General features: G+C 50.6%; 1 protein-coding gene across 4 annotated transcripts; it reads right to left on the bottom strand.

The window, feature by feature from the left end:
* Positions 1–12,667: 12,667 nt before the first annotated feature.
* On the bottom strand, positions 12,668–66,217 carry LOC144488677 (C-type lectin domain family 17, member A-like). 4 transcript variants are annotated; one of them, XR_013496638.1, is made up of 9 exons: positions 65,494–65,862; positions 62,836–62,907; positions 60,733–60,819; positions 59,356–59,475; positions 57,922–58,125; positions 52,668–52,810; positions 50,629–50,735; positions 48,314–48,615; positions 12,668–12,871 (listed from the first exon to the last, which is right to left on the bottom strand). XR_013496638.1 is itself a non-coding variant. In XM_078206767.1 (8 exons), exons 1-8 carry the CDS (start codon positions 65,531–65,533, stop codon positions 14,424–14,426), a joined length of 966 nt encoding a protein of 321 aa, XP_078062893.1. In that variant the 5' UTR covers positions 65,534–65,862; the 3' UTR covers positions 14,384–14,423. The 4 variants fall into 4 exon arrangements, 3 of the variants coding, with proteins under 3 accessions (XP_078062893.1, XP_078062892.1, XP_078062894.1); XM_078206767.1 differs by lacking the exons at positions 12,668–12,871; positions 48,314–48,615; positions 50,629–50,735 and adding exons at positions 14,384–14,616; positions 26,771–26,877; XM_078206766.1 differs by lacking the exon at positions 12,668–12,871 and having other exon boundaries at positions 47,250–48,615; positions 65,494–66,217.
* Positions 66,218–68,284: the final 2,067 nt, after the last annotated feature.

Below are 68,284 nucleotides of genomic sequence, written 5' to 3'. Positions count from 1 at the left end.
GGGTAAGGAATGAGGGGAGAGAGGATGGGAACAGGAGGGGGGGGGGGGGGGGCTTCAAGGATCAGTCTGCAGGGCAGGGGATGGAGTTGGACTGGAGTGTCCCGGCATTGGTAACCACAACCGAACTATTCGACTGCAGAAGGCATCGTCAATTCCAACCCGCTCTTTCCATTTGGGGGAGTGGGTGGGGAGGGTTTCTCTGAATAGGGATTTGAATGTGTTGGACCGGTATCGAGGGAGCGCCGCACTGTCAGAGGGTCAGTGCTGAGGGAGTGCCGCACTGTCAGAGGGTCAGTGCTGAGGGAGTGCCGCACTGTCAGAGGGTCAGTGCTGAGGGAGTGCCGCACTGTCAGAGGGTCAGTGCTGAGGGAGTGCCGCACTGTCAGGGGAGTCAGTGCTGAGGGAGTGCCGCACTGTCAGAGGGTCAGTGCTGAGGGAGTGCCGCACTGTCAGAGGGTCAGTGCTGAGGGAGTGCCGCACTGTCAGAGGGTCAGTGCTGAGGGACTGCCGCACTGTCAGAGGGTCAGTGCTGAGGGAGTGCCGCACTGTCAGAGGGTCAGTGCTGAGGGAGCGCCGCACTGTCAGAGGGTCAGTGCTGAGGGAGTGCCGCACTGTCAGAGGGTCAGTACTGAGGGAGCGCCGCACTGTCAGAGGGTCAGTGCTGAGGGAGCGCCGCACTGTCACAGGGTCAGTGCTGAGGGAGTGCCGCACTGTCAGAGGGTCAGTGCTGAGGGAGTGCCGCACTGTCAGAGGGTCAGGACTGAGGGAGTGCCGCACTGTCAGAGGGTCAGTGCTGAGGGAGTGCCGCACTGTCAGAGGGTCAGTGCTGAGGGAGCGCCGCACTGTCAGGGGAGTCAGTGCTGAGGGAGTGCCGCACTGTCAGAGGGTCAGTGCTGAGGGAGTGCCGCACTGTCAGAGGGTCAGTGCTGAGGGAGTGCCGCACTGTCAGAGGGTCAGTACTGAGGGAGCGCCGCACTGTCAGAGGGTCAGTGCTGAGGGAGTGCCGCACTGTCAGAGGGTCAGTGCTGAGGGAGTGCCGCACTGTCGGAGGGTCAGTGCTGAGGGAGTGCTGCACTGTCAGAGGGACAGTGCTGAGGGAGTGCCGCACTGTCGGAGGGTCAGTGCTGAGGGAGTGCCGCACTGTCAGAGGGTCAGTGCTGAGGGAGCTCCGCACTGTCGGAGGGTCAGTGCTGAGGGAGTGCCGCACTGTCGGAGGGTCAGTGCTGAGAGAGTGCCGCACTGTCGGAGGGTCAGTACTGAGGGAGCGCCGCACTGTCAGAGGGTCAGTGCTGAGGGAGTGCCACACTGTCAGAGGGTCAGTGCTGAGGGAGTGCCGCACTGTCAGAGGGTCAGTACTGAGGGAGTGCCGCACTGTCAGAGGGTCAGTACTGAGGGAGTGCCGCACTGTCAGAGGGTCAGTGCTGAGGGAGTGCTGCACTGTCAGAGGGACAGTGCTGAGGGAGTGCCGCACTGTCGGAGGGTCAGTGCTGAGGGAGTGCCGCACTGTCAGAGGGTCAGTGCTGAGGGAGCGCCGCACTGTCGGAGGGTCAGTGCTGAGGGAGTGCCGCACTGTCGGAGGGTCAGTGCTGAGGGACTATGGCGATTGGGTGAAATTAGGCATTTGGAAGTAACCTCTGTCGTTCTTGCTGTTTCCAGGTATCCAAAACCATAACGTTTGGAAGATTGTTGGTTTGAACATGCTGATACTTTTGGTATTGTGTGTTATCGTGATGAACTGCTGTAAACGATCCCCAGTCTATCGCCGGTTTATCTGACCTTTCGACACCTCATCGACCACCTCTGAGCCAGAACAACCTCCTCCTTCCCTGAGAAACGCTGTTGATCATCGCGTGATGGACACTGGGACGGGAACAGACACTGACCCCCCTCACTCAATCCTGCGCAGAGTCAGGTCCAACACACTCCCAGCTCGTTCAACAGACTGTCCAACCCTCGGGCAATGCCGCTTGGATATTATTTTCACTCAGACACTTTAAGTTCCCCCAGAGAACCGTTTTGTGGGACCCCGATTAATTGCGGACCTGCTGGTTGGATGGACAAAGAAAATTACAGCACAGGAACAGGCCTTTCGGCCCCTCTAAGCCTGCACCGACCATGCTGCCCGACTTAACTAAAACCCCCTACCCTTCCGGGGACCATATCCCTCTATTCCCATCCTATTTATGTATTTATCGAGACGCCCCTTAAAACTCACGATCATATCCGCTTCCACTCCCTCCCCCGGCAGCGAGTTCCAGGCACCCACCACCCTCTGTGTAAAAAAACTTGCCTCGTACATCTCCTTTAAACCTTGCCCCTCGCACCTTAAACCTGTGCCCCCGAGTAATTGACTCTTCCACCCTGGGGGAAAAAGCTTCTGACTATCCACTCTGTCCATGCCTCTCATAATCTTGTAGACTTCTATCAGTTCGCCCCTCAACCTCCGTCGTTCCAGTGAGAACAAACCAAGTTTCTCCAACCTCTCCTCAGAGCTAATGCCCTCCATACCAGGCAACATCCTGGTAAATCTTTTCTGTACCCTCTCCAAAGCCTCCACATCCTCCTGGCAGTGTGGCGACCAGAATTGAACACTATATTCCAAGTGCGGCCTAACTAAGGCTCTATAAAGCTGCAACATGACTTGCCAATTTTTAAACTCAATGCCCCGGCCGATGAAGGCAAGCATGCCGTATGCCTTCTTGACTACCTTCTCCACCTGCGTTGCCACTTTCAGTGACCTGTGTATCTGTACACCCAGATCCCTCTGCCTATCAATACTCTGAAGGGTTCTGCCATTTACTGTATATTTCCTATCTGTATTAGACCTTCCAAAATGCATTACCTCACATTTGCCCGGATTAAACTCCATCTGCCACCTCTCCGCCCAAGTCTCCAACTGATCTATATCCTGCTGTATCCTCTGATGGTCCTCATCGCTATCCGCAAATCCACCAACCTTTGTGTCGTCCGCAAACTTACTAATCAAATCAGTTACATTCTCCTCCAAATCATTTATATATATTACAAACAGCAACTCGAGGATGTACGAATGTCACTCATGTCTACATCTCTGTGTAATCCTATATTTTAGGATAAATCTCGAGATGCATCTTAACTTGCAGCTGATTGATTGGAAAGTGGCTGGCCGGGATGTGGGGGGGGGGGGGCGGGGGGGGGGGGGGGGGGGGGGTGGGTACATGACAGGAAGATATCCTAAGCCTTCCCATCCACAGGTCTGTTTCTGTTGAAATTGTTGGTTCTTCTCAATGCTGAAATTGTTGGTGTTTCTCAATGTTGAGGTTGTTGTTGAATTTGTTGGTGTTTCTCAATGGGGTTGTTGTTGAATTTGTTGGTGTATTTCAAAATTGTAGTTGTTGTTGAATTTGTTGGTGTATTCAATGTTGAGGTTGTTGTTGAATTTGGTGTTTTCATTGTTGAGGTTGTTGTTGAATTTGTTGGTGTTTTTGAAATTGGGGTTGTTGTTGGATTTGTTGGTGTTTTGGATTTTGGGGTTGTTGTTGGATTTGTTGGTGTTTTCGATATTGCGGTTGTTGTTGGATTTGTTGGCGTTTTCAATGTTGAGGTTGTTGTTGGATTTGTTGGTTGTTGTTGGATTTTGGGGTTGTTGTTGGGTTTGTTGGTGTTTTTGATCTGGGGGTTGTTGTTGGATTTGTTGGTGTTTTCGATGTTGGTGCTGTTGTTGGATTTGCTGGTGTTTTTGATGTTGGAGTTGTTGTTGGATTTGTTGGTGTTTTCGATACTGATGTTGTTGTTGGGTTTGTTGGTGTTTTTGATGTTGGGGTTATTGTTGGATTTGTTGGTGTTTTCGATATTGGGGTTGTTGTTGGTTTTGTTGGGGTTTTCTATATTGGGGTTGTTGTTGGGTTTGTTGGTGTTTGGGAACATTGTCCTGATCGTCCAGGCACTGGGGTAGGAGTGGGGGTGGTGGGAGAGTGTTGGGGGGGGGGGGGGGGGAGGGGGGCAGGGGGTGGGCTGGGGGGAGCGGGGGGTGAGCAGGGGGGGTTGGTTTCAGTGATGTTGCTGCCATTGAATGTATTGTATTGATTTATTTCCCATCTCCCTGATGGGAATCCCTGGACCCCCCAGTGTGTTCCCTCAATCTGATTGGGTTACATTGAGATCATTCTGACCACACAACATGGTGGCAGCGGGAGAGGGGGAGGGTTCAATCTGCCCGGCCAAAGGGTTAAGCACCGGTACGGCACGGGGGAACAGACTCAGTTGGTGCTATACAACACCAGGCGATTCCCAATGTACGGTCAGAGCGCCTCGTCCCAGAGAGCTGAGAATGTAAACGCGCTGAGTGCGCGGCACAACTTTCAAGACATCAGCGACGGAGCCGTGTGCGTCGCCTTCCGCCCTGGAGCAAAAGCGCAACTGCGACTGGATCACGTGACACATTTCCCCTTCGGGAGATGTCAACTTTTCATGGAAACATCGAAACATAGAAGATCGGAGCAGGAGGAGGCCATTCGGCCCTTCCAGCCTGCTCCACCATTCATCACCATCATGGCTGATCATCCAACTCAACAGCCTCATCCTGCTTTCCCCCCATAACCTTTGATCCCATTCACCCCAAGTGCTAAATCCAGCCGCCTCTTGAGTGATTTGATTTGATTTGATTTGATTTATTGTTGTCACATGTACTGGGATACAGTGAAAAGTATTGTTTCTTGCGCACGATACAGACAAAGCATACCGTTCATAGAGAAGGAAAGGAGAGGGTGCAGAATGCAGTGTTACAGTCACAGCTCGGGTGTACAGAAAGATCAGCTTAATATTTGATTTATTATTGTCACATGTATTGGGATACAGTGAAAAGTATTGTTTCTTGCACGCTATACAGACAAAGCATACCGTTCATAGAGACGGAAAGGAGAGGGTGCAGAATGCAGTGTTACAGTCACAGCTCGGGTGTACAGAAAGATCAGCTTAATATTTGATTTATTATTGTCACATGTATTGGGATACAGTGAAAAGTATTGTTTCTTGCACGCTATACAGACAAAGCATACCGTTCATAGAGAAGGAAAGGAGAGGGTGCAGAATGCAGTGTTACAGTCACAGCTCGGGTGTACAGAAAGATCAGCTTAATATTTGATTTATTATTGTCACATGTATTGGGATACAGTGAAAAGTATTGTTTCTTGCACGCTATACAGACAAAGCATACCGTTCATAGAGAAGGAAAGGAGAGGGTGCGGAATGTAGTGTTACAGTCATAGCTAGGGTGTAGAGAAAGATCAACTTAATGCGAGGTAGGTCCATTCAAAAGTCTGACAGCAGCAGCAGGGAAGAAGCTGTTCTTGAGTCGGTCGGTACGTGACCTCAGACTTTTGTATCTTTTTCCCGAAGGAAGAAGGTGGAAGAGAGAATGTCTGGGGTGCGTGGGGGGTGTCCTTGATTATGCCGGCTGCTTTTCCCCGAGGCAGCGGGAAGTGTAGACAGAGTCAATGGATGGGAGGCTGGTTTGCGTGATGGATTGGGCGACATTCACGACCTTTTGTAGTTCCTTGCGGTCTTGGGCAGAGCAGGAGCCCATACCAAGCTGTGATACAACCAGAAAGGATGCTTTCTATGGTGCATCTGTAAAAATTGGTGAGAATCGTAGCTGACATGCCAAATTTCCTTTGTCTTCAGAGAAAGTAGAGGCATTGGTGGGGCTTTCTTAACTATAGTGTTGGCGTGGGGGGGACCAGGACAGGTTGTTGGTGATCTGGACACCTAAAAACTTGAAGCTCTCGACCCTTTCTTCTATGTCCCCATTGATGTAGACAGGAGCATGTTCTCCTTTACGCTTCCTGAAGTCAATAGCAATCTACTTCGTTTTGTATTCCAAATGGTTTTGTGAGAGGGAGGTCATGCCTCACTAACCTGGTGGAGTTTTTTGAAGAAGTGACGAGAATGGTTGACGAGGGAAGGGCCGTGGATGTCGTCTATATGGACTTTAGGAAAGCGTTTGACAAAGTCCCGCATGGTAGGTTGGTGAAAAAGGTTGGATCTCATGGGATAAAGGGGGAGGTGGCTAGATGGGCGGAGAACTGGCTTGGTCACAGAAGACAGAGGGTGGTAGTGGAAGGGTCTTTTTCTGGCTGGATGTCTGTGACTAGTGCCATCCCTACACCCCCACTTCTTGCCTTCAAACAACCGCACAAACAGACCATTGTCCGCAGCAAACTACCCAGCCTTCAGGAGAACAGTGACCACGACACCACACAACCCTGCCACAGCAACCTCTGCAAGACGTGCCGGATCATCGACACGGATGCCATCATCTCACGTGAGAACACCATCCACCAGGTACACGGTACCTACTCTTGCAATTCGGCCAACGTTGTCTACCTGATACGCTGCAGGAAAGGATGTCCCGAGGCATGGTACATTGGGGAAACCATGCAGACGCTGCGACAACGGATGAATGAACACCGCTCGACAATCACCAGGCAAGACTGTTCTCTTCCTGTTGGGGAGCACTTCACCGGTCACGGGCATTCGGCCTCTGATATTCGGGTAAGCGTTCTCCAAGGCGGCCTTCGCGACACACGACAGCGCAGAGTCGCTGGGCAGAAACTGATAGCCAAGTTCCGCACACACGCGGACGGCCTAAACCGGGATATTGGGTTCATGTCACACTATTTGTAACCCCCACAGTTGCGTGGACCTGCAGAGTTTCACTGGCTGTCTTGTCTGGAGACAATACACATCTTTTTAGCCTGTCTTGATGCTCTCTCCACTCACATTGTTTCGTTTCTTAAAGACTTGATTAGTTGTAAGTATTCGCATTCCAACCATTATTCATGTAAATTGAGTCTGTGTCTTTATAAGCTCTGTTTGTGAACAGAATTCCCACTCACCTGAAGAAGGGGCTTGCAGCTCCGAAAGCTTGTGTGGCTTTTGCTACCAAATAAAGCTGTTGGACTTTAACCTGGTGTTGTTAAACTTCTTACTGTGTTTACCCCAGTCCAACGCCGGCATCTCCACATCATGACTAGTGGTGTTCCGCAGGGCTCTGTATTGGGACCTCTGCTGTTTGTGATTTATATAAACGATCTGGAAGAAGGTGTAACTGGGGTGATCAGTAAGTTTGCGGACGACACGAAAATGGCTGGACTTGCAGATAGTGAGGAGCATTGTCAGAGGCTACAGAAGGATAGAGATAGGCTGGAAATTTGGGCAAAGAAATGGCAGATGGAGTTCAATCCAGATCAATGCGAAGTGATGCATTTTGGTAGAACTAACGTAGGGGGGAGCTATACGATAAATGGCAGAACCATAAAGGGTGTAGATACGCAGAGGGACCTGGGTGTGCAAGTCCACCGATCCTTGAAGGTGACGTCACAGGTGGAGAAGGTAGTGAATAAGGCATATGGCATGCTTGCCTTTATAGGACGGGGCATAGAGTATAAAAGTTGGGGTCTGATGTTGCAGCTGTATAGAACGTTGGTTCGGCCGCATTTGGAGTACTGCGTCCAGTTCTGGTCGCCACACTACCAGAAGGACGTGGAGGCGTTAGAGAGAGTACAGAGGAGGTTTACCAGGATGTTGCCTGGTATGGAAGGGCTTAGTTATGAGGAGAGATTGGGTAAACTGGGGTTGTTCTCCCTGGAAAGACGGAGGATGAGGGGTGACCTAATAGAGGTGTATAAAATTATGAAAGGCATAGATAGGGTGAACGGTGGGAAGCTTTTCCCCAGGTCGGTGGTGACGTTCACGAGGGGTCATAGGTTCAAGGTGAAGGGGGGGAGGTTTAACACGGATATCAGAAGGATGTATTTTACACAGAGGGTGGTGGGGGCCTGGAATGCGCTGCCGGGCAAGGTGGTGGAGGCGGACACACTGGGAACGTTTAAGACTTATCTAGACAGCCACATGAACGGAGTGGGAATGGAGGGATGCAAAAGAATGGTCTAGTTTGGACCAGGGAGCGGCGCGGGCTTGGAGGGCCGAAGGGCCTGTTCCTGTGCTGTATTGTTCTTTGTTCTCTGTTGACACTGAGGGAGAGATCATAGTTGCCCATCGGTTCACCAGGTTCTCTATCTCATTCCTGTACTCTTATAAGTCTCTGTGAGATTCCCCCGCACTCTGAACTCCAGTGAAAACAATCCTAACCTCGTCAATCTCTCCTCAAACATCAGTCCCGCCATCCCCGGAATCAGCCTGGTAAACCTTCGCTGCGCTCCCTCGAGAGCAAGAACATCCTTCCTCAGAAAAGGAGACCTAAACTGCACACAATACTCTCGGTGTGGCCTCACCAAGGCCCTGTATAATTGCAACAACACATCCCCGCTCCTGTAGTCGAAACCTCTCGCAATGAAGGCCAACATACCATTTGCCTTCTTTACCGCCTGCTGCACCTGCATGCTTACCTTCAGCGACTGGTGCACCCAGGTCCCTCTGCTCACTCCCCTCTCCCAATTTACAGCCACTCAGGTACGAATCTGCCGCCTTGTTTTTGCTTCCAAAGTGAAGAACCGCCACATTTTCCAGGTCAAATCCGACAATTGTCGTCAGCGAAATAAGGGACGCGAGTCACTCCACGCCTGGAGCGAGAGACCATCATTCACGGCTAAACTCTCCCGGACCGGCTGTCCTGTCCCCGGGACTGGGGGAGTACAGGAGAATCTGGATACTTGTCCACAACAAGCTTTGAGACATCTGAATCATTGAAAGTGTAGAATGTGTGGCAGTGACGAGAGGCTGGAAATAAGCAACAGGACTCCAAGATAAAGGAGAATCTTTAATATATAAACTTAAACAGAAAACAAAGCACACACACGCAGTAACGACCGAAGAGATACACGGAGTGAATAAGATATGATAAATGCCCAAAATCGTGGTCCAAGTGTTGGCGACACTGATGCTCACACTCTGTGACCCGCCAGACACACGTTGACACTCGCGTGGCATCTACTCTGTTGCTGGGATTCTCGTCCTGTTAAACAGAAGCTCCTGGGTCTGATGCAATCCCCCGGAACGCATCTCCAAACTGAGTAACTGGGTTAACCGCAACGGACCCCGATATCTACCATCTCCTGGTTAGTTTTTCTTAAGAATAAAATGATAAAACAAAAAGACAACAGAACACAGCGATTCCCCCTTTTAAAGCATCGCTCCAAACCTCAGCAATTTGTCTCCATAGCAACCTCGGGGTTTTCTTGCTTCGATGAGCCTCTCAGCTGAGTCAAAGGTTGGAGCGCAGTTTATCAATAACAGCCCGGCACAATAAACAGAAAGGAACTGAAAATACACAAGCCCACAGGATGGTGGCGCAGTGGCATTGCCGCTGGGCTAGTAATCCAGAGGCCCAGCATAATGCTCGGGGAGAAAGGGTTCGAATCCCACCGTGGTGGGTGGTGAAATTTAAATTCAAGGAAATATCTGCGGTCGCAAAGCCAGTCGTTGTCCGGGCGACTGTGCAAACTCATCCGGTTCACAAAACAAACACTTAACCCTCAATATAACCCACAAGAGAGACAGTTCAACAGCTCAGTAATGACCCTCAATGCAGCCATCTTGGAAGGTCAGTCCAACCACAAGTGCAGACAAATTCTAATCAAGTAGGTTTTAAAGCATTATTCTCAGCAATAAAAAACACACAGTTCTGCTGCTGATTTACCGGAAGTTTCCAAAAGGCAGAAAAATCTACAACCTGTGATATCGTTGTGGGACAGAACCTCTGGGCAGTGCACACGCACACACACACGGAGGGCACATACCCAACTACACAGGTTTATTCAGGTTTGCTTATATACATACATTCAAAGACAAATGGGCTCTATTGCAGGGAAGCAGAGTGGGGTAATGGGAGATTGAGGCTGGGGGGGAAGGGGAAAAGGGAGTGGGAGAGAGATGGGAAGGTGGTGGCAGAGATGGGATAGAACACACTGGGGAACAGAGGGATATAGAGAGAGGACACACTGGGGAACAGAGGGATATAGAGAGAGGACACACTGGGGAACAGAGGGATCACGGGAGAGGACACACTGGGTAACAGAGGGATATAGAGAGAGGACACACTGGGGAACAGAGGTATATAGAGAGAAGACACACTGGGGAACAGAGGGATATATAGAGAGGACACACTGGGGAACAAAGGGAGAAAGAGAGAGGGCACACTGGGAACAGAGGGATATAGAGAGAGGACACACTGGGGAACAGAGGTATATAGAGAGAAGACACACTGGGGAACAGAGGGATATAGAGAGAGGACACACTGGGGAACAGAGGGATATAGAGAGAGGACACACTGGGGAACAGAGGGATACAGAGAGAGGACACACTGGGGAAGAGAGGGATATAGAGAGAGGACACACTGGGGAACAGAGGGATATAGAGAGAGGACACACTGGGGAACAGAGGGATATAGAGAGAGGACACACTGGGGAACAGAGAGATATAGAGAGAGGACACACTGGGGAACAGAGGGATATAGAGAGAGGACACACTGGGGAACAGAGGGATATAGAGATAGGACACACTGGGGAACAGAGGGATATAGAGAGAGGACACACTGGGGAACAGAGATATAGAGAGAGGACACACTGGGGAACAGAGGGATACAGAGAGAGGACACACTGGGGAACAGAGGGATATAGAGAGAGGACACACTGGGGAACAGAGGGATATAGAGAGAGGACACACTGGGGAACAGAGGGATATAAAGTGAGGGCACGCTGGGGAACAGAGGGATATAGAGAGAGGACACACTGGGGACCAGAGGGATATAGAGAGACGACACACTGGGGAATAGAGGGAAATAGAGAGAGGACACACTGGGGAACAGAGGGATATAGAGAGAGGACACACTGGGGAACAGAGGGATACAGAGAGAGGACACACTGGGGAAGAGAGGGATATAGAGAGAGGACACACTGGGGAACAGAGGGATATAGAGAGAGGACACACTGGGGAACAGAGGGATATAGAGAGAGGACACACTGGGGAACAGAGGGATATAGAGAGAGGACACACTGGGGAACAGAGGGATATAGAGAGAGGACACACTGGGGAACAGAGGGATATAGAGAGAGGACACACTGGGGAACAGAGGGATACAGAGAGAGGACACACTGGGGAACAGAGGGATATAGAGAGAGGACACACTGGGGAACAGAGGGATATAGAGAGAGGACACACTGGGGAACAGAGGGATATAGAGAGAGGACACACTGGGGAACAGAGGAATATAGAGAGAGGACACACTGGGGAAATGGACTGGGGGAGATAGAGAGAGGACACACTGGGGAACAGAGGGAAAAAGAGAGAGGACACACTGGGGAACAGAGGAATATGGAGAGAGGACACACTGGGGAACAGAGGGATATAGAGAGAGGACACACTGGGGAACAGAGGGATATAGAGAGAGGACACACTGGGAACAGAGGGATATAGAGAGAGGACACACTGGGGAACAGAGGGATATAGAGAGAGGACACACTGGGAACAGAGGGATATAGAGAGAGGACACACTGGGGAACAGAGGGATATAGAGAGAAGACACACTGGGGAACAGAGGGATATAGAGAGAGGACACACTGGGGAACAGAGGGATATAGAGAGAGGACACACTGGGGAACAGACGGATATAAAGAGAGGACACACTGGGGAACAGAGGGATACAGAGAGAGGACACACTGGGGAACAGAGGGATATAAAGAGAGGACACACTGGGGAACAGAGGGATACAGAGAGAGGACACAGTGGGGAACAGAGGGATATAGAGAGAGGACACAATGGGGAACAGAGGGATATAGAGAGAGGACACACTGGGGAACAGAGGGATATAGAGAGAGGACACACTGGGGAACAGAGGGATATAGAGAGAGGACACACTCGGGAACAGAGGGATATAGAGAGAGGACACACTCGGGAACAGAGGGATATAGAGAGAGAACACACTGGGGAACAGAGGGATATAGAGAGAGAACACACTGGGGAACAGAAGGATATAGAGAGAGGACACACTGGGGAACAGGGGGATAGAGAGAGGACACACTGGGGAACAGAGGGATATAGAGAGAGGACACACTGGGGAACAGAGGGATATAGAGAGAGGATACACTGGGGAACAGACGGATATAAAGAGAGGACACACTGGGGAACAGAGGGATACAGAGAGAGGGCACACCGGGGAACAGAGGGATATAGAGAGAGGACACACTGGGGAACAGAGGGATATAGAGAGAGGACACACTGGGGAACAGAGGGATATAGAGAGAGGACACACTGGGAACAGAGGGATATAGAGAGAGGACACACTGGGGAACAGAGGGATATAGAGAGAGGACACACTGGGAACAGAGGGATATAGAGAGAGGACACACTGGGGAACAGAGGGATATAGAGAGAGGACACACTGGGGAACAGAGGGATATAGAGAGAGAGGACACACTGGGGAACAGAGGGATATAGAGAGAGGACACACTGGGGAACAGAGGGATATAGAGAGAGGACACACTGGGAACAGAGGGATATAGAGAGAGGACACACTGGGGAACAGAGGGATATAGAGAGAGGACACACTGGGGAACAGAGGGATATAGAGAGAGGACACACTGGGGAACAGGGGGATATAGAGAGAGGACACACTGGGGAACAGAGGGATATAGAGAGAGGACACACTGGGGAACAGAGGGATATAGAGAGAGGACACACTGGGAACAGAGGGATATAGAGAGAGGACACACTGGGGAACAGAGGGATATAGAGAGAGGACACACTGGGGAACAGAGGGATATAGAGAGTGGACACACTGGGGAACAGAGGGATATAGAGAGAGGACACACTGGGGAACAGGGGGATATAGAGAGAGGACACACTGGGGAACAGAGGGATATAGAGAGAGGACACACTGGGGAACAGAGGGATATAGAGAGAGGACACACTGGGAACAGAGGGATATAGAGAGAGGACACACTGGGGAACAGAGGGATATAGAGAGAGGACACACTGGGGAACAGAGGGATATAGAGAGAGGACACACTGGGGAACAGAGGAATATAGAGAGAGGACACACTGGGGAACAGGCAGAGAGTTAGGACACACTGGGGAACAGAGGGATATAAAGTGAGGGCACGCTGGGGAACAGAGGGATATAGAGAGAGGACACACTGGGGACCGGAGGGATATAGAGAGACGACACACTGGGGAATAGAGGGAAAAAGAGAGAGGACACACTGGGGAACAGAGGGATATAGAGAGAGGACACACTGGGGAACAGAGGGATATAGAGAGAGGACACACTGGGGAACAGAGGGATACAGAGAGAGGACACACTGGGGAAGAGAGGGATATAGAGAGAGGACACACTGGGGAACAGAGGGATATAGAGAGAGGACACACTGGGGAACAGAGGGATATAGAGAGAGGACACACTGGGGAACAGAGAGATATAGAGAGAGGACACACTGGGGAACAGAGGGATATAGAGAGAGGACACACTGGGGAACAGAGGGATATAGAGATAGGACACACTGGGGAACAGAGGGATATAGAGAGAGGACACACTGGGGAACAGAGATATAGAGAGAGGACACACTGGGGAACAGAGGGATACAGAGAGAGGACACACTGGGGAACAGAGGGATATAGAGAGAGGACACACTGGGGAACAGAGGGATATAGAGAGAGGACACACTGGGGAACAGAGGGATATAAAGTGAGGGCACGCTGGGGAACAGAGGGATATAGAGAGAGGACACACTGGGGACCAGAGGGATATAGAGAGACGACACACTGGGGAATAGAGGGAAAAAGAGAGAGGACACACTGGGGAACAGAGGGATATAGAGAGAGGACACACTGGGGAACAGAGGGATACAGAGAGAGGACACACTGGGGAAGAGAGGGATATAGAGAGAGGACACACTGGGGAACAGAGGGATATAGAGAGAGGACACACTGGGGAACAGAGGGATATAGAGAGAGGACACACTGGGGAACAGAGGGATATAGAGAGAGGACACACTGGGGAACAGAGGGATATAGAGAGAGGACACACTGGGGAACAGAGGGATATAGAGAGAGGACACACTGGGGAACAGAGGGATACAGAGAGAGGACACACTGGGGAACAGAGGGATATAGAGAGAGGACACACTGGGGAACAGAGGGATATAGAGAGAGGACACACTGGGGAACAGAGGGATATAGAGAGAGGACACACTGGGGAACAGAGGAATATAGAGAGAGGACACACTGGGGAAATGGACTGGGGGAGATAGAGAGAGGACACACTGGGGAACAGAGGGAAAAAGAGAGAGGACACACTGGGGAACAGAGGAATATGGAGAGAGGTCACACTGGGGGATATATAGACAGTGGGGAGTTGAGGGTAAGTGTGGGGGGGGGGGTGTGGGTATTTACACAATCCTGGGTCTCTCGTTCTGTGTCCCAGTCTCTCTTCAGGGACAATATTTCTCAAAGGCAGCTGCCCCGATGCTGGATGGAGCCAGTTTCTCACAGATAAAAGGGAACTCCATGGAACAAGGGACATCATTCCAGCCAAATACATCTTCACCGTCTACTTTCGAAACTGTTCCACAGTGTTCATCACCATTCCAATTATCCGGTTGGTTCTTCAGCCAATGAGATTTACTGGGAATGTGGAAAAATAGCCATTAAATTCCTTTCAGAGATAGGAAAGTATTCCAACAAACCCGCATCGATCCCAAACTAATCCCACTTTCCCACTCTTTCCCCAGAGCCCCGTATCCATCCCCGAACTAATCCCACTGCCCCGCACTATCCCCATAGCCCTGTATCAATCCCCAAACTAATCCCACTGCACCGCTCTCTCCCCATAGCCCTGTATCAATCCCCAAAATAATCCCACTGCACCGCTCTCTCCCCATAGCCCTGTATCAATCCCCAAACTAATCCCACTGCCCCACTCTCTCCCCATAGCCCTGTATCAATCCCCAAACTAATCCCACTGCCCCACTCTCTCCCCATAGCCCTGTATCAATCCCCAAACTAATCCCACTGCCCCACTCTCTCCCCATAGCCCTGTATCAATCCCCAAACTAATCCCACTGCCCCACTCGCTCCCCATAGCCCTGTATCAATCCCCAAACTAATCCCACTGTCCCACTCTCTCCCCATAGCCCTGTATCAATCCCCAAACTAATCCCACTGTCCCACCCGCTCCCCATAGCCCTGTATCAATCCCCAAACTAATCCCACTGCCCCGCACTATCCCCATAGCCCTGTATCAATCCCAATCTAATCCCACTGTCCCACTCTCTCCCCATAGCCCTGTATCAATCCCCAAACTAATCCCACTGTCCCGCTCTCTCCCCATAGCCCTGTATCAATCCCCAAACTAATCCCACTGTCCCACTCGCTCCCCATAGCCCCGTATGAGGCATATGGCATGCTTGCCTTTATAGGACGGGGCACAGAGTATAAAAGTTGGGGTCTGATGTTGCAGATGTATAGAACGTTGGTTCGGCCGCATTTGGAAAACTGCGCCCAGTTCTGGTCGCCACACTACCAGAAGGACGTGGAGGCTTTGGAGAGAGTACAGAGAAGGTTTACCAGGATGTTGCCTGGTATGAAGGGGCTTAGCTGTGAGGAGAGATTGGGTAAACTGGGGTTGTTCTCCCTGGAAAGATGGAGGATGAGCGGCGACCTAATAGAGGTGTATAAAATTATGAAGGGCATAGATAGGGTGAACAGTGGGAAGCTTTTTCCCAGGTCGGAGGTGACGAACACAAGGGGTCACGGGTTCAAGGTGAGGGGGGGCAAGGTTCAACACAGATGTCAGGGGGACGTATTTTACACAGAGGGTGGTGGAGGCCTGGAATGCGCTGCCAAGCAAGGTGATTGAGGCGGACACGCTGGGATCGTTTAAGACTTATCTAGATAGCCACATGGACAGACTGGGAACAGAGGGATACAAACGAATGGTCGAGTTGGGCACATGATCGGCGCAGGCTTGGAGGGCCAAAGGGCCTGTTCCTGTGCTGTATTGTTCTTTGTTCTTTGTCCTTTGTTCAAACTAATCCCACTGCCCGCACTATCGCCATAGCCCAGTATCAACCCTCAAACAAATCCCACTTCCCCACTCTCTCCCCATAGCCCTGTATCAATACACAAAATAATCCCAGTGCCTCGCTCTCCCCGCATAGCACTGTATCAAATCCCAAACTAATCCCACTGCCCCACTCTCTCCCCATAGCACTGTATCAAATCCCAAACTAATCCCACTGCCCCACTCTCTCCCCATAGCCTTGTGTCAATCCCCAAACTAATCCCACTGTCCCACTCCCTCCCCATAGCCCTGTATCAATCCCCAAACTAATCCCACTGTCCCACTCCCTCCCCATAGCCCTGTATCAATCCCCAAACTAATTCCACTGCCCCGCTCTCTCCCCATAGCCCTGTATCAATCCACAAACTAATCCCACTGTCCCGCTCTCTCCCCATAGCCCTGTATCAATCCACAAACTAATCCCACTGCCCTACTCTCTCCCCATAGCCCTGTATCAATGCCCAAACTAATCCCACTGCCCCACTCTCTCCCTATAGCCCTGTATCAATCCCCAAACTAATCCCACTGCCCCACTCTCTCCCCATAGCCCTGTATCAAATCCCAAACTAATCCCACTGCCCCACTCTCTCCCCATAGCCCTGTATCAATCCCCAAACTAATCCCACTGCCCCACTCTCTCCCTATAGCCCTGTATCAATCCCCAAACTAATCCCATTGCCCCACTCCCTCCCCTTAGCCCTGTATCAATCCCAAACTAATCCCACTGTCCCGCTCTCTCCCCATAGCCCTGTATCAATCGCCAAACTAATCCCACTGCCCCGCTCTCTCCCCATAGCCCTGTATCAATCCCCAAACTAATCCCACTGTCCCACTCCCTCCCTATAGCCCTGTATCAATCCCCAAACTAATTCCACTGCCCCGCTCTCTCCCCATAGCCCTGTATCAATCCCCAAACTAATCCCACTGTCCCACTCTCTCCCCATAGCCTTGTGTCAATCCCAAAATAATCACACTGCCCCACTCTCTCCCCATAGCCCTGTATCAATCCCCAAACTAATCCCACTGCCCCACACTCTCCCCATAGCTCTGTATCAATCCCCAAACTAATCCCACTACCTCGTTCTCTCCCAATAGCCATGCATTAAATCCCAAACTAATACAACTGTCCCACACTCTCCCCATAGCCCTGTATCAATCCCCAAACTAATCCCACTGCCCCGCTCTCTCCCCATAGCCCTGTATCAATCCCCAAACTAATCCCACTGTCCCACTCTCTCCCCATAGCCCTGTATCAATCCCCAAACTAATCCCACTGCCCCACTCTCTCCCCATAGCCCTGTATCAATCCCAAACTAATCCACTGCCCCGCTCTCTCCCCATAGCCCTGTATCAATCCCAAACTAATCCCACTGCCCCGCTCTCTCCCCATAGCCCTGTATCAATCCCAAACTAATCCACTGTCCCGCTCTCTCCCCATAGCCCTGTATCTATCCCAAACTAATCCCACTGTCCCACTCTCTCCCCATAGCCCTGTATCAATCCCAAACTAATCCCACTGCCCCGCTCTCTCCCCATAGCCCTGTATCAATCCCCAAACTAATCCCACTGTCCCACACTCTCCCCATAGCCCTGTATCAATCCCCAAACTAATCCCACTGCCCCGCTCTCTCCCCATAGCCCTGTATCAATCCCCAAACTAATCCCACTGTCCCAATCTCTCCCCCACTCTCACTCCAGTTAAACAAAGAGATCGAACCCCCCAGGTAACTGCCTTTTATACTAAGACTCAGCCTCCCAGAATCCCCTTCAGCTGACCTCACTTCCTCAATTCAAAACCCTGAAAAAAGCCCGCGAAATATACTAGGAATACCCTTAAATGAATAAATGAATAATTAAATCACTTCTTAGCTTACTCTCAGCACTCCTGCTAAGACTCTCTCCCCCACTCTCACTCCAGTTGAACAGGAGGGTTCGTTGGAACAATATGTAGACAGCCCAACTAGAGAGGGGGCTATACTGGACCTGGTGCTGGGGAATGAGCCCGGTCAGGTCTTCAAAGTTTTGGTTGGGGAACATGTGGCAAATAGTGACCACAATTCTGTTAGCTTTAGGATAGTGATGGAAAAGGATGAGTGGTGTCCCAAGGGTAAGGTGTTGGATTGGGGGAAGGCTAACTTTATTGGGATCAGGCAGAAATTGGCAGCTCTTGATTGGGAGAGGCTGTTTGAGGGTAAATCCACATCTGGTATGTGGCAGTCTTTTAAGGAACGGTTGTTAGGGCTACAGGACAAGCACGTGCCTGTAAAAAAGAAGGATAGGAAGGGTAGGATTAGAGAACCGTGGATAACCAGGGAAATTGAGGGACTGGTCAAAAGGAAAAGAGAGGCGTATGTTAGGTCCAAGCAGCTAAAAACGGAGGGAGCTCTGGAGGAGTATAATGAAAGTAGGAAAATACTCAAACGGGGAATTAGAAGAGCAAAAAGGGGTCACGAAATGTTCTTGGCAGACAGGATTAAGGAGAATCCCAAGGCATTTTATTCATACGTTAGGAACAAAAGGGTTGTTAGGGAAAAAATCGGGCCTCTCAGGGACAAAAGTGGGGACTTATGCTTGGAGCCCAAAGAGGTAGGGGAGATCCTAAATGAATACTTTGCGTCGGTATTCACTAAGGAGAGGGATGTGTTGACTGGGAGTGTCTCGGAGGGGAGTGTTGAACCGTTGGAGAAAATCTCCATTACAAAGGAGGAAGTGTTAGGTTTGTTAGAGAATATAAAGACTGACAAATCCCCAGGGCCTGATGGAATCTATCCAAGGCTGCTCAGGGAGACGAGAGGTGAAATCGTTGGGCCTCTGACGCAAATCTTTGTCTCGTCACTGGACGCAGGTGAGGTCCCAGAGGATTGGAGGATAGCCAATGTGGTCCCGTTATTTAAGAAGGGTAGGAAGGATAACCCGGGTAATTATAGGCCGGTGAGCTTGACGTCCGTGGTGGGGAAGTTGTTGGAGAAGATTCTTAAAGATAGGATGTATGCGCATTTAGAAAGGAATAAACTCATTAACGATAGTCAACATGGTTTTGTGAGAGGGAGGTCATGCCTCACGAACCTGGTGGTGTTTTTTGAAGAAGTGACCAAAATGGTTGACGAAGGAAGGGCCGTGGATGTTGTCTATATGGACTTTAGTAAAGCATTTGACAAAGTCCCTCATGGTAGGCTAGTGAAAAAGGTTGGATCCCATGGGATAAAGGGGGAGGTGGCTAGATGGGTGGAGAACTGGCTTGGTCATAGAAGACAGAGGGTGGTAGTGGAAGGGTCTTTTTCCGGCTGGAGGCCTGTGACTAGTGGTGTACCGCAGGGCTCTGTATTGGGACCTCTGCTGTTTGTGATTTATATAAATGATCTGGAAGAAGGAGTAACTGGGGTGATCAGTAAGTTTGCGGACGACACAAAACTGGCAGGACTTGCAGATAGTGAGGAACATTGTCAGAGGCTACAGAAGGATATAGATAGGCTGGAAATTTGGGCAAGGAAATGGCAGACGGAGTTCAATCCTGATAAATGCGAAGTGATGCATTTTGGTGGGAATAATGTAGGGAGGAGCTACACGATAAATGGAAGAACCATAAAGGGTGTAGAGACGCAGAGGGACCTGGGTGTGCAAGTCCACAGATCTTTGAAGGTGACGTCACAGGTGGAGAAGGTGGTGAAGAAGGCATATGGCATGCTTGCCTTTATAGGACGGGGCATAGAGTATAAAAGTTGGGGTCTGATGTTGCAGTTGGTTCGGCCGCATTTGGAATACTGCGTCCAGTTCTGGTCGCCACACTACCAGAAGGACGTGGAGGCTTTGGAGAGAGTACAGAGGAGGTTTACCAGGATGTTGCCTGGTATGGAGGGGCTTGGTTATGAGGAGAGATTGGGGAAACTGGGGTTGTTCTCCTTGGAAAGACGGAGGATGAGGGGAGACTTAATAGAGGTGTATAAAATTATGAAAGGCATAGATAGGGTGAACGGTGGGAAGCTTTTCCCCGGGTTGGTGGTGACGTTCACGAGGGGTCATAGGTTCAAGGTGAAGGGGGAGAGGTTTAACACAGATATCAGAAGGACATATTTCACACAGAGGGTCGTGGGGGCCTGGAATGTGTTGCCGGGCAAGGTGGTGGAGGCGGACACACTGGGAACGTTTAAGACTTATCTAGACAGCTATATGAACGGAGTGGGAATGGAGGGATACAAAAGAGTGGTCTAGTTTGGACCAGGGAGCGGCGCGGGCTAATTGTTCCTTGTTTCTCGTTTCAAGGCTTCATTCTATGATCATCTTGCTGGTGCCAGTACAGAGCGAGACTGCGGATAGTTGGGAACCTGTCTCGGGGGCAGAGAATTCATATGGTGTTCGTGGAAGTGGAAATGACTAGGGTTGGGAAGCATTTTCCGATCAGGGCCATTGTGATCTCCTGGACTCGTTTCGATCGCCACAGGGGGTCGGAGAGGAATTTCCCAGATTTTTTTTTTCCCCATATTGGCCCTGGGGTTTTCACTCTGGGTTTTCGCCTCTCCCTGGAGATCATATGGTCTGGAATGGGGGGGTGGGGGTGAGTTAATAGGTTGTGATGAACAAAGCATCGTAGCTGTGAGGGACAGCTCGGTGGATAGGATATTAGGATGTAGATAGGCTGGAAAATTGGGCGGGGATCCTGGATTCAGGATTCAATCCTGGACCGGGGAGCGGCGCGGGCTTGGAGGGCCAAAGGGCCTGTTCCTGTGCTGTATTGTTCTTTGTTCTTTGTTTGTTCATAGCCCTGTATCAATCCCCAAACTAATCCCACTGCCCCACTCTCTCCCCATAGCCCTGTATCAATCCCCAAACTAATCCCACTGTCCCACTCTCTCCCCATAGCCCTGTATCAATCCCCAAACTAATCCCACTGCCCCACTCTCTCCCCATAGCCCTGTATCAATCCCAAACTAATCCCACTGCCCCACTCTCTCCCCATAGCCCTGTATCAATCCCCAAACTAATCCCACTGTCCCACTCTCTCCCCATAGCCCTGTATCAATCCCCAAACTAATCCCACTGTCCCACTCTCTCCCCATAGCCCTGTATCAATCCCCAAACTAATCCCACTGTCCCACTCTCTCCCCATAGCCCTGTATCAATCCCAAACTAATCCCACTGCCCCACTCTCTCCCCATAGCCCTGTATCAATCCCCAAACTAATCCCACTGTCCCACTCTCTCCCCATAGCCCTGTATCAATCCCCAAACTAATCCCACTGTCCCACTCTCTCCCCATAGCCCTGTATCAATCCCCAAACTAATCCCACTGCCCCACTCTCTCCCCATAGCCCTGTATCAATCCCAAACTAATCCCACTGCCCCACTCTCTCCCCATAGCCCTGTATCAACCCCAAACTAATCCCACTGCCCCACTCTCTCCCCATAGCCCTGTATCAATCCCAAACTAATCCCACTGCCCCACTCTCTCCCCATAGCCCTGTATCAATCCCAAACTAATCCCACTGCCCCACTCTCTCCCCATAGCCCTGTATCAATCCCCAAACTAATCCCACTGTCCCACTCTCTCCCCATAGCCCTGTATCAATCCCAAACTAATCCCACAGCCCCACTCTCTCCCCATAGCCCTGTATCAATCCCAAACTAATCCCACTGCCCCACTCTCTCCCCATAGCCCTGTATCAATCCCCAAACTAATCCCACTGCCCCACTCTCTCCCCATAGCCCTGTATCAATCCCCAAACTAATCCCACTGTCCCACTCTCTCCCCATAGCCCTGTATCAATCCCCAAACTAATCCCACTGCCCCACTCTCTCCCCATAGCCCTGTATCAATCCCAAACTAATCCCACTGCCCCACTCTCTCCCCATAGCCCTGTATCAATCCCAAACTAATCCCACTGTCCCACTCTCTCCCCATAGCCCTGTATCAATCCCAAACTAATCCCACTGTCCCACTCTCTCCCCATAGTCCTGTATCAATCCCCAAACTAATCCCACTGCCCCACTCTCTCCCCATAGCCCTGTATCAATCCCCAAACTAATCCCACTGTCCCACTCTCTCCCCATAGCCCTGTATCAATCCCCAAACTAATCCCACTGCCCCACTCTCTCCCCATAGCCCTGTATCAATCCCAAACTAATCCCACTGCCCCACTCTCTCCCCATAGCCCTGTATCAATCCCCAAACTAATCCCACTGTCCCACTCTCTCCCCATAGCCCTGTATCAATCCCCAAACTAATCCCACTGTCCCACTCTCTCCCCATAGCCCTGTATCAATCCCCAAACTAATCCCACTGTCCCACTCTCTCCCCATAGCCCTGTATCAATCCCAAACTAATCCCACTGCCCCACTCTCTCCCCATAGCCCTGTATCAATCCCCAAACTAATCCCACTGTCCCACTCTCTCCCCATAGCCCTGTATCAATCCCCAAACTAATCCCACTGTCCCACTCTCTCCCCATAGCCCTGTATCAATCCCCAAACTAATCCCACTGCCCCACTCTCTCCCCATAGCCCTGTATCAATCCCAAACTAATCCCACTGCCCCACTCTCTCCCCATAGCCCTGTATCAACCCCAAACTAATCCCACTGCCCCACTCTCTCCCCATAGCCCTGTATCAATCCCAAACTAATCCCACTGCCCCACTCTCTCCCCATAGCCCTGTATCAATCCCAAACTAATCCCACTGCCCCACTCTCTCCCCATAGCCCTGTATCAATCCCCAAACTAATCCCACTGTCCCACTCTCTCCCCATAGCCCTGTATCAATCCCAAACTAATCCCACAGCCCCACTCTCTCCCCATAGCCCTGTATCAATCCCAAACTAATCCCACTGCCCCACTCTCTCCCCATAGCCCTGTATCAATCCCCAAACTAATCCCACTGCCCCACTCTCTCCCCATAGCCCTGTATCAATCCCCAAACTAATCCCACTGTCCCACTCTCTCCCCATAGCCCTGTATCAATCCCCAAACTAATCCCACTGCCCCACTCTCTCCCCATAGCCCTGTATCAATCCCAAACTAATCCCACTGCCCCACTCTCTCCCCATAGCCCTGTATCAATCCCAAACTAATCCCACTGTCCCACTCTCTCCCCATAGCCCTGTATCAATCCCAAACTAATCCCACTGTCCCACTCTCTCCCCATAGTCCTGTATCAATCCCCAAACTAATCCCACTGCCCCACTCTCTCCCCATAGCCCTGTATCAATCCCCAAACTAATCCCACTGTCCCACTCTCTCCCCATAGCCCTGTATCAATCCCCAAACTAATCCCACTGCCCCACTCTCTCCCCATAGCCCTGTATCAATCCCAAACTAATCCCACTGCCCCACTCTCTCCCCATAGCCCTGTATCAATCCCCAAACTAATCCCACTGTCCCACTCTCTCCCCATAGCCCTGTATCAATCCCCAAACTAATCCCACTGTCCCACTCTCTCCCCATAGCCCTGTATCAATCCCCAAACTAATCCCACTGTCCCACTCTCTCCCCATAGCCCTGTATCAATCCCAAACTAATCCCACTGCCCCACTCTCTCCCCATAGCCCTGTATCAATCCCCAAACTAATCCCACTGTCCCACTCTCTCCCCATAGCCCTGTATCAATCCCCAAACTAATCCCACTGTCCCACTCTCTCCCCATAGCCCTGTATCAATCCCCAAACTAATCCCACTGCCCCACTCTCTCCCCATAGCCCTGTATCAATCCCAAACTAATCCCACTGCCCCACTCTCTCCCCATAGCCCTGTATCAACCCCAAACTAATCCCACTGCCCCACTCTCTCCCCATAGCCCTGTATCAATCCCAAACTAATCCCACTGCCCCACTCTCTCCCCATAGCCCTGTATCAATCCCAAACTAATCCCACTGCCCCACTCTCTCCCCATAGCCCTGTATCAATCCCCAAACTAATCCCACTGTCCCACTCTCTCCCCATAGCCCTGTATCAATCCCAAACTAATCCCACAGCCCCACTCTCTCCCCATAGCCCTGTATCAATCCCAAACTAATCCCACTGCCCCACTCTCTCCCCATAGCCCTGTATCAATCCCCAAACTAATCCCACTGCCCCACTCTCTCCCCATAGCCCTGTATCAATCCCCAAACTAATCCCACTGTCCCACTCTCTCCCCATAGCCCTGTATCAATCCCCAAACTAATCCCACTGCCCCACTCTCTCCCCATAGCCCTGTATCAATCCCAAACTAATCCCACTGCCCCACTCTCTCCCCATAGCCCTGTATCAATCCCAAACTAATCCCACTGTCCCACTCTCTCCCCATAGCCCTGTATCAATCCCAAACTAATCCCACTGTCCCACTCTCTCCCCATAGTCCTGTATCAATCCCCAAACTAATCCCACTGCCCCGCTCTCTCCCCATAGCCCTGTATCAATCCCCAAACTAATCCCACTGCCCCACTCTCTCCCCATAGCCCTGTATCAATCCCCAAACTAATCCCACTGTCCCACTCTCTCCCCATAGCCCTGTATCAATCCCCAAACTAATCCCACTGCCCCACTCTCTCCCCATAGCCCTGTATCAATCCCAAACTAATCCCACTGCCCCACTCTCTCCCCATAGCCCTGTATCAATCCCCAAACTAATCCCACTGTCCCACTCTCTCCCCATAGCCCTGTATCAATCCCCAAACTAATCCCACTGTCCCACTCTCTCCCCATAGCCCTGTATCAATCCCCAAACTAATCCCACTGTCCCTCTCTCTCCCCATAGCCCTGTATCAATCCCAAACTAATCCCACTGCCCCACTCTCTCCCCATAGCCCTGTATCAATCCCCAAACTAATCCCACTGTCCCACTCTCTCCCCATAGCCCTGTATCAATCCCCAAACTAATCCCACTGTCCCACTCTCTCCCCATAGCCCTGTATCAATCCCCAAACTAATCCCACTGCCCCACTCTCTCCCCATAGCCCTGTATCAATCCCAAACTAATCCCACTGCCCCACTCTCTCCCCATAGCCCTGTATCAACCCCAAACTAATCCCACTGCCCCACTCTCTCCCCATAGCCCTGTATCAATCCCAAACTAATCCCACTGCCCCACTCTCTCCCCATAGCCCTGTATCAATCCCAAACTAATCCCACTGCCCCACTCTCTCCCCATAGCCCTGTATCAATCCCCAAACTAATCCCACTGTCCCACTCTCTCCCCATAGCCCTGTATCAATCCCAAACTAATCCCACAGCCCCACTCTCTCCCCATAGCCCTGTATCAATCCCAAACTAATCCCACTGCCCCACTCTCTCCCCATAGCCCTGTATCAATCCCCAAACTAATCCCACTGCCCCACTCTCTCCCCATAGCCCTGTATCAATCCCCAAACTAATCCCACTGTCCCACTCTCTCCCCATAGCCCTGTATCAATCCCCAAACTAATCCCACTGCCCCACTCTCTCCCCATAGCCCTGTATCAATCCCAAACTAATCCCACTGCCCCACTCTCTCCCCATAGCCCTGTATCAATCCCAAACTAATCCCACTGTCCCACTCTCTCCCCATAGCCCTGTATCAATCCCAAACTAATCCCACTGTCCCACTCTCTCCCCATAGTCCTGTATCAATCCCCAAACTAATCCCACTGTCCCACTCTCTCCCCATAGCCCTGTATCAATCCCCAAACTAATCCCACTGTCCCACTCTCTCCCCATTGCCCTGTATCAATCCCAAACTAATCCCACTGCCCCACTCTCTCCCCATAGCCCTGTATCAATCCCAAACTAATCCCACTGTCCCACTCTCTCCCCATAGCCCTGTATCAATCCCAAACTAATCCCACTGTCCCACTCTCTCCCCATAGTCCTGTATCAATCCCCAAACTAATCCTACTGTCCCACTCTCTCCCCATAGCCCTGTATCAATCCCCAAACTAATCCCACTGTCCCGCTCTCTCCCCATAGCCCTGTATCAATCCCCAAACTAATCCCACTGCCCCACTCTCTCCCCATAGCCCTGTATCAATCCCAAACTAATCCCACTGTCCCACTCTCTCCCCATAGTCCTGTATCAATCCCCAAACTAATCCCACTGTCCCACTCTCTCCCCATAGTCCTGTATCAATCCCAAACTAATCCCACCGTCCCACTCTCTCCCCATAGCCCTGTATCAATCCCCAAACTAATCCCACTGTCCCACTCTCTCCCCATAGCCCTGTATCAATCCCCAAACTAACCTCAATGTCCCACACTTTCCCCATAGCCCTGTATCAATCCCAAACTAATCCCACTGTCCCACTCACTCCCTAAAGCCTGGTATTAATCCCAAACTAATCCAAATGTTCCACTCTCTCTCCATAGCCCTGCATCAATCCCCAAACTAATCCCACTATCCCGCACACTCCCCGTAGCCCTGTATCAATCCCCAAACTAATCCCACTGCCCCGTTCTATCCCCATCGCCCTGTATCAATCCCAAAGTAATCCCAGTACCCCATTCTCTCCCAATACCCCTGCATCAAATCCCAAACAAATATAACTGTCCCACACTCTCCCCATAGCCCTGTATCAATCCCAAACTAATCCCACTGCCCCACTCTCTCCCCATAGCCCTGTATCAATCCCAAACTAATCCCACTGCCCCGCTCTCTCCCCATAGCCCTGTTTCAATCCCAAACTAATCCCACTGTCCCACTCTCTCCCCATAGCCCTGTATCGATCCCAAACTAATCCCACTGTCCCGCTCTGTCCGGGTGCGATGTTCGGACTTACCTCACTGGGGTCCCATCCACCCATTTCCAGTTTCCTTCACTCCCTCGATCTGTGAGTCCAATAAAATATTGTTTATTCTTGTCCGGCATGGATTTGATTGCAAAATTCTGCAGAAGAAACAAGTTTGTGGAGTTACTGTCACTGTCTCAACTCACACACACAGCTCCTTATCTCTGTGTTTACTCTGTATCTAACCCCGTGCTGTACCTGTCCTGGGAGCGTTTGATGGGGACAGTGTAGAGGGAGCTTTACTCTGTATCTAACCCCGTGCTGTACCTGTCCTGGGAGTGTTTGATGGGGGACAGTGTAGAGGGAGCATTACTCTGTATCTCACCCCGTGCTGTACCTGTCCTGGGAGTGTTTGATGTGGGACAGTGTAGAGGGAGCTTTACTCTGTATCTAACCCCGTGCTGTACCTGTCCTGAGAGTGTTTGATGGGGACAGTGTAGAGGGAGCTTTACTCTGTATCTAACCCCGTGCTGTACCTGTCCTGAGAGTGTTTGATGGAGGACAGTGTAGAGGGAGATTTACTCTGTATCTAACCCCGTGCTGTACCTGTCCTGGGAGTGTTTGATGTGGGACAGTGTAGAGGGAGCTTTACTCTGTATCTAACCCCGTGCTGTACCTGTCCTGAGAGTGTTTGATGGGGGACAGTGTAGAGGGAGCTTTACTCTGTATCTAACCCCATGCTCGATCTGTCCTGGGAGTGTTTGATGTGGACAGTGTAGAGGGAGCTTTACTCTGTATCTAACCCCGTGCTGTACCTGTCCTGGGAGTGTTTGATGGGGACAGTGTAGAGGGAGCTTTATTCTGTATCTAACCCCGTGCTGCACCTGTCCTGGGAGTGTTTGATGCGGACAGTGTAGAGGGAGCTTTACTCTGTATCTAACCCCGTGCTGTACCTTTCCTGGGGTGTTTGATGGGGGACAGTGTAGAGGGAGCTTTACTCTGTATCTAACCCCGTGCTGTACCTGTCCTGGGAGTGTTTGATGGGGGATAGTGTAGAGGGAGCTTTACTCTGTATCTCACCCCGTGCTGTACCTCTCCTGGGAGTGTTTGATGGGGGACAGTGTAGAGGGAGCTTTACTCTGTATCTAACCCCGTGCTGTACCTGTCCTGGGAGTGTTTGATGGGGGACAGTGTAGAGGGAGCTTTACTCTGTATCTCACCCCGTGCTGTACCTGTCCTGGGAGTGTTTGATGGGGGACAGTGTAGAGGGAGCTTTACTCTGTATCTAACCCCGTGCTGTACCTGTCCTGGGTGTGTTTGATGGGGACTGTGTCGAGGGAGCTTTACTCTGTATCTAACCCCGTGCTGTACCTGTCCTGGGAGTGTTTGATGGGGCACAGTGTAGAGGGAACTTTACTCTGTATCTAACCCCGTGCTTTACCTGTCCTGGGAGTGTTTGATGGGGGACAGTGAAGAGGGAGCTTTACTCTGTATCTAACCCCGTGCTGTACCTGTCCTGGGAGTGTTTGATGGGGGACAGTGTAGAGGGAGCTTTACTCTGTATCTAACCCCGTGCTGTACCTGTCCTGGGAGTGTTTGATGGGGACAGTGTCGAGGGAGCTTTACTCTGTATCTAACCCCGCGCTGTACCTGTCCTGGGAGTGTTTGATGGGGACAGTGCAGAGGGAGCTTTACTCTGTATCTAACCCCGTGCTGTACCTGTCCTGGGAGTGTTTGATGGGGGACAGTGTAGAGGGAGCTTTACTCTGTATCTAACCCCGTGCTGTACCTGTCCTGGGAGTGTTTGATGGGGGACAGTGTAGAGGGAGCTTTACTCTGTATCTAACCCCGTGCTGTACCTGTCCTGGGAGTGTTTGATGGGGGACAGTGTAGAGGGAGCTTTACTCTGTATCTAACCCCGTGCTGTACCTGTCCTGGGAGTATTTGATGGGGGACAGTGTCGAGGGAGCTTTACTCTGTATCTAACCCCGTGCTGTACCTGTCCTGGGAGTGTTTGATGGGGGACAGTGTAGAGGAAGCTTTACTCTGTATCTAACCCCGTGTTGTACCTGTCCTGGGAGTGTTTGATGGGGGACAGTGTAGAGGGAGGTTTACTCTGTATCTAACCCCGTGCTGTACCTGTCCTGGGAGTGTTTGATGGGGGGACAGTGCAGGGGGATATTTTCTCTCTAACACATTCTGACAGTTGTTGCCGTCATTCTCACCAGTTCCTGGTCTGTATTGATGATGAGGAGGTGTGAGTTTAGGGATTCACATTCTCTCTTTGCCGTGTTCCAGTTAACTTTCACTCTGGAGAATCTGTAGCAGCTGTGATTGTGAAGTTTCCAGCCACTCGGACAGAGAGAATCTGAGAAATAATAAATAATTCATTCGGTGAAATACATTAAAAATTCGGAGCAGGAGGAGGCCATTCAGCCCCTCTCTCTCCAGCCTGTTACACAGGAACAGGAGGAGGCCATTCAGCCCCTCTCTCTCTCCAGCCTGTTACACAGGAACAGGAGGAGGCTATTCAGCCCCTCTCTCCAGCCTGTTACACAGGAACAGGAGGAGGCCATTCAGCCCCTCTCTCTCTCCAGCCTGTTACACAGGAACAGGAGGAGGCCATTCAGCCCCTCTCTCTCCAGCCTGTTACACAGGAACAGGAGGAGGCCATTCAGCCCCTCTTTCTCTCCAGCCTGTTACACAGGAACAGGAGGAGGCCATTCAGCCCCTCTCTCTCCAGCCTGTTACACAGGAACAGGAGGAGGCCATTCAGCCCCTCTCTCTCTCCAGCCTTTTACACAGGAACAGGAGGAGGCCATTCAACCCCTCACTCTCCAGCCTGACACACGGGAACAGGAGGAGGCCATTCAGCCCCTCACTCTCCAGCCTGTTACACAGGAACAGGAGAAGGCCATTCAGCCCCTCTCTCTCTCTCCAGCCTGTTACACAGGAACAGGAGGAGGCCATTCAGCCCCTCACTCTCCAGCCTGTTTCACAGGAACAGGAGAAGGCCATTCTGCCCCTCTCTCTCTCTCCAGCCTGTTACACAGGAACAGGAGGAGGCCATTCAGCCCCTCTCTCTCTCCAGCCTGTAACGCAGGAACAGGAGGAGGCCATTCAGCCCCTCTCTCTCCAGCCAGTTTCACAGGAACAGGAGGAGTTCATTCAGCCCCTCTCTCGAGCCTATTTCACAGGAACAGAAGGAGGACATTCAGCCCCTCACTCTCCAGCCTGTTACACAGGAACAGGAGGAGGCCATTCAGCCCCTCTCTCTCCAGCCAGTTTCACAGGAACAGAAGGAGGACATTCAGCCCCTCTCTCTTGAGCCTGTTACACAGGAACAGGAGGAGGCCCATTCAGCCCATCACCTGTTGCAATCTGACAGAATAACCGCTCATGTCACAGAGGCCTTGTTGCTGCGTGGACATTGTGGCGTACTGAGACGGATTTGGTGGGTCGTGGGGGTCAGGTTTGAGGGTCGTCTGTTAATAGACAGAGGGTACAACACTGGGCAGTGGGCGGCAGTGCGTCCCCTGGCACAAACTCACCTGAGCGGTTTCGGAGCAATCTACACAGCGATCTTGCAATCTCGGACGCATTCTGGAACTTTCCATCCAGCTCCAACAATAGATCTTTCCTCATCTGATGTTCTGAGAAATAGAACGTGTCAGAGTGGGTATGAACCAGTGAGAATCCGCTCCCGGGTTTGAATGTATGAGTAAACTAAATATCGAATTTATCAATAAAAAGAGTTTCCCGCAAGTTACTAAAGTCTTTGACAGCAAAAACAGACAGCTTGTAGAAACAACACCACAAATTATCTCAAACTAAAACATCTCTGCTTTCTGAGGGAGGGGGAGAAAATAAAATAACTTACATGTGCCTGGCTTCCCCGTCCATCTATATATATTATATAAAAATCAGAGTGTTACAGTGAGGGGTGTGGGGTATATCAGAGTGTTACAGTGAGGGGTGTGGGATATATCAGAGTGTTACAGTGAGGGGTGTGGGATATATCAGAGTGTTACAGTGAGGGGTGTGGGATATATCAGAGTGTTACAGTGAGGGGTGTGGGATATATCAGAGTGTGACAGTGAGGGGTGTGGGATATATCAGAGTGTTACAGTGAGGGGTGTGGGATATATCAGAGTGTTACAGTGAGGGGTGTGAGGTATATCAGAGTGTTACAGTGAGGGGTGTGGGATATATCAGAGGGTTACAGTGACGGGTGTGGGGTATATCAGAGTGTTACAGTGAGGGGTGTGGGATATATCAGAGTGTTACAGTGAGGGGTGTGGGATATATCAGAGTGTTATAGTGAGGGGTGTGGGATATATCAGAGTGTTACAGTGAGGGATGTGGGATATATCAGAGTGTTACAGTGAGGAGTGTGGGATATATCAGAGTGTTTCAGTGAGGGGTGTGGGATATATCAGAGTGTTACAGTGAGGGGTGTGGGATATATCAGAGTGTTACAGTGAGGGGTGTGGGATATATCAGAGTGTTACAGTGAGGGGTGTGGGGTATATCAGAGTGTTACAGTGAGGGGTGTGGGATATATCAGAGTGTTACAGTGAGGGGTGTGTGATATATCAGAGTGTTACAGTGAGGGGTGTGGGATATATCAGAGTGTTACAGTGAGCGGTGTGGGATATATCAGAGTGTTACAGTGAGGGGTGTGGGATATATCAGAGTGTTACAGTGAGGGGTGTGGGATATATCAGAGTGTTACAGTGAGGGGTGTGGGATATATCAGAGTGTTACAGTGAGGGGTGTGGGATATATCAGAGTGTTACAGTGAGGGGTGTGGGGTATATCAGAGTGTGACAGTGAGGGGTGTGGGATATATCAGAGTGTTACAGTGAGGGGTGTGGGACATATCAGAGGGTTACAGTGAGGGGTGTGGGGTATATCAGAGTTTTACAGTGAGGTGTGTGGAGTTTATCAGAGTGTTACAGTGAGGGGTGTGGGGTTTATCAGAGTGTTATATAAAGGATATGGAATGTATCAGAGTTTGACATTGAGAGATGTATGATCCACCTGCAGTTCAAGAATGTGGGATAGTTCTGAATTTTGAAACGTTCATCTTGTGATATATGAGAATTTTCTTATCATGTCGGTATGATGTGAAATTAATTACTAAGTGTTGCAATCTATCATTTCATTTTTTCCTGTTTGAAATCTGAGCTCTGCCAAAAAATGGCTGCTGTAAGTCACATGATTTATTTTCACACAATGTTCAGTAAATTCCCAAGAGAGTTTACTGGACTAATGTCCAATGCTCCTCCTTTTCTGTGTGTCTAAATCTCTTCTCTCCACATCCCCATGGACATCAGACACGTTTTGTAAATTCTGTTTCAGGTTTTTGAACCCACCTGAACTGTAATTCCTCCGTGAATGATCACTCAGTGGACTCGAAGCTTCTGGACTAACGTGAACTGATCTACATATCAGTGGTGATTATTATTTGTACATTACTCCAAGTTGTCATATCTCCTCTCTCCTCATTTTGCCTTGTGTGTGTTTATATATTTGTGACTATTCCCCGGGTTTGAATGTATGAGTAAATTAAACTTCTAATTTAACCTTGCAGTGAGTTCACAGCAAGTTACTTGACACAGTGATGTCACAGGGTTTGTTTACCACTGCACAAATTATTAAATAATTAAAGAATCCCTGGTTACTGATGGAGGACTGAGAATATAAAGAATTTAGTTCAGCCTCCCCTCCCCTCTCTGTAACAGTTACAGTGCGAGACACATTTACCTACCTTGGACTCTCAGTCCAAAAGCAATGGCTAAAGAGATGATTAAGACAATGAGGGCGACAAGGCCCAGATGTGTTGAAGTTATTGAACATCTTCCTCCAGCTGTTTCCTGTCCATCTTCATCTGTAATAGAGAAGTTCAGAATGTTGTGAAACTTGTACAACTTTACGGGACAGAGAATTGTGAGAACTATACACATGGGGTTAAATACAGAGCAAAGTACTCTACACTGTCCCCATCAAACACTCCCAGGACAGGTACAGCACGGGGTTAGATACAGAGTAAAGCTCCCTCTACACTGTCCCCATCAAACACTCCCAGGACAGGTACAGCACGGGGTTAGATACAGAGTAAAGCTCCCTCGACACTGTCCCCATCAAACACTCCCAGGACAGGTACAGCACGGGGTTAGATACAGAGTAAAGCTCCCTCTACACTGTCCCCATCAAACACTCCCAGGACAGGTACAGCACGGGGTTAGATACAGAGTAAAGCTCCCTCTACACTGTCCCCATCAAACACTCCCAGGACAGGTACAGCACGGGGTTAGATACAGAGTAAAGCTCCCTCTACACTGTCCCCTATCAAACACTCCCAGGACAGGTACAGCACGGGGTTAGATACAGAGTAAAGCTCCCTCTACACTGTCCCCATCAAACACTCCCAGGACAGGTACAGCACGGGGTTAGATACAGAGTAAAGCTCCCTCTACACTGTCCCCATCAAACACTCCCAGGACAGGTACAGCACGGGGTTAGATACAGAGTAAAGCTCCCTCTACACTGTCCCCATCAAACACTCCCAGGACAGGTACAGCGCGGGGTTAGATACAGAGTAAAGCTCCCTCTACACTGTCCCCTATCAAACACTCCCAGGACAGGTACAGCACGGGGTTAGATACAGAGTAAAGCTCCCTCTACACTGTCCCCATCAAACACTCCCAGGACAGGTACAGCACGGGGTTAGATACAGAGTAAAGCTCCCTCTACACTGTCCCCATCAAACACTCCCAGGACAGGTACAGCACGGGGTTAGATACAGAGTAAAGCTCCCTCTACACTGTCCCCCATCAAACACTCCCAGGACAGGTACAGCACGGGGTTAGATACAGAGTAAAGCTCCCTCTACACTGTCCCCATCAAACACTCCCAGGACAGGTACAGCGCGGGGTTAGATACAGAGTAAAGCTCCCTCTACACTGTCCCCGTCAAACACTCCCAGGACAGGTACAGCACGGGGTTAGATACAGAGTAAAGCTCCCTCTACACTGTCCCCATCAAACGCTCCCAGGACAGGTACAGCACGGGGTTAGATACAGAGTAAAGCTCCCTCTACACTGTCCCCATCAAACGCTCCCAGGACAGGTACAGCACGGGGTTAGATACAGAGTAAAGCTCCCTCTACACTGTCCCCCATCAAACACTCCCAGGACAGGTACAGCACGGGGTTAGATACAGAGTGAAGCTCCCTCTACACTGTCCCCACCAAACATTCCCAGGACAGGTACAGCACGGGGTTAGATACAGAGTAAAGCTCCCTCTACACTGTCCCCCATCAAACACTCCCAGGACAGGTACAGCACGGGGTTAGATACAGAGTAAAGCTCCCTCTACACTGTCCCCACCAAACATTCCCAGGACAGGTACAGCACGGGGTTAGATACAGAGTAAAGCTCCCTCTACACTGTCCCCCATCAAACACTCCCAGGACAGGTACAGCACGGGGTTAGATACAGAGTAAAGCTCCCTCTACACTGTCCCCATCAAACACTCCCAGGACAGGTACAGCACGGGGTTAGATCCAGAGTAAAGCTCCCTCTACACTGTCCCCCATCAAACACTCCCAGGACAGGTACAGCACGGGGTTAGATACAGAGTAAAGCTCCCTCTACACTGTCCCCATCAAACACTCCCAGGACAGGTACAGCACGGGGTTAGATACAGAGTAAAGCTCCCTCTACACTGTCCCCATCAAACAGTCCCAGGGCAGGTACAGCACGGGGTTAGATACAGAGTAAAGCTCTCTCTACACTGTCCCTCATCAAACACTCCCAGGACAGGTACAGCACGGGGTTAGAACATAAAACATTACAGCGCAGTACAGGCCCTTCGGCCCTCGATGTTGCGCCGACCAGTGGAACCAATCTAAAGCCCCTCTAATCTACACTATTCCAATATCATCCATATGTTTATCCAATAACCATTTGAATGCTCTCAACGTTGACGAGTCCACCACTGTTGCAGGCAGGGCATTCCACGCCCTTACTACTCTCTGAGTAAAGAACCTACCTCTAACATCTGTCCTATATCTCTCACCCCTCAATTTAAAGCTATGTCTCCTCATGCTTGCTATCACCATCCGAGGAAAAAGGCTCTCACTATCCACCCTATCTAATCCTCTGATCAGCTTGTATGCCTCTATTAAGTCACCTCTTAAACTTCTTCTCTCTAATGAAAACAACCTCAAGCCCCTCAGCCTTTCCTCATACGATTTTCCCACCATACCAGGGAACATCCTGGTAAATCTCCTCTGCAACCTTTCCAACACTTCCACATCTTTCCTATAACGCGGCGACCAGAACTGTACGCAATACTCCAAATGCGGCCGCACCAGAGTTTTGTACAGTTGCAGCATGACCTCCTGGCTCCGAAACTCAATCCCTCTACCAATAAAAGCTAACACACCGTACACCTTCTTAACAACCCTATCAACCTGGATGCCAACTTTCAGGGATCTATGCACATGGACACCCAGATCCCTCTGTTCATCCACACTACCAAGTATCTTACCATTAGCCCAGTACTCTGTATTCCTGTTACTCCTTCCAAAGTGAATCACCTCACACTTTTCCGCATTAAACTCCATTTGCCACCTCTCAGCCCAGCTCTGCAGCTTATCTATGTCCCTCTGTAACCTGCCACTTCCCTCCACACTGTCTACAACTCCACCGACTTTAGTGTCATCCGCAAATTTACTAATCCATCCTTCCACGCCCTCATCCAGGTCATTCATAAAAATGACAAACAGCAGTGGCCCCAAAACAGATCCTTGCAGTACACCACTAATAACTGAACTCCAGGATGAATATTTCCCATCAACCACCACCCTCTGTTTTCTTACAGCTAGCCAATTCCTGATCCAAACCACTAAATCACCCTCAATCCCATGTGTCCATATTTTCTGCAAAAGCTTACCATGGGGAACCTTATCAAACGCTTTGCTGAAATCCATATACACCACATCAACCGCTTTACCCTCATCCACCTCTTTGGTCACCTTCTCAAAGAACTCAATAAGGTTTGTGAGGCACGACCTACCCTTCACAAAACCGTGCTGACTATCCCTAATCAAATTATTCCTTTCTGGGTGATTATAAATCCTATCTCTTGTAATCCTTTCCAATACTTTGCCCACAACAGAAGTAAGGCTCACCGGTCTATAATTACCAGGGTTGTCCCTACTCCCCTTCTTGAACAAGGGGACAACATTTGCTCTCCTCCAGTCTTCTGGCACTGTTCCTGTAGACAATGACGACACAAAGATCAAAGCCAAAGGCTCTGCAATCTCCTCTCCAGCCTCCCAGAGAATCCTAGGATAAATCCCATCCGGCCCTGGGGACTTATCTATTTTTACCCCTTCCAGAATTGCGAACACCTCCTCCTTATGAACATCAATCCCATCCAGTCCAACAGCCTGCATCTCAGTACTCCCCTCAACAACACTGTCCCCCTCCAGTGTGAATACCGACAAAAAATATTCATTTAGTGCCTCTCCTATCTCTTCAGACTCCACGCACAACTTCCCACTCCTGTCCTTGACTGGTCCTAATCTTACCCTAGTCATTCTTTTACTCCTGACATACCTATAGAAAGCTTTCGGGTTTTCCTTGATCCTACCCGCCAAAGACTTCTCATGTCCCCTCCTGGCTCTTCTTAACTCTTTCTTTAGGTCCTTCCAGGCTAACTTGTAACTCTCAAGTGCCCTAACTGAGCCTTCACGTCTCATCTTAACATAAGTCTCCTTCTTCCTCTTCAAGAGATTCAACCTCCTTAGCAAACCACGGTTCCCTCACACGTCTGCTTCCTCCCTGCCTGACAGGTACATATTTATCGAGGATGCATCGCAGCTGTTCCTTGAACAAGTTCCACATTACAATTGTGCCCATCCCCTGCAGTTTCCTTCCCCAACCTATGCCAGCTAAATCTTGCCTAATCGCATCATAATTTCCTTTCCCCCAGCTATAACTCTTGCCCTTTGGTATATACCTATCCTTTTCCATTGCTAAGGTAAACGTAATCGAATTGTGGTCACTGTCACCAAAGTGCTCACTTCCCTCCAAATCTAACACCTGGTCTGGTTCATTACCCAGTACCAAATCCAATGTGGCCTCGCCTCTTGTTGGTCTACCTACATACTGCGTCAGGAAACCCTCCTGCACACACTGGACAAAAACCGACCCCTCTAAAGTACTCAAACTATAGCTTTTCCAGTCAATATTTGTAAAGTTAAAGTCCCCCAGTACAACTACCCTGTTACTTTCGCTCCTATCCAGAATCATCTTTGCAATCTTTTCCTCTACATCTCTGGAACTTTTCGGAGGTCTATAAAAAAACTCCCAACAGGGTGACCTCTCCTTTCCTGTTTCTAACCTCAGCCCAAACTACCTCAGTAGACGAGTCCTCATCAAAGGTCCTTTCTGCCACCGTAATACTGTCCTTGACTAACAATGCCACACCTCCCCCTCTTTTACCACCTTCCCTGATTTCACTGAAACATCTAAACCCCGGAACCTGCAACAACCATTCCTGTCCCTGCTCTATCCATGTCTCCGAAATGGCCACAACATCGAAATCCCAGGTCCCAACCCATGCTGCAAGCTCACCCACCTTATTCCGGATGCTCCTGGCGTTGAAGTATACACACTTCAAACCACCTTCCTGCCTGTCAGTACACTCCTGCGACTCTGAAACCTCATCCATGACCTCACTACTCTCAACCTCCTGCACACTGGAGCTACAATTCAGGTACCCACCCCCCTGCTGAATGAGTTTAAACCCTCCCGAAGAGCATTAGCAAATTTCCCCCCCCCCCCAAGATATTGGTACCCCTCTGGTTCAGGTGCAGACCATCCTGTTTGTAGAGGTCCCACCTACCCCAGAAAGAGCCCCAATTGTCCAGGTATCCGAATCCCTCCCTCCTGCACCATCCCTGTAACCACGTGTTCAACTGCTCTCTCTCCCTATTCCTCTCCTCACTATCACGTGGCACGGGTAACAAACCAGAGATAACAACTTTGTTTGTTCTAGCCCTAAGCTTCCACCCTAACTCCCTGAATTTCTGCCTTATATCCCCATCCCTTTTCCTACCTATGTCTGGAGTGCCGATGTGAACCACAACTTGGGGCTGGTCCCCCTCCCCCTATCGAAAACACGATCCGAGACATCGTGGACTCTGGCTGCTGGGAGGCAACAGACCGACCGCGAGTCTCTCTCGTTCCCACAGAATCTCCTATCCGTCCCTTTAACTATGGAGTCCCCAATGACTAATCCTCTACTCCTCTCCCCCCTTCCCTTCTGAGCCACAAGGACAGACTCTGAGCCAGTGACCTGTACACCATTGCTTACCCCTGCTAAGTCGTCCCGCCCCAACAACATCCAAAAGTGTACTATCCCCAATTTCTACGACATTTTTTGTTTCTCCCCCCACTTGGATGGCTCCCTGTACCTTGGTGCTGTGGTCAGTTTGCTCATCCTCCCTTTCCCTCCCCTTCTGAGCTGCCGGGTCGGACTCTGCCCCAGAGGTACGGCCACTGTTGCTTCCCCCAGGTAGGCTGCTCCCCCCAACAGCACCCAAACAGGAGTACTTATTGTTAAGCGGCACAGCCACTGGGGTACTCTCTCGTACCTGACCCTTCCCCTTCCCATTCCTAAGGGGAAGATGTGACTAGGGCGGTTGATGGAGGAGAACCGGTGGATGCGGTGTTTTTGGATTTCCAAAAGGCGTTTGATAAGGTGCCCCATAAAAGGCTGCTGAAGAAGATTAGGGCACACGGAGTTGGGGGTAGTGTGTTAAAGTGGATTGGGGACTGGCTATCCGACAGGAAGCAAAGAGTCGGAATAAATGGGTGTTTTTCCGGTTGGAGGAAGGTAACTAGTGGCGTGCCGCAGGGATCGGTACTCGGGCCGCAACTGTTTACCATTTATATAGATGATCTGGAGGAGGGGACGGAGTGTAGGGTAACGAAGTTTGCAGACGACACAAAGATAAGTGGAAAAGTGAATCGTATGGAGGACGGAGAAGATCTGCAGAGAGATTTGGACAGGCTGAGTGAGTGGGCGAGGATATGGCAAATGGAGTATAACGTTGAGAAATGCGAGGTTATACACTTTGGAGGAAATAATAACAAATGGGATTGCTATCTCAATGGAAACAAATTAAAACATGCTACCGTGCAAAGGGACCTGGGGGTCCTTGTGCATGAGACGCAAAAGCCCAGTCTGCAGGTACAACAGGTGATCAAGAAGGCAAATGGGATGTTGGCCTATATCGCGAGGGGGATAGAATATAAAAGCAGGGATGTCTTGATGCACCTGAACAGGGCATTGGTGAGGCCGCAGCTGGAATACTGTGTGCAGGATTGGTCCCCTTATATGAGGAAGGATATATTGGCATTGGAGGGAGTGCAGAGAAGGTTCACCAGGTTGATACCGGAGATGAGGGGTTTGGATTATGAGGAGAGGCTGAGGAGATTGGGTTTGTACTCGTTGGAGTTTAGAAGGATGAGGGGGGATCTTATGGAGACTTATAAGATAATGCGGGGGCTGGATAGGGTGGAGGCGGAGAGATTCTTTCCACTTAGTAAGGAAGTTAAAACTAGAGGACACACAGCCTCAAAATAAAGGGGGGTCGGTTTAAGACAGAGTTGAGGAGGAACTTCTTCTCCCAGAGGGTGGTGAATCTCTGGAATTCTCTGCCCACTGAGGTGGTGGAGGCTACCTCGCTGAATATGTTTAAAGCGCGGATGGATGGATTCCTGATCGGTAAGGGAATTAAGGGTTATGGGGATCAGGCGGGTAAGTGGAACTGATCCACGTCAGATCAGCCATGATCTTATTGAATGGCGGGGCAGGCTCGAGGGGCCAGATGGCCTACTCCTGCTCCTATTTCTTATGTTCTTATGTTCTAACCGTGACCCACTTGTCCGTCTCTCGTGGCCCCGGTGTGACCTCCTGAATGTAACTCCTCTCCATCCCCTCCTCATTCTCCCTAACCAGACGAAGGTCATTGAGCTGCAGTTCCAGTTCCCCAACGCGGTCCCTTAGGATCTGCAGCTCGACGCAACTGGCGCAGATATGGGCGTCCGGCAGGCTAGCTGACTCCAGGACCTCCCACATCCGACACTGAGAACAGCAAACTGGCCTCACAATCATAATTCCCCCTTTCTTCCAATGACACAGGAAAAACTGTCTAAACCTACCCCACCTCTTCCTGTTTACGCCAAATCCCGATGAACCAAAGCCCGTCAACTCTCACTCTGCTTCCCACTCACTCCACTACCCGCTCCCGACGCTGCCCGCTCAAAAGTGCGGCCTGCTTTTAAACCCTCCAAAAACCTTCCCAGGCTTCTCCTGGGCCTACTTCCTGTTTTGGAAAAAAAACCCTCCGATTTTTAACACAAATTTAACTGAAAAATAAATAAATCAATCAAAGGCAGATACAGAGTAAAGATCCCTCTACACTGTCCCCATCAAACACTCCCAGGACAGGTACAGCACGGGGTTAGATACAGAGTAAAGCTCCCTCTACACTGTCCCCATCAAACACTCCCAGGACAGCGACAGCACGGGGTTAGATACAGAGTAAAGCTCCCTCTACACTGTCCCCATCAAACACTCCCAGGACAGGGACAGCACGGGGTTAGATACAGAGTAAAGCTCCCTCTACACTGTCCCCCATCAAACACTCCCAGGACAGGTACAGCACGGGGTTAGACACAGAGTAAAGCTCCCTCTACACTGTCCCCCATCAAACACTCCCAGGACAGGTACAGCACGGGGTTAGATACAGAGTAAAGCTCCCTCTACACTGTCCCCATCAAACACTCCCAGGACAGGTACAGCACGGGGTTAGATACAGAGTAAAGCTCCTTCTACACTGTCCCCCATCAAGCACTCCCAGGACAGGTACAGCACGGGGTTAGATACAGAGTAAAGCTCCCTCTACACTGTCCCCATCAAACACTCCCAGGACAGGTACAGCACGGGGTTAGATACAGAGTAAAGCTCCCTCTACACTGTCCCCCATCAAACACACCCAGGACAGGTACAGCACGGGGTTAGATACAGAGTAAAGCTCCCTCTACACTGTCCCCATCAAACACTCCCAGGACCGGTACAGCACGGGGTTAGATACAGAGTAAAGCTCCCTCTACACTGTCCCCATCAAACACTCCCAGGACAGGTACAGCACGGGGTTAAATACAGAGTAAAGCTCCCTCTACACTGTCCCCCATCAAACACTCCCAGGACAGGTACAGCACGGGGTTAGATACAGAGTAAAGCTCCCTCTACACTGTCCCCATCAAACACTCCCAGGGCAGGTACAGCACGGGGTTAGATACAGCGTAAAGCTCCCTCTACACTGTCCCCATCAAACACTCCCAGGGCAGGTACAGCACGGGGTTAGATACAGAGTAAATCTCCCTCTACACTGTCCCCATCAAACACTCCCAGGACAGGTACAGCACGGGGTGAGATACAGAGTAAAGCTCCCTCTACACTGTCTCCCATCAAACACTCCCAGGACAGGTACAGCACGGGGTTAGATACAGAGTAAAGCTCCCTCTCCACTGTCCCCCATCAAACACTCCCAGGACAGGTACAGCACGGGGTTAGATACAGAGTAAAGCTCCCTCTCCACTGTCCCCCATCAAACACTCCCAGGACAGGTACAGCACGGGGTTAGATACAGAGTAAAGCTCCCTCTACACTGTCCCCATCAAACATTCCCAGGACAGATACAGCACGGGGTTAGATACAGAGTAAAGCTCCCTCTACACTGTCCCCATCAAACTCTCCCAGGACAGGTACAGCACGGGGTTAGATACAGAGTATTGCTCCCTCTGCACTGTCCCCCATCAAACACTCCCAGGACAGGTACAGCACAGGGTTAGATACAGAGTAAAGCTCCCGCTACACTGTCCCCCATCAAACATTCCCAGGACAGGCACAGCACGGGGTTAGATACAGAGTAAAGCTCCCTCTACACTGTCGCCCATCAAACACTCCCAGGACAGATACAGCACGGTGTTCGATACAGAGTAAAGCTCCCTTTACACTGTCCCCATCAAACACTCCCAGGACAGGTACAGCACGGGGTTAGATACAGAGTAAAGCTCCCTCTACACTGTCCCCATCAAACACTCCCAGGACAGGTACAGCACGGGGTTAGATACAGAGTAAAGCTCCATCTACACTGCCCCCATCAAACACACCCAGGACAGGTACAGCACGGGGTTAGATACAGAGTAAAGCTCCCTCTACACTGTCCCCCATCAAACACTCCCAAGACAGGTACAGCACGGGGTTAGATACAGAGTAAAGCTCCCTCGACACTGTCCCCATCAAACACTCCCAGGACAGGGACAGCATGGGGTTAGATACAGAGTAAAGCTCCCTCTGCACTGTCCCCCATCAAACACTCCCAGGACAGGTACAGCACGGGGTTAGATACAGAGTAAAGCTCCCTCGACACTGTCCCCATCAAACACTCCCAGGACAGGGACAGCATGGGGTTAGATACAGAGTAAAGCTCCCTCTGCACTGTCCCCCATCAAACACTCCCAGGACAGGTACAGCACAGGGTTAGATACAGAGTAAAGCTCCCTCTACACTGTCCCCCATCAAACATTCCCAGGACAGGCACAGCACGGGGTTAGATACAGAGTAAAGCTCCCTCTACACTGTCCCCCATCAAACACTCCCAGGACAGTTACAGCACGGGGTTCGATACAGAGTAAAGCTCCCTTTACACTGTCCCCATCAAACACTCCCAGGACAGGTACAGCACGGGGTTAGATACAGAGTAAAGCTCCCTCTACACTGTCCCCATCAAACACTCCCAGGACAGGTACAGCACGGGGTTAGATACAGAGTAAAGCTCCATCTACACTGCCCCCATCAAACACACCCAGGACAGGTACAGCACGGGGTTAGATACAGAGTAAAGCTCCCTCGACACTGTCCCCCATCAAACACTCCCAGGACAGGTATAGCACGGGGTTAGATACAGAGTAAAGCTCCCTCGACACTGTCCCCATCAAACACTCCCAGGACAGGGACAGCATGGGGTTAGATACAGAGTAAAGCTCCCTCTACACTGTCCCCACCAAACACTCCCAGGACAGGTACAGCACGGGGTTAGATACAGAGTAAAGCTCCCTCTACACTGTCCCCATCAAACACTCCCAGGACAGGTACAGCACGGGGTTAGATACAGAGTAAAGCTCCCTCTACACTGTCCCCCATCAAACACTCCCAGGAGAGGTATTGCAAGGATTTAGATACAGAGTAAAGCTCCCTCTACACTGTCCCCATCAAACACTCACAGGACAGGTACAGCACGGGGTTAGATACAGAGTAAAGCTCCCTCTACACTGTCCCCCATCAAACACTCCCAGGACAGGTACAGCACGGGGTTAGATACAGAGTAAAGCTCCCTCGACACTGTCCCCATCAAACACTCCCAGGACAGGGACAGCATGGGGTTAGATACAGAGTAAAGCTCCCTCTGCACTGTCCCCCATCAAACACTCCCAGGACAGGTACAGCACAGGGTTAGATACAGAGTAAAGCTCCCTCTACACTGTCCCCCATCAAACATTCCCAGGACAGGCACAGCACGGGGTTAGATACAGAGTAAAGCTCCCTCTACACTGTCCCCCATCAAACACTCCCAGGACAGTTACAGCACGGGGTACGATACAGAGTAAAGCTCCCTTTACACTGTCCCCATCAAACACTCCCAGGACAGGTACAGCACGGGGTTAGATACAGAGTAAAGCTCCCTCTACACTGTCCCCATCAAACACTCCCAGGACAGGTACAGCACGGGGTTAGATACAGAGTAAAGCTCCATCTACACTGCCCCCATCAAACACACCCAGGACAGGTACAGCACGGGGTTAGATACAGAGTAAAGCTCCCTCGACACTGTCCCCCATCAAACACTCCCAGGACAGGTATAGCCCGGGGTTAGATACAGAGTAAAGCTCCCTCGACACTGTCCCCATCAAACACTCCCAGGACAGGGACAGCATGGGGTTAGATACAGAGTAAAGCTCCCTCTACACTGTCCCCACCAAACACTCCCAGGACAGGTACAGCACGGGGTTAGATACAGAGTAAAGCTCCCTCTACACTGTCCCCATCAAACACTCCCAGGACAGGTACAGCACGGGGTTAGATACAGAGTAAAGCTCCCTCTACACTGTCCCCCATCAAACACTCCCAGGAGAGGTATTGCAAGGATTTAGATACAGAGTAAAACTCCTTCTCCACTCTCCTGTTGAAATACTGTCCCTCATTTCCCTGTCTCTCTGTCTCTCTGTCTGTCTGTCTCTCTCTCTTTGTCTCTGTCTCTGTCTCTCCCACCCTCTGTTTCTCTCTCTGTCTATATCTCTCTCACTCTCTCCCTCTCTCTCTTTCTCTGTCTCTGTCCCTCTCTCTCTCTCCCTCTCTCTCCATCCCCCCTCCCCTCTCTCTCTGTCTCTGTCTCTCTATCTCCCTCTCTATCTCTCTCTCTATTACGAATTTCTCTTACCTGCTCTGTGTATTGTTCTTTCCTCATTCTTTCCTTGCGTATTGATATGGTCTCCGCTCGGCTCCATTCTTTGTGTCTGTGTGTGTTCCTCTGTCTCTCTCTGCCTCCCTCACTTTCACTCTCCACTCCTCTCCCGTCTCCTTCCCTTCCTCCCAGTTGAGTCTCAGTCTCTCCTCAGTTTTGATGTGAGCGTGAGAACTTCCTCCAAACTCTTGTTGACAGTTTGTTCCTTTCACAATGCCACTTCCCCTTAGATCGGTGTTGGAGATTGGTTGTACTGACGACTTGGATCGCAACCCCTCGGACCCAATCCCTCTCCACATCTCTCAAACTCTCTCTCTCTCTCTTTCTGTGTGTGTCTCTCTTCCTCTCTCAAACTCTCTCTGTCTCTTTCTGCTTCTTTCTCTGTTCCTCAGTGGTTAACACTGCTGCCTCACTGCGCCAGCGACCCAGGTTCGATTCCCCGCTTGGGTCACAATCTGTGCAGAGTCTGCACATTCTCCCCGTGTCTGCGTGGGTTTCCTCTGGGCGCTCCGGTTTCCTCCCACAGTCCGAAAGACTTGCGGGTTAGGGTGCATTGGGTCGTGCTAAATTCTCCTTCAGTGTACCCGATCAGGCGCCGGACTGTGGCGACGAGGGGATTTTCACAGTAACTTCATTGCAGTGTTAAGGTAAGCCGACTTGTGACACTAATAAATAAACTTCGCCTCATCAAACTCTCCCTTTCTTTTCCTCCCTCTCTCTTCATCTCTCTATCTGAAGATTTCTACCTTTCTCTTTCACTTGCGTGCTTGACTTCCAAGTTGAATGTGGGATTGGAAAAGGAACATATACAATTGGGAGATCGTAAAGGTGAAAGGCAAAATAATCAGTTAAATTGATACATATTGGAGCCAGAAGGTCATATAAAGAAAACTTGATCTGTTCTGGAGAGTGGAAATTCTAAAGCCTTGTATACCTGGAGTATTGGGCAAAGTTTTGGTTCCCATCTTTGAGGAAAGATGTAGTGGCATTGGAGGCAGTTCAGAGGAGGTTCACTAGATTGATTCCAGGGATGAGGGGATTGTCGAATGAAGAGAGATTGAACAGTTGAGGCCGATACTCTCTGGAATTGAGAAGAATGAGGGGAGATCAAATTGAGGTGTACAAGATGACAAAAGGTTATGGGTAAAGTAGACGTGGAGCGGATGCTTCCTCTTGTTGTACATTCGAGGATGAGAGGTCATCGTCTGAGGAGAAGGAGTAGGAAATTTAAAACAGAGTTGAGGAGGAACGACTTCTCCCAAAGGGTTGTGAATCTGAGGAATTCGCTGCCCCAAATCGCGGTGGATGCCGGGACAGTGAGTAAATTTAAGGAGGAGTTGGACAGATTTTTAATTGGGAATGGGGTTGAAGGGTTATGGGGGGGAGGCAGGAAAATGGGGATGAGGAGCGTATCAGCCGCGATCGAATGGCGGAGCGGACTCGATGGGCCGAGTGGCCTAATTCTGCTCCTATATCTTATGAACTAATGAAATTATTTTCCCGAGAGTGGCAAGGAAATGTTTGGGACTTTAACTGGATGTTTCGCATTGAGACAATCTGTTAGGACTGTTGCCTTGGAAAGGGGTGTTATGCATGATTTTATTGAGGACAATGTGCTCTGAGGAATTGTACCAGAATGTAAATGCTTTGATGACAGAGTGTTTGTTTAAGTCTTTCCCTCGATGCAGTTGTTCTACAGCTGTCTGCCTGGAGTGTGTGGGTTCTGGCGGGCTTTTGGGCATAATTCCCTGAGCAAGACCTGTTTTTCCAGTGCTCCTGTTTTCATTATTGTTCCTGTTATTCTCATTCTGCTGAGTGACTGGTCATTGTTGAACTTTGCAATTAGTCGTTAAATTTAAGAGAATCATCTGAAAGAAAACGCATTCCATGACCTTCTTTGTGTCGCCAAGTTACCGCGTCACTCTGGCGATGAGGATGAAAATGGAAAATGAAGGGAAAACATTGTGTTTCCATGTTCAGTATGACAACACGGGATCGCGTGCCATGAGCAGCTGGTTAGAAGATTCATCAGTAGTCTACTGTAGGTCGCAACACAACCGTCAAGCTTCTGTCAGGGTTTCCGAGAGTGTGTGGGCTTTTGGAGGGATCTCCAGTCTGCAAGAGCATGTTCCTGAAAACAAGGACTGTTTTTCTAGTGCTCCTGTTTTCAAACACTTGTTCATGTTCTGCGGAGTTTCTGTTATTCATAGATCATAGAACCCTGCAGAGCAGAAAGAGGCCATTCGGCCCATCGAGTCTGCACCGACCACAATCCCACCCAGGCCCTACCCCCGTATCCCTACACATTTTACCCGCTAATCCCTCTAACCTACTCATCTCAGGACACTAAGGGGCAATTTTAGCACAGCCAATCAACCTAACCCGCACATCTTTAGACTGTGGGAGGAAACCGGAGCACCCGGAGGAAACCCACGCAGACACGAGGAGAATGTGCAAAACTCCACACAGACAGTGACCCGAGCGGGAATCGAACCCAGGTCCCTGGAGCTGTGAAGCCGCAGTGCTAACCACTGTGCTACCGTGCCGCCCTTGTTAAGCATCGTTAATTATTGATATAAGGAAGATCATTCCTGAACCAACACATTAAACAACCTGAGTTGTGGTCTCCAGTGACCACAGACATGTTGTTAGAAGGAACTGTTAATTGTGGGAAGTTATTCCCTGTGTCTTCAGATGTTACTGGTATTCTTTATTTCAATAAATGTTTAAATTCAAAAGATAAAATCATTATAAGAGGTGAGATGGTTAATTACCCTGATTTCAGATACATCCTCATAATATACAAATTGCAAACTGTTGTGGCAGCTTCTCTTTTTTTCCCTTTGGGGTTTGGGCAGACGGGCACTGACCATCTACAGTGTCAGGACATGTGGAAAAAACATTGAACCAACCATTCGAAGTATGTAAGCTTCAAACAAAAGAAGGATTTTATTTCTTGCAAATGCCGGGTGGGATGATTCCCGGTTTGTTTTCCAGGATCCGTCTCCGATACAAAGTCTGGGCAACACAAGTAAAGCTTTTAGTAATTAGGATTCACCACAATGTTCAGTGCAAACTTCAAAAACAGCAAAAGATCCAGACACGGGGACGTGGAGAACAAACACGGTGGAACAGAGGGATATAGAGAGAGGACACACTGGGGAACAGAGGGATATTGAGAGAGGACACACTGGGGAACAGAGGCATATAGAGAGAGGACACACTGGGGAACAGAGGGATATAGAGAGAGGACACACTGGGGAACAGAGGGATATAGAGAGAGGACACACTGGGGAACAGAGGGATATAGAGAGAGGACACACTGGGGAACAGAGGGATATAGAGTGAAGACACACTGGGGAACAGAGGGATATAGAGAGAGGACACACTGGGGAACAGAGGGATATAGAGAGAGGACACACTGGGGAACAGAGGGATAGAGAGAGAGGACACACTGGGGAACAGAGGGATATAGAGAGAGGACACACTGGGGAACAGAGGGATATAGAGAGAGGACACACTGGGGTACAGAGGGATATAGAGAGAGGACACACTGGGGAACAGAGGGATATAGAGAGAGGACACACTGGGAAACAGAGGGATATAGAGAGAGGACACACTGGGGAACAGAGGGATAGAGAGAGAGGACACACTGGGGAACAGAGGGATATAGAGAGAGGACACACTGGGGAACAGAGGGATATAGAGAGAGGACAAACTGGGGAACAGAGGGATATAGAGAGAGGACACACTGGGGAACAGAGGGATATAGAGAGAGGACACACTGGGGAACAGAGGGATATAGAGAGAGGACAAACTGGGGAACAGAGGGATATAGAGAGAGGACACACTGGGGAACAGAGGATACAGAGAGAGGACACACTGGGGAACAGAGGGATATAGAGAGAGGACACACTGGGGAACAGAGGGATAGAGAGAGAGGACACACTGGGGAACAGAGGGATAGAGAGAGAGGACACACTGGGAACAGAGGGACATAGAGAGAGGACACACTGGGAACAGAGGGATATAGAGAGGGGATCTTTACAAAATCCTGGGTCTCTCTTTCTGTGTCCCAGTCTCTCTTCAGGGACAATATTTCTCAAAGTCAGCTGCCCCGATGCCGGATGGAGCCGGTTTCTCACAGATAAAATGGAAAACTCTGTTGCAGCGAACATCATTAAATCCAAATGTCCTTCCACGGTACTCTTTCGAAAATGTGCCACAGTCCTCATTGTTCGCATTGTCCGGTTGGTTGTTCAGCCAATGAGAATCACTTTGACTGTGGAAAGATATCCATTAAATTCCATTCAGAGTTAGGAAAAAATTCCAACAGACTCGGATCAATCCCAAAATAATCCCACTCCCCCACACTCTCCCCATAGCCCTGTATCAATCCCAAACTAATCCCACTGCCCCACTCTCTCCCCATAGCCCTGTATCAATCCCCACACTAATCCCACTGCCCCACTCTTTCCCCATAGCCCTGTATCAATCCCCACACTAATCCCACTGCCCCACACTTTCCCCATAGCCCTGGATCAATCCCAAACTAATCCCACTGCCCCACTCTTTACCCATAGCCCTGGAACAACTCTCAAACTAATCCCACTGTCCCGCTCTCTCCATAGCCCTGTATCAAACCCCAAACTAATCCCACTGCCCCGCTCTCTCCCCATTGCCCTGTATCAATCCCCAAACTAATCCCACTGTCCCGCTCTCTCCCCATAGCCCTGTATCAATCACCTAACTAATCCCACTGTCCCCACTCTCTCCCCATAGCCCTTTATCAATCCCAAACTAATCCCACTGCCCCACTCTCTCCCCATAGCCCTGTATCAATCCCCACACTAATCCCACTGCCCCACTCTTTCCCCATAGCCCTGTATCAATCCCCACACTAATCCCACTGCCCCACTCTTTCCCCATAGCCCTGGATCAATCCCAAACTAATCCCACTGCCCCACTCTTTCCCCATAGCCCTGGAACAAACCTCAAACTAATCCCACTGTCCCGCTCTCTCCATAGCCCTGTATCAAACCCCAAACTAATCCCACTGCCCCGCTCTCTCCCCATTGCCCTGTATCAATCCCCAAACTAATCCCACTGTCCCGCTCTCTCCCCATAGCCCTGTATCAATCACCTAACTAATCCCACTGTCCCCACTCTCTCCCCATCGCCCTTTATCAATCCCCAAACAAATCCCACTGTCCCACTCTCTCCTCATAGCCCTGTATCAATCCCAAACTAATCCCACTGCCCCACTCTCTCCCCATAGCCCTGAATCAATCCCCAAACTAAACCCACTGTCCCAATCTCTCCCCATAGCCCTGTATCAATCCCCAAACTAATCCCACTGTCCCGCTCTCTCCCCATAGCCCTGTATCAATCCCCAAACTAACCCGACTGCCCCGCTTTCTCCTCATAGCCCTGTATCAATCCCAAACTAATCCCACTGTCCCACTCTCTCCCCATAGCCCTGTATCAATCCCCAAACTAATCCCACTGTCCCACTCTCTCCCCATAGCCCTGTATCAATCCCCAAACTAATCCCACTGTCCCGCTCTCTCCCCATAGCCCTGTATCAATCCCCAAACGAATCCCACTGCCCCGCTCTCTCCCCATAGCCCTGTATCAATCCCCTAAACTAATCCCACTGTCCCACTCTCTCCCCATAGCCCTAAATCAATCTCCAAACTACTCCCACTGTCCCACTCTCTCCCCATAGCCCTGTATCAATCCCCAAACTAATCCCACTGACCCGCTCTCTCCCCATAGCCCTGTATCAATTCCCAAACTAATCCCACTGCCCCCGCTCTCTCCCCATAGCCCTGTATCAATCCCCTAAACTAATCCCACTGTCCCACTCTCTCCCCATAGCCCTAAATCAATCTCCAAACTACTCCCACTGTCCCACTCTCTCCCCATAGCCCTGTATCAATCCCCAAACTAATCCCACTGCCCCACTCTCTCCCCATAGCCCTGTATCAATCCCCAAACTAATCCCACTGCCCCACTCTCTCCACATAGCCCTGTATCAATCCCCAAACTAATCCCAATGCCCCACTCTCTCCCCATAGCCCTGTATCAATCCCCAAACTAATCCCACTGTCCCACTCTCTCTCCATAGCCCTGTATCAATCCCCAAACTAATCCCACTGCCCCACCCTCTCCCCATAGCCCTGTATCAATCCCCAAACTAATCCCACTGTCCCACTCGCTCCCCATAGCCCTGTATCAATCCCCAAACTAATCCCACTGCCCCGCTCTCTCCGGATCCGATGCTGGGACTCACCTCACTGGGGTCCCATCCACCCATTCCCAGTTTCCTTCTCTCTCTCGATCTGTGAGTCCAATCAGATACTGCTGATTCTTTTCCGGCATGGATTGGATTACAAAATTCTAGAGAAGAAACAAGTTTGTGGAGTTACTGTCACTGTCTCAACTCACACACACAGCTCCTTATCTCTGTGTTTACTCTGTATCTAACCCCGTGCTGTACCTGTCCTGGGAGTGTTTGATGGGGGACAGTGTAGAGGGAGCTTTACTCTGTATCTAACCCCGTGCTGTACCTGTCCTGGGAGTGTTTGATGGGGGACAGTGTAGAGGGAGCTTTACTCTGTATCTAACTCCGTGCTGTACCTGTCCTGGGAGTGTTTGATGGGGGACAGTGTAGAGGGAGCTTTACTCTGTATCTAACCCCGTGCTGTACCTGTCCTGGGAGTGTTTGATGGGGGACAGTGTAGAGGGAGCTTTACTCTGTATCTAACCCCGTGCTTTACCTGCCCTGGGAGTGTTTGATGGGGGACAGTGTAGAGGGAGCTTTACTCTGTATCTAACCCCGTGCTGTACCTGTCCTGGGAGTGTTTGATGGGGGCAGTGTAGAGGGAGCTTTACTCTGTATCTAACCCCGTGCTGTACCTGTCCTGGGAGTGTTTGATGGTGACAGTGCAGAGGGAGCTTTACTCTGTATCTAACCCCGTGCTGTACCTGCCCTGGGAGTGTTTGAACAGGGTCAGTGTAGAGGGAGCTTTACTCTGTATCTAACCCCGTGCTTGATCTGTCCTGGGAGTGTTTGATCGGGACAGTGTAGAGGGAGCTTTACTCTGTACCTAACCCCGTGCTGTACCTGTCCTGGGAGTGTTTGATGGGGGACAGTGTAGAGGGAGCTTTACTCTGTATCTAACCCCGTGCTGTACCTGTCCTGGGAGTGTTTGATGGGGGACAGTGTAGAGGGAGCTTTACTCTGTATCTAACCCCGTGCTGTACCTGTCCTGGGAGTGTTTGATGGGGGACAGTGTAGAGGGAGCTTTACTCTGCATCTAACCCCGTGCTGTACCTGTCCTGGGAGTGTTTGATGGGGGACAGTGTAGAGGGAGCTTTACTCTGTATCTCACCCCTTGCTGTACCTGTCCTGGGAGTGTTTGATGTGGGACAGTGTAGAGGGAGCTTTACTCTGTATCTAACCCCGTGCTGTACCTGTCCTGGGAGTGTTTGATGGGGGACAGTGTAGAGGGAGCTTTACTCTGTATCTAACCCCGTGCTGTACCTGTCCTGGGAGTGTTTGATGGGGACAGTGTAGAGGGAGCTTTACTCTGTATCTAACCCCGTGCTGTACCTGTCCTGGGAGTGTTTGATGGGGGACAGTGTAGAGGGAGCTTTACTCTGTATCTAACCCCGTGCTGTACCTGTCCTGGGAGTGTTTGATGGGGACAGTGTAGAGGGAGCTTTACTCTGTATCTAACCCCGTGCTGTACCTGTCCTGGGAGTGTTTGATGGGGGACAGTGTAGAGGGAGCTTTACTCTGTATCTAACCCCGTGCTGTACCTGTCCTGGGAGTGTTTGATGGGGACAGTGTAGAGGGAGCTTTACTCTGTATCTAACCCCGTGCTGTACCTGTCCTGGGAGTGTTTGATGGGGGGACAGTGCAGAGGGAGCTTTACTCTGTATCTAACCCCGTGCTGTACCTGTCCTGGGAGTGTTTGATGGGGACAGTGCAGAGGGAGCTTTACTCTGTATCTAACCCCGTGCTGTCCCTGTCCTGGGAGTGTTTGATGGGGGGACAGTGTAGAGGGAGCTTTACTCTGTATCTAACCCCGTGCTGTACCTGTCCTGGGAGTGTTTGATGGGGGGACAGTGTAGAGGGAGCTTTACTCTGTATCTAACCCCGTGCTGTACCTGTCCTGGGAGTGTTTGATGGGGGACAGTGTAGAGGGAGCTTTACTCTGTATCTAACCCCGTGCTGTACCTGTCCTGGGAGTGTTTGATGGGGGGACAGTGCAGGGGGATATTTTCTCTCGAACACATTCTGACAGGTGTTGCTGTCATTCTCACCTGTTCCTGGTCTGTATTGATGATGAGGAGGTGTGAGTTTAGGGATTCACATTCTCGCTTTGCCGTGTCCCAGTTCTCAGTGGCTATGGAGAATCTGTAGCAGCTGTGATTGTGAAGTTTCCAGCCACTCGGACAGAGAGAATCTGAGAAATAATAAAGAATTCATTCGGTGAAATACATTAAAAATTCGGAGCAGGAGAAGGCCATTCAGCCCCTCTCTCTCCAGCCTGTTACACAGGAACAGGAGGTGGCCATTCAGCCCCTCTCTGTCCAGCCTGTTACACAGGAACAGGAGGAGGCCATTCAGCCCCTCTCTCTCCAGCCTGTTACACAGGAACAGGAGGAGGCCATTCAGCCCCTCTCTCTCTCCAGCCTGTTACACAGGAACAGGAGGAGGCCATTCAGCCCCTCTCTCTCTCCAGCCTGTTACACAGGAACATGAGGAGGCCATTCAGCCCCTCTCTCTCTAAAGCCTGTTACACAGGAACAGGAGGAGGCCATTCAGCCCCTCTCTCTCTCCAGCCTGTTACACAGGAACAGGAGGAGGCCATTCAGCCCCTTTCTCTCTCCAGCCTGTTACACGGGAACAGGAGGAGGCCATTCAGCCCCTCTCTCTCTCCAGCCTGTTACAGAGGAACAGGAGGAGGCCATTCAGCCCCTCTCTCTCTCCAGCCTGTTACACAGGAACAGGAGGAGGCCATTCAGCCCCTCTCTCTCTCCAGCCTGTTACACAGGAACAGGAGGAGGCCATTCAGCCCCTCTCTCTCTCCAGCCTGTTACACAGGAACAGGAGGAGGCCATTCAGCCCCTCTCTCTCTCCAGCCTGTTACACAGGAACAGGAGGAGGCCCATTCAGCCCCTCTCTCTCCAGCCTGTTACACAGGAACGGGAGGAGGCCATTCAGCCCCTCTCTCTCTCCAGCCTGTGACACAGGAACAGGAGGAGGCCCATTCAGCCCCTCTCTCTCCAGCCTGTTACACAGGAACAGGAGGAGGCCCATTCAGCCCCTCTCTCTCCAGCCTGTTACACAGGAACAGGAGGAGGCCATTCAGCCCCTCTCTCTCCAGCCTGTTACACAGGAACAGGAGGAGGCCATTCAGCCCCTCTCTCTCCAGCCTGTTCCACAGGAACAGGAGGAGGTCATTCAGCCCCTCTCTCTCTCCAGCCTGTTACACAGGAACAGGAGGAGGCCATTCAGCCCCTCTCTCTCCAGCCTGTTCCACAGGAACAGGAGGAGGTCATTCAGCCCCTCTCTCTCTCCAGCCTGTTACACAGGAACAGGAGGAGGCCATTCAGCCCCTCTCTCTCCAGCCTGTTACACAGGAACAGGAGGAGGCTATTCAGCCCCTCTCAAGCCTCTTACTCGTATCGGAAGTACAAGAGGAATCCAGACTCTGATTAATCCTCGAGATTCCGATCATCCCGTGGCCAACATTGATGAGGTATCTCCCATGACCTCGCCACCCCCCGCCCCCCCTCCCCACCCCCGCCTGCGTCCCGCCCCAACAAGCTCCATCAGAATATCATCCGTTGAACAGAATAACGGAGTTACTGTCTGTCCTCCCAATGGGAACACAACTCCAGGCTAATGGCCTGCGATGTCCACCATCAAGTTGGTGGCAGCGGTTATAGAACAAAGAGATCTAAGGGTACATGTTCATAGCCCCTTGAAAGCGGACTCACAGGTGGACAGAGTGGTGAAGAAGGCATTCGGCACGCTTGGTTTCATCGGTCAGAACATTGAACACAGGAGTTGGGACGTCTTGTTGAAGTTGTACAAGACATTGGTAAGGCCACACTTGGAATACTGTGTACAGTTCCGGTCACCCTATTATAGAAAGGATATCATTAAACTCGAAAGAGTGCAGAAAAGATTTACGAGGATGCTACTGGGACTCGATGGTTTGAGTTATAAGGAGAGGCTGGATAGACTGGGACTTTTTTCTTTGGACCGTAGGAGGCTGAGGGGTGATCTTCGAGAGGTCTATAAAATAATGAGGGGCACAGATCAGCTGGATAGTCAATATCTTTTCCCAAAGGTAGGGGAGTCTAAAACTAGAGGGCAGAGGTTTAAGTTGAGAAGGGAGAGATACAAAATGGTCCAAAGGGGCAATTTTCTCACACAGAGGGTGGTGAGTGTCTGGAACGAGCTGCCAGAGGTAGTAGTAGAGGCGGGTACAATTTTGTCTTTTAAAAAGCATTAGACAGTTACATGGGTATGGAGGGATATGGGCCAAATGCGGGCAATTGGGACTAGCTGAGGGGTTTAAAAAAAGGGTGGCAGGGACAAGTTGGGCCGAAGGGCCTGTTTCCGTGCTGCAAACCTCGATGACTCTATGACTCTATTCCGGTCATCCCGTGGCCAACATTGAGGGGGTGTGTCCCATGCCCTCCCGCTCCCCCCCCCCCCCGCCGCACCAATCTCCATCGCACTATCGTCCGTTGGAACAGAATTCCGGCGGTTACTGCCTGATCTCTCAACAGGAAGACTACTCCAGGCAATGGCCTGCGCTGTCCGCCATCAATCCAGTGGCAGCAGCAACAACTCCCACCCTCATCAAGCCGGCCAACTGCTGGAGCTCACGCCTGCCGACTGAGTCATCCGCGCGTACCTCATACACCATCGCCTGAGAGATTGAAGCATCTCTGTGTGCTTACCCCCACTGTGGCCGCCACCTCTACAGGAAGAGTCAATTATCCAGCATCAGTCTTCAGCCTGCCGAGCTTTGTGAGGGCTTATACCATTCGACTTTTGATGCAGGAGATTGGAATGGAGTCACACAGTAAATCTTTTCACTGTGTGGCCTTCTCCCCGTGTCTCTCACCCTTCCCATTCCCTCCTCCACCAACCCAGCCCTCAGCCCCTCCATCTCCCGCTGTGCACCACCTTCTTTGGTTCTATAAACAGAGCAGGAGAGTCCACGAATAAACTAACCCTCTGAGTTCATCCTGTTTCAGGATTCCTGTGGGATGTTTAAAGGATGACTGGAACATGTCCAAAATCGCAAGGGCGGCACGGCGGGTTAGCACTGTGGCCTCACTGTGCCAGGGACTCGGGTTCGATTCCCGGCTTGGGACACTGTCTGTGCGGAGTTTGCACGTTCTCCCCGTGTCTACGTGGGGTTCCTCCGGGTGCTCACGTTTCCTCCAACGTGTCCGAAAGATGTGCGGGGTCAGTGGATTGGCCATGCTAAATTGCAACTTAGTGACCAAAGATGTGTAGGTTAGGTGGATTGGCCATGCTAAATTGCAACTTAGTGACCAAAGATGTGTAGGTTAGGTGGATTGGCCATGCTAAATTGCCCCTTAGTGTCCAAAGATGTGTAGGTTCGGTGGATTGGCCATGCTAAATTGCAACTTAGTGTCCAAAGATGTGTAGGAAAGGTGGATTGGCCATGCTAAATTGCCCCTTAGTGTCCAAAGATGTGTAGGTTAGGTGGATTGGCCATGCTAAATTGTCCCTTAGTGTCCAAAGATGTGTAGGTTAGGTGGATTGGCCATGCTAAATTGTCCCTTAGTGTCCAAAGATGTGCAGGTTAGGTGGATTGGCCATGCTAAATTGCAACTTAGTGACCAAAGATGTGTAGGTTAGGTGGATTGGCCATGCTAAATTGCAACTTAGTGACCAAAGATGTGTAGGTTAGGTGGATTGGCCATGCTAAATTGCAACTTAGTGACCAAAGATGTGTAGGTTAGGTGGATTGGCCATGCTAAATTGCCCCTTAGTGTCCAAAGATGTGTAGGTTCGGTGGATTGGCCATGCTAAATTGCAACTTAGTGTCCAAAGATGTGTAGGAAAGGTGGATTGGCCATGCTAAATTGCCCCTTAGTGTCCAAAGATGTGTAGGTTAGGTGGATTGGCCATGCTAAATTGTCCCTTAGTGTCCAAAGATGTGTAGGTTAGGTGGATTGGCCATGCTAAATTGTCCCTTAGTGTCCAAAGATGTGCAGGTTAGGTGGATTGGCCATGCTAAATTGTCCCTTAGTGTCCAAAGATGTGTAGGTTAGGTGGATTGGCCATGCTAAATTGACCCTTAGTGTCCAAAGATGTGCAGGTTAGGTGGATTGGCCATGCTAAATTGCCCCTTAGTGTCCAAAGATGTGCAGGTTAGGTGGATTGGCCATGCTAAATTGCCCCTTAGTGTCCAAAGATGTGTAGGTTAGGTGGATTGGCTATGCTAAATTGCAACTTAGTGTCCAAAGATGTACAGGTTAGGTGGATTGGCCATGCTAAATTGCCCCTTAGTGTCCAAAGATGTGTAGGTTAGGTGGATTGGCTATGCTAAATTGCAACTTAGTGTCCAAAGATGAGCAGGCTGGGTGGATTGGCCATGCTAAATTGCCCCTTAGTGTCCAATGATGTGTAGGTTAGGTGGATTGGCCATGCTAAATTGCCCCTTAGTGTCCAAAGATGAGCAGGCTGGGTGGATTGGCCATGCTAAATTGCCCCTTAGTGTCCAATGATGTGTAGGTTAGGTGGATTGGCCATGCTAAATTGCAACTTAGTGTCCAAAGATGTGCAGGTTAGGTGGATTTGCCATGCTAAATTGACCCTTAGTATCCAAAGATGAGCAGGCTGGGTGGATTGGACAAGGTAAATTGCCCCCTTAGTGTCCAATAATGTGAACATTAGGTGGATTGACCATGCTAATTTGCTCCTGAAGAACATAAGAAATAGGAGCAGGAGTCGGCCATCTGGCCCCTCGAGCCTGCCCCACCATTCAACAAGATCATGGCTGATCTGAAGTGGATCAGTTCCACTCACCCGCCTGATCCCTATAACCCCTAATTCCCTTACCGATCAGGAATCCATCTCTCCGTGATTTAAACATATTCAACGAGGTAGCCTCCACCACTTCAGTGGGCAGAGAAGTCCAGAGATTCACCACCCTCTGAGAGAAGAAGTTCCTCCTCAACTCTGTCCTAAACTGACCCCCCCTTTATTTTGAGGCTGTGCCCCTCTAGTTCTAGTTTCCTTTCTAAGTGGAAAGAATCTCTCCATCTCTACCCTATCCAGCCCCTTCATTATCTTATAGGCCTCGATAGATTCTATGATATAAAGGAGGAACTCAAACTGGAAGCACCCTAATCTCCAGGGAGATGAATCACATCAATTATATTTATAAGGCAAAAACCTTCCGTCCGTAACATCACCGGGGGAGGATGTGGGGAGAACGGGACATCAGGAATTCAGGAAGGGGATAAAGGGTCAGGAGGGGGGTTGGGAGGAATGGAGTTTTTAGCTCCGACTCACCTGACATGTTTCGGAGGGTGGCGCAGAGAGAGATTGCTTTCTGCCTGCTCTGCGAAAGAGTCTCGGATATGTTCTGGAACCTTCCACTCATCTCCGTCAAGTTCCGCACGGAGTTAGCCAAGGACGCGTTCAGCCAATCGCCTCGTTCCCGCAGGGTGCGTTGTTCCTTTTTAGCCTCAGAAAAATCCTGCGTCAACTGTAGGACTGAGAGAGCGAGAGAGACAGTGAGAAGAGAGAGAGTGGATATATCAGAGTGTTACAGTGAGGGGTGTGAGATATATCAGAGTGTTACAGTGAGGGGTGTGGGATATATCAGAGTGTTACAGTGAGGGGTGTGAGATATATCAGAGTGTTACAGTGAGGGGTGTGGGATATATCAGAGTGTTACAGTGAGGGGTGTGAGATATATCAGAGTGTTACAGTGAGGGGTGTGGGATATATCAGAGTGTTACAGTGAGGGGCGTGGGGTATATCAGAGTGTTACAGTGAGGGGTGTGGGATATATCAGAGTGTTACAGTGAGGGGTGTGGGATATATCAGAGTGTTACAGTGAGGGGTGTGGGATATATCAGAGTGTTACAGTGAGGGGTGTGGGATATATCAGAGTGTTACAGTGAGGGGTGTGGGATATATAAGAGTGTTACAGTGAGGGGTGTGGGATACATCAGAGTGTTACAGTGAGGGGTGTGGGGTATATCAGAGTGTTACAGTGAGGGGTGTGGGATATATCAGAGTGTTACAGTGAGGGGTGTGGGATATATCAGAGTGTTACAGTGAGGGGTGTGGGATATATCAGAGTGTTACAGTGAGGGGTGTGGGATATATCAGAGTGTTACAGTGAGGGGTGTGGGATATATAAGAGTGTTACAGTGAGGGGTGTGGGATACATCAGAGTGTTACAGTGAGGGGTGTGGGGTATATCAGAGTGTTACAGTGAGGGGTGTGGGATATATCAGAGTGTTACAGTGAGGGGTGTGGGATATATCAGAGTGTTACAGTGAGGGGTGTGGGATATATCAGAGTGTTACAGTGAGGGGTGTGGGATATATCAGAGTGTTACAGTGAGGGGTGTGGGATATATCAGAGTGTTACAGTGAGGGGTGTGGGGTATATCAGAGTGTTACAGTGAGGGGTGTGGGATATATCAGAGTGTTACAGTGAGGGGTGTGGGGTATATCAGAGTGTTACAGTGAGGGGTGTGGGATATATCAGAGTGTTACAGTGAGGGGTGTGGGATATATCAGAGTGTTACAGTGAGGGGTGTGGGATATATCAGAGTGTTACAGTGAGGGGTGTGGGGTATATCAGAGTGTTACAGTGAGGGGTGTGGGATATATCAGAGTGTTACAGTGAGGGGTGTGGGATATATCAGAGTGTTACAGTGAGGGGTGTGGGATATATCAGAGTGTTACAGGGTGTTATTTATCGATGTACCATATACGGTTAATCCGATGATTATTGCGAAAAGCGAGATTATGATGAGGAGTGCGACCAGTCCGAGACATCTGGATTTTTTTGAGTTGGTTCCTCCAGCTGTTTCCTGTTGTCTTTGATCTGGAACAGAGAAGTTGAGAAGGTCGGGAACCTTGTGTAACGTTACGGGACTGGCGATGGTGACATCTTCCCATCGCTCAGAGAGATAAACAACACACCTCACCCGATTGTAGGGGCTGGAGGAGGCTACAGAGATAGGGAGCGGTGTCGGGGCTGGAGGAGGTTACAGAGATAGGGAGGGGTATAGGGACAGGAGGAGGTTACAGAGATAGGGAGAGGATGTCTGGGGCTGGAGGAGGTTACAGAGATAGGGAGGGGGTGTCGGGGGCTGGAGGAGGTTACAGAGATAGGGAGGGGTGTCGGGGCTGGTGGAGGTTACAGAGATAGGGAGGGGTGTCGGGGGCTGGAGGAGGTTACAGAGATAGGGAGGGGGTGTAGGGGCTGGAGGAGGTTACAGAGATAGGGAGGGGTGTAGGGGGCTGGAGGAGGTTACAGAGATAGGGAGGGGTGTAGGGGCCGGAGGAGGTTACAGAGATAGGGAGAGGTGTAGGGGCTGGAGGAGGTTACAGAGATAGGGAGGGGTGTAGGGGGCTGGAGGAGGTTACAGAGATCGGGAGCGGTGTAGGGGCTGGAGGAGGTTATTGAGATAGGGAGGGGTGTAGGGGCTGGAGGAGGTTACAGAGATAGGGAGGGGTGTAGGGGCTGGAGGAGGTTACTGAGATAGGGAGGGGTGTAGGATTGGAAGAGGTTACTTCGATTGGGAGGGATGCAGGGGGCTGGAGGAGGTTACTTAGATAGGGAGGGGTGCAGGGGGCTGGAGGAGCTTACAGAGATCGGGAGGGGAGTAGGGGTTTGGTGGAGGTGACACAGATAGATCGGGTGTAACTGATTAATGTTTTAAAGTTTATTTATTAGTCACAGGTCGGCTGGCATTAACACTGCAATGAAGTTGCTGTGAAAATCCTCTCATTGTCAAACTCCAGTGCCTGTTTGGGTACACTGAGGGAGAATTTAGCACGGACAATATACATCTTTCGGTCTGTGGGAGGAAACCGGAGCACCCGGAGGAAACCCACGCAGACACGGGGAGAATGTGCAGACTCCGCACAGACAGCGACCCAAGCCGGGAATCGAACCCGGGTCCCTGGCGCTGTGAGGCAGCAGTGCTAACCCACTGTGTCTCTGTGCCGCCCGTGCCAATTTTTGAGGACATCTGGGTTATCTCTCTGTCACTCTCGACACGGGTGTCAGAGTGAATCCCCCCTTCCCCCTCGCTGCCCTGAACCACCGTGACCTCTGACCCCAAGTGTGACTGACCTTTGCCCGGGGCGACCTCTGACCCTGCGTTCGGTTGGGCGCTCTGCGATCTGACTGCGATTTGAGCGTAAGTTGTCTCCGGTTCGGCTGCGAGAGACGGAGGGGGAGAGAGCGTGAGACGGTGCGAGGGACGCGAAGGGTCTCCGGGAAGTACGTGTGACGGAGGGTGACCCAGAGGATAACGACACAGCCTCGACGCACACACACCCCCCTGAGAATCAGCCACACACACACACACACACTGAGACGTAACCGCAACGTAACCCGGTGCATCGTAAACCCTTCCTTCCCCAGCAACGCACACTTAGCACGGAACTGCCTCTTAGTAAAGACCTAACTCTCCCCGACACCCAGTCTAACAGATAACAAGTAGATCTGGAGACTGAGCTGTAACCAGCACGTCGCTACGATGCAAAGGTGTAACAGACATGTAACTGAGGTGTAACAGACACACAACTAAGCTGCAAAATAGATGTATCTAATTTGTACGAGACATATAACTAAGCTGTAATACACAAGTAAAGTAGGTGTAACAGGCACGGAAATAAGGTGTACAAGGGAGGTCATGCCTCACTAACCTGGTGGAGTTTTTTGAAGAAGTGACCAGAATGGTTGACGAGGGAAGGGCCGTGGATGTCGTCTATATGGACTTTAGTAAAGCGTTTGACAAAGTCCCGCATGGTAGGCTGGTGAAAAGGGTTGGGTCTCATGGGATAAAGGGGGAGGCGGCTAGATGGGCGGAGAACTGGCTTGGTCCACAGGAGACAGAGGGTGGTAGTGGAAGGGTCTTTTTCCGGCTGGAGGCCTGTGACTAGTGGTGTTCCGCAGGGCTCTGTATTGGGACCTCTGCTGTTTGTGATTTATATAAACGACCTGGAAGAAGGTGTAACTGGGGTGATCAGTAAGTTTGCGGACGACACAAAACTGGCAGGACTTGCAGATAGTGAGGAGCATTGTCAGAAGCAACAGAAGGATATAGATAGGCTGGAAATTTGGGCAAAGAAATGGCAGATGGAGTTCAATCCAGATCAATGTGAAGTGATGCATTTTGGTAGAAATAATGTCGGGAGGAGCGATACGATAAATGGCAGAACCATAAAGGGTGTAGATACGCAGAGGGACCTGGGTGTGCAAGTCCACAGATCCTTGAAGGTGACGTCACAGGTGGAGAAGGTGGTGAAGAAGGCATATGGCATGCTTGCCTTTATAGGACAGGGCATAGAGTATAAAAGTTGGGGTCTGATGTTGCAGATGTATAGAACGTTGGTTCGGCCGCATTTGGAATACTGCGTCCAGTTCTGGTCGCCACACTACCAGAAGGACGTGGAGGCTTTCGAGAGATTACAGAGGAGGTTTACCAGGATGTTGCCTGGTATGGAAGGGCTTAGTTATGAGGAGAGATTGGGTAAACTGGGGTTGTTCTCCCTGGAAAGACGGAGGATGAGGGGAGACTTAATAGAGGTGTATAAAATTATGAAAGGCATAGATAGGGTGAACGGTGGGAAGCTTTTCCCCGGGTCGGTGGTGACGTTCACGAGGGGTCATAGGTTCAAGGTGAAGTGGGGGGAGGTTTAACACGGATATCAGAAGGACGTATTTTACACAGAGGGTGGTGGGGGCCTGGAATGCGCTGCCGGGCAAGGTGGTGGAGGCGGACACACTGGGAACGTTTAAGACTTATCTCGACAGCCACATGAACGGAGTGGGAATGGAGGGATACAAAAGAATGGTCTAGTTTGGACCAGGGAGCGGCGCGGGCTTGGAGGGCCGAAGTGCCTGTTCCTGTGCTGTATTGTTCTCTGTTCTAGACATGTAATTAAGGTGTAACAGGCGTGTTGGTAAGGTGTAACAGACACATAACGTAGGTGTAACGAGCAGAGACGAGGTGTAACTGAGGGGAAACCGAGCAGTAATTGAGATGTAACAGACACAAAACTGAGGTGAAACAGATGTGATATTGACTAAAGTGAAACTGAACAGGAAAATGAAAGAATCAAAACAGACCGACAGCATCAAGGACAACGCAACTGAGATGTGACTAAAGTGGAGCAGATGTGAGACACATCTGGACCTTAAGAAAGACACAGGATGTCCGTAACTGACCTGATGTGTGGATCGTAGAGTTCTGAGAGGCTGCAGCGAAATTCAGCTCCGAGTAGGTTAATTCAGAGTCATCTAGAACAATTCAACACGAACCAAACAAATATGTGAGTGTTAGATACAGAGTAATCTCCCTCTCCACTCTCCCCCGTCAAACACTCCCAGGACAGGTACAGCACGGGGTTAGATACAGAGTAATCTCCCTCTCCACTCTCCCCCGTCAAACACTCCCAGGACAGGTACAGCACGGGGTTAGATACAGAGTAATCTCCCTCTCCACTCTCCCCCGTCAAACACTCCCAGGACAGGTACAGCACGGGGTTAGACACAGAGTAAAGCTCCCTCTACACTGTCCCCCATCAAACACTCCCAGGACAGGTACAGCACGGGGTGAGACACAGAGTAAAGCTCCCTCTGCACTGTCCCCATCAAACACTCCCAGGACAGGTACAGCACGGGGTTAGATACAGAGTAAAGCTCCCTCTACACTGTCCCCCATCAAACACTCCCATGACAGGTACAGCACGGGGTTAGATGCAGAGTAAAGCTCCCTGTCCCCATCAAACACCCCCAGGACAGGTACAGCACGGGGTTAGATACAGAGTAAAGCTCCCTCTACACTGTCCCCCATCAAACACTCCCAGGACAGGTACAGCACGGGGTTAGATACAGAGTAATCTCCCTCTCCACTCTCCCCCGTCAAACACTCCCAGGACAGGTACAGCACGGGGTTAGATACAGAGTTAAGCTCCCTCTACACTGTCCCCCATCAAACACTCCCAGGACAGGTACAGTACGGGGTTAGATACAGAGTAATCTCCCTCTCCACTGTCCCCATCAAACACTCCCAGGACAGGTACAGCACGGGGTTAGATACAGAGTAAAGCTCCCTCTACACTGTCCCCCATCAAACACTCCCAGGACAGGTACAGCACGGGGTTAGATACAGAGTAATCTCCCTCTCCACTCTCCCCCGTCAAACACTCCCAGGACAGGTACAGCACGGGGTTAGATACAGAGTAAAGCTCCCTCTACACTGTCCCCATCAAACACTCCCAGGACAGGTACAGCACGGGGTTAGATACAGAGTAAAGCTCCCTCTACACTGTCCCCCATCAAACACTCCCAGGACAGGTACAGCACGGGGTTAGATACAGAGTAATCTCCCTCTCCACTGTCCCCATCAAAGACTCCCAGGACAGGTACAGCACGGGGTTAGATACACAGTAAACCTCCCTCTACACTGTCCCCATCAAACACTCCCAGGACAGGTACAGCACGGGGTTAGATACAGAGTAATCTCCCTCTCCACTGTCCCCATCAAACACTCCCAGGACAGGTACAGCACGGGGTTAGATACAGAGTAAAGCTCCCTCTACACTGTCCCCCATCAAACACTCCCAGGACAGGTACAGCACGGGGTTAGATACAGAGTAATCTCCCTCTCCACTCTCCCCCGTCAAACACTCCCAGGACAGGTACAGCACGGGGTTAGATACAGAGTAAAGCTCCCTCTACACTGTCCCCATCAAACACTCCCAGGACAGGTACAGCACGGGGTTAGATACACAGTAAACCTCCCTCTACACTGTCCCCCATCAAACACTCCCAGGACAGGTACAGCACGGGGTTAGATACAGAGTAAAGCTCCCTCTACACTGTCCCCCATCAAACACTCCCAGGACAGGTACAGCACGGGGTTAGATACAGAGTAAAGCTCCCTCTACACTGTCCCCATCAAACACTCCCAGGACAGGTACAGCACGGGGTTAGACACAGAGTAAAGCACCCTCTACACTGTCCCCCATCAAACACTCCCAGGACAGGTACAGCACGGGGTTAGATACAGTGTAAAGCTCCCTCTCCACTCTCCCCCGTCAAACACTCCCAGGACAGGTACAGCACGGGGTGAGACACAGAGTAAAGCTCCCTCTACACTGTCCCCCATCAAACACTCCCATGACAGGTACAGCACGGGGTTAGATGCAGAGTAAAGCTCCCTGTCCCCATCAAACACTACCAGGACAGGTACAGCACGGGGTTAGATACAGAGTAAAGCTCCCTCTGCACTGTCCCCATCAAACACTCCCAGGACAGGTACAGCACGGGGTTAGATGCAGAGTAAAGCTCCCTCTACACTGTCCCCCATCAAACACTCCCAGGACAGGTACAGCACGGGGTTAGATACAGAGTAAAGCTCCCTCTACACTGTCCCCCATCAAACACTCCCAGGACAGGTACAGCACGGGGTTAGATACAGAGTAAAGCTCCCTCTACACTGTCCCCCATCAAACACTCCCAGGACAGGTACAGCACGGGGTTAGATACAGAGTAAAGCTCCCTCTACACTGTCCCCCATCAAACACTCCCAGGACAGGTACAGCACGGGGTTAGATACAGAGTAAAGCTCCCTCTACACTGTCCCCCATCAAACACTCCCAGGACAGGTACAGCACGGGGTTAGATACGGAGTAAAGCTCCCTCTACACTGTCCCCCATCAAACACTCCCAGGACAGGGAGAGCCTTTCTCTCGCTCTCTCTGTCTGTCTCTCTCTGCCTCTCTCTCTATCCCTCCCCCCCCCCCCCCCCCCCCCCGCCCACCCCTCTCGCTCTCTCTGTCTCTCTCCCTCTCTTTCCCGCTATTGAAGACTGGAACCTACCTCCACTGGGTGCTGTCCTGCTGTTCCTCACGTTTTTCATTTGGATATCGTCACCGTCCGGCTCCCTACTTTGTGCACAGGGATCCCTCCTTCTCTCTGCCGCTCTCTGTCTCTCTCTGTCTGTCTCTCTCTCTCTCTCTGTGTCTCTGTCTCTCTCTCTCTCTCTGTTCTGCTCCTGTCTAATTCTCTCGCTCTCTGATGTGTTTCAGTCTTTCCTCAATTTTGCTTATTTAACCAAAACTTCCTCCAAACTCTTTGTGACGGTTTGTTCCTTTTCGCAATGCCACTTCCCCTGAGATCAGTGTGAGAGACTGGTTGTACATTTGACTCCCTGGGCACCAATCTCTCAGTCTCAATCTCTCTCCCTCTCTCTGCATCACTCAGACTCACAATCTCTCTCTCTCTCTCTCTGTCTCTCTTTTTGTCTGTCTCTCCCCGTTTCTCTCTCTCTCTCTCTGTCTGTCCTACCTTCTCTCTCTCTCTCTCTCTCTCAGTTGGAGCTCAATTTTTTAGCTTGCTGTTCGTGTCGAGAACTTCCCCCAATATTTCTGCCCTCCTTTTCACAATGACACTTCCCCTGTGATAAAAATCTCTCTCGCTGTCTCTCTTTCCAACTCTCTGCCTCTGAAATTCTCTCTGCCCTCTCTCAAACTATCTCCCCCTCTCTGAAAATCTCTCTCTCCCGCTGTCTCTCTCTCAAACTGTCTTTCTGTCTCTGTCTCACTCTCTGTGTCTGTTTCCCTTTCAAACTCGGTCTCTCTCTCTCAGCCTCCCTCGAGTTCTCTCACAGTCTCTCAGTGTCTGTTTCTCGCTGTTAAACTCTCTCACAGTCTTTCCCTCCCTCTTGTTCCTCAATGTCCAGATTGTTTTTGATGTTGTTGGTGTTTTCAATGTGGAGGTTGTTGTTTTGAGACAGGACAGAGGGACAGAGAGGAGATTCGACCATCGCACCGTGTAGAGAATCCCTGGGGTAAATGAAACTTCAGAGAATGATGTCTGGACCTAGGTCAGGGTGAGGGGCTGGAAACTCTCCCCTGGGGGAAGGTCACTGGGACTTTGAACATTGAGAAACACCAGAAAATCGAACAACAACCTCACCCTTGAGAAACTTAAACAGACAGAGAGACAGAGAGGGAGAGAGGCAGAGGGACAGAGAGAGAGAGAGAGAGACAGAGAGGGACAGAGAGAGAGACAGAGAGGGACAGAGACAGAGAGAGGGAGAGAGAGAGAGAGACAGAGAGGGAGAGAGGCAGAGGGAGGGAGAGAGACAGAGAGGGAGAGGGGCAGAGAGAGAGAGAGACAGAGAGGGAGAGAGAGAGGGAGACAGAGAGGGAGAGAGACAGAGAGAGGGAGAGAGAGAGAGAAGGAGAGGGGCAGAGGGAGAGAGACAGAGAGGGCGAGAGACAGAGGGACAGAGAGAGAGAGATACAGAGAGGGAGAGGGGCAGAGAAGGAGAGAGAGAGGGAGGGAGAGAGGGAGAGAGAGACAGAGACAGGGAGCGAGAGAGAGAGACAGAGAGAGAGAGGCAAAGAGGGAGAGAAACAGAGTAGGAGAGAGACAGAGAGAGGGAGAGGGGCAGAGAGGGAGAGAGACAGAGAGAGGGAGAGAGAGAGAAAGAGAAAGGCAGAGAGGGAGAGAGACAGAGAGAGACAGACAGACAGACAGAGAGAGAGACAGAGAGAGAGATAGAGAGAGGGAGAGAGACAGAGAAAGAGAGAGGGCGAGAGACATAGAGAGAGACAGAGGGAGAGAGAGACAAAGAGGGAGACAGAGAGAGGGTGAGAGACAGGGACAGAGTGAGAGAGAGAGACAGAGAGAGAGAGACAGAGAGAGAGAGAGAGACAGAGAGAGACAGAGAGAGAGAGAGAGAGAGAGACAGAGACAGAGAGAGACAGAGAGAGAGAGAGAGACCGACAGAGAGACAGAGACAGAAAGATGGATCATTCTGTTTGACAGGTTGATCAGTGACTGTCTTGACAGAGGGTGAAGACAGAATCGATGAGAACCGCTGCTCCAGTTAACAGCTCCATCTCTTCAGAAGCACAGTCCCTCAGTCCACACAGCCCTCTCTCTGTCTCTCTGTCTCTCTCTGACTCACTCTGTCTCTCTCCGTCTCACTCTCTGTTTCTCCCTCTCCTTCGTTCTCTGTCTCTCTGTCTCTCTCTCTGTCTCTCCTTCTCTGTCTCCCACTCTCTGTCTCTTTCTCTGTTTCTGCCTCTGTCTCTGTCTCTCTCTCTCGCTCTCTCTCTCTCCTTCCCTCTCCCTGTCTCTCTCTCTCTGTCCTCTCTCTCGCTGTCTCTCTCTGTCTGTCTCTCTCTCTCTCTGTCCTGCTCCTGTCTAATTCTCTCGCTCTCTGATGAGTCTCAGTCTTTCCTCAATTTACTAATTTTTCCAAAACTTCCTCCAAACTCTTTGTGACGGTTGGTTCCTTTCGCAATGCCCCTTCCCCTGAGATCGGAGTGAGAGACTGGTTGTACTGACTCCCTGGGCACCAATCTCTCAGTCTCAATCTCTCTCTCTCTTTCCATCTCTCAAACTCACCCTGTCTCTCTCTCTCCCTCTTTTACTCTGCCTCTCTCTCTCTGTCTCTCTCTCTCTCTCTCTTGCTCTCTCTCTCACTTTCTATCTCTCTGTCTCTCACTGTTTATTCCTAACCTCGTTCCTTCTCTGTCTCTCTCTCTCTCTCTCTGTCTCTTAGCCTTTGCTTGTGTCACCCTCGTTGCCTCTTTCTCTCAGTCTCTCTCTCTCTTTTTCTGACATGGGTCTCAGATTTTTGGTGTTTCAATGTTGA

This window comes from Mustelus asterias, unplaced genomic scaffold (assembly GCF_964213995.1).
Source record: "Mustelus asterias unplaced genomic scaffold, sMusAst1.hap1.1 HAP1_SCAFFOLD_1763, whole genome shotgun sequence".
NCBI classification, from domain to species: Eukaryota; Metazoa; Chordata; class Chondrichthyes; order Carcharhiniformes; family Triakidae; genus Mustelus; species Mustelus asterias.
This window is presented reverse-complemented; position numbering and strand designations above follow the sequence as displayed.

Excerpts from the sequence above, each read along its gene's own strand:
- LOC144488677 (XM_078206766.1), bottom strand. The coding sequence starts at position 65,533 with ATGAAAAACGTGAGGAACAGCAGGACAGCACCCAGTGGAG. Across the intron at positions 62,908-65,493 it reads CAGGACAGCACCCAGTGGAG|ATGACTCTGAATTAACCTAC; the intron begins GTAGGTTCCAGT and ends GAATTGTTCTAG. Across the intron at positions 52,811-57,921 it reads CACCCTCCGAAACATGTCAG|ATTCTCTCTGTCCGAGTGGC; the intron begins GTGAGTCGGAGC and ends ATTATTTCTCAG.